Here is a 70,767-nt window from a genome sequence, read left to right on the forward strand (position 1 = left end):
TTATAATATGTATTTGTTTTTGACCAGAACAAATCCTCTCACATGTCTTTAGTTTGTGCATCGCCGTCTGAGCTCGAGAGGGCGAAATATGCCTGCCACAGTTGCAAAACCTAATCCAGCCAGATGGGCGTTTCCCAAGGCTTTTATCCCCTCAATTGTGCCCGTAAACTTCAAAAAAAAAATCGAAATCACTCTGCAAAAAAAGCCTGCGCTGCACAAACAGCCAAAGAAGAAATATGTGCTGTCTGGCCCGGTACAATCCGGTTCAGAACCTCATTCAAAGGTCACATGCTAAACAAACCTTTGGTTTTAAAAATAAATTAGAGTACAATCTTCCTTTTTTTCACCACTACACCCTATATGGTGTCTCATCAATACACTCCAAACTCAGATAGATAGATAGATAGATAGATAGATAGATAGATAGATAGATAGATAGATAGATAGATAGATAGATGATAGATGGATGATAGATAGATAGATAGATGGATACTTTGTCGATGTCAAATTGGGAAACACCGCTGTTGCAGCACTAACAACAAACAAACTGTGCAACAACCACAGAAGGAGTCTTAAATTAAATTAAACTGGAACAAAAGAACATTTGCATGTGTATATATACATATATATATATATATATATATATACATACACTATAAAACCGTGTCTCTTGTGTGGAACAGGAAAAAGGCAAAAACGTTTCCTGGCTGCTTAAAAATAAAGAATCATCACTTCCACCCGGCGCCTCTTCATTGACTGACCTTTTGTTTTGCCTAATTTCAATTTCACCGCTTTCAGTTATAATTAATTACTCTGGGCCCATTTATTTATTTGAATTTTTGTCAAACGTGTTATTCCACTTAATTCGTTAACACTGTGCAAAACAAGAGGAGAACAACGTCAGCCTTTACAAATTCAAACCACTGTTGAACTTGTGAAAAGAATTCTGATTTTGAAAAAGCAACTGGAAGAAAGTCTAAATATATGTGATTAACCAGTGGGACACTCCAACCCACGACGGTGGTTTATCGAAAGCAGTGTTTCCACTGCTCTAAAGGATCAGTGAGGCCAACTTGCACAATTTGCCAACAACATTGTTTGTTTCCTGCCAAAGAGAACAGCTCAACTCGGCAGCGCAAGCCCCGCCCACCCCTTTACCTCTCATACTCCAGGTTGTCGTGGTCGCAGCGGGCGTCCTTGTGCTTCTCCCAGTCCTTCCCGTGGCGGCATGTGGTCAGCGACACGATGTCCTTGCCGTTGTGGATGTGGTGCAGGGCGTTGCGGGTGTCGGAGCCGATGCCCGTCAGGTAGCGCTTCCCCTTGAACATGAGCAGGTACTTCCGGCGCGGCGGCGTGGTGCTCCTCACCAGCCAGCCCCGCTCGCCACCCTTCTGCGGGTGCTCCTTGGAGAAGAGCGGGATGGAGACGTCGAAGCCCGGCCGGAAGTGCTCCGTGTTGAGGCTGGCCTTGGCCAGCATGGCCTGGCCGATGTCGAAGCCCAGGTCCTCCGTGTAGTTGGGCCACGTGCCCGAGTACAGGTTGAAGATCAGGTGGTTGCGCCCGTCGTTCCACAGCGGGTAGCCGCGGATGCGCTCGTCCACGTTGGGCACGAACTGGCCCGACAGCTGGTCGCGGTCCAGCGTGTCGATGCCCAGCACGAAGAGGCAGGCCTCGCGCGGGTCCGACGTGTGGTAGCGCGACTCGGCAATGGACGTCAGGATCTTGCGGTAGCTCTCCGACACGCGGTCGCCCTTCTCCGGCGGGTACACGTAGACGCGGAAGCCATCGCGGCCCCGCCGCCGGCAGCGCGCAAAGTCAAAGCAGGTGTCCATGCGGCAGCGGCCGTCCCGGTAGACGGCCGACCACGCCTGCCGCCGCTGGCGCCACGTCTCGGCGGCCGCGCCCGCTGGCTCCGTCTGCAGCTCGTCCAGGTGGGCGTACCGGGGCAGGAAGGCCCGGTCGGTCCAGTTGGGCCACGGGCGCAACACCTCGCTGCGCTGCCGCGTCAGCGCGCCCAGCAGGCGCAGCTGGACCCCGCCGCCCCAGTAGAAGAGGAGCAGCCAGCAGCACGCGCACAAGCCCAGGAGGACATACTTCTTACGCGCCTGCATGGGGGCCCGTCACAGTCTCCTCCTTCCTTCAGCTCTCTCTGGTCCTGTTTTTCCCCACTTCCCTCCCTCCCCTCTCCCCCTCTTCTCCTCCTCCTCTCTGCCCCTCAGCTCGGTGGCCTCACAGGGGCGTCGAGGACCGATGTCCGATTTCCTAACAAGGAGCTTCCAGCAGCGGCGGCGGTAAGAAGGACATCGCTGCCTCTCAGGGACTCAGGGACGACGAGATGCGAGTTACCGACTTGCCCCCGCTCTCTGCTCACTCTCTCCTCTCGGCCCTCCCCATTTAGCTCCTCGTTCTGTGGTACTCAGTAGTTCGGCCTCCGTCGCTCCGTCCGCGTGCGTCTCCTCTCCGTCCAGCCCGCCGCGATGAAAGGTGATTTCTCCACGCTCGCGGGCCCGATGGCTCGCTGCCTCATGGTGCCTGGCGCGACTCCTCCTGTCGGCGGGGGCCCCTCCTGGGAGGTGGAAGCAAACAAACAAGGAATACGGATCAGCACAGTCACAGCGATTAGTCACCAGCCGTCCGTCTCATCGGGTGCCAAGAGGCTGCATTTTTTTATTTATTTTTTTTTGGTTGGGGGTTTGGAGGGGTCCGGTGCGGACAACTGTTGGTTTTCTTTTTCCCAGTTTTGGACAACCCCAAACTTCAGCAGTGTTTAAATGTCCGGTCGGTCATTCAGAGCCACAGTTGAGGAGAAACGAGTAACATTTAACGTCTGAATTTGATTACAAAATGAAAGTATAATTAAATTCCGGTTACTTGCGGAATCATTCATGGTTACAATTTTTCAAGTTACAAAAGTTTTACCAATTTTTACAAACAAAAAAAAGGCTGGGCAACAGGTTAAATCATTTTCAGTGGTTTTCTCGTGCTCTGGCTTGGCACGAACACCGTCCTTTTCTGTTTCCCTCCACAGATGACAGTTTGATAGTATTCTGATGCTTCTGATTCCTGTCAAGTTCGGATTTGCAGCACGCTACTGCTCGCTTGCCAGTTGAATTGCCTTCCTCTGCCTCTCTTCTGTTTCAAGTATCATAGGCAGCGAAGGCTCTGATTTGCTTTTTTTATTATTATTTTACCAAATTGCTTTTACAGTTATAAGTTAGATGCTGATCTGGCATCGTCTTGATACAAAGTGTCCACAGTTTTATTGAGCGATATCTCTAGTTTTACGATTGTTTTTGGAATTTTCAATGGGGTTCATTGAGTGCTAAATGAAATGTTAAATGCTTGGTTCAGCAGGCATATCTTTGCAAAAATGTGATTGATTTTGCAGATTTAAAAGACACTCGGTTATGCTGCCCTGATTTTGTATCTCAGAATGATCTCACAGTAAAAAAGAGGGACTGAAGTTTGCCCTTGGTTTTATTTGTTGCTGCTTTGAGCACTGCTGGAAGCTTTGCACTGCCGGCTCTAAACATTTGTTCAAAATTTAGAAAAGTGATCAAATGTAATTGGTTACATTGCTTTGGTAAAGTAATTGAAATAGTTATACTGATGCATTTTCAATAGGGTAACTTGTAATTGTTACCCTATCACATTTCCAAAGTAATCTTCCCGACACTGCCCGCTCGGCCTCACCGAAAAATCCTCCTATTAATAAAATCCCCATCGACTCCGTTCCCGGTTAGCACATTCCTGGGGAGGAGGACGGATGATTACAGCCTCATTTGTGCACCGACTGCTGGAAGGGTCTGTTCCGATAGTGGCCAACCTGTGCTGCACGGAGGAGCAGGACCAGATAATATCATGGCTCTTCAAGCTCCAGTTGCGCCGAGGCCAAATATGTGCAGAGGAGGCTCGCGGAGAAAATAAGAGAGAGCGCCCGACACCCACGAAAAGCAGATACGGGAAAGGGGGGAGCAAAACAGGCTCACTTTGTGGCTCGGAAACGTCCGTTAACCTTGAAGAAAGAAAGGTTTGATGGTTTTTTTGTTGTTGTTTTTTTTTAAACGACACGGGCAAACCAGTAACGGTTTTTCAGCCGCATATTTGTGGCAAACACCTACCCCGCTTCCCCCCACCCCACCCTCCAAACCCCCAGGTTGTACAGTGTACTCAAGTGTGTGCGTGTGTGTGTTTGCGCGCGTGTGCGTGACACCGCTTCACAGTGAAGGCCAGTGTTCGCGCTGCCAGCTGCCACACAAAGGCAGCTTTCAGGTCTCACCTGGCCGCACTCTCCCTCCCTCTGACTACCTCAAACCTCCCGTCCGCCCCACCACCACAAGTTTCTGGCTCGTCTCCAGCAGAAGCGATGCCCGCCTTCTCCGCTCGCAATAACACAAACAGCCATTGCGAGCAACAACAACGCCGGCCCTGATCCCTCCGAGAAATCCGAGGTGGGGACGGTTGAGGATTTTGAGCCGCGAGCTGGTTTGATTTCCATGATGGAGGCGACGCGCAGTTGAGCGGTGTTATGTCCGTGTGTATCAAGGCGTGCATGACTGCATTCATTCTCCAGGTCTAAACAAGCACTTGTGCAGTCATTTTCGTCAGGAGTTAAGGATTCAGAACCTTCTGATGCCTTCAAACCAAGATTTCCCCATTTTTCTCTTACTTAAAAAACACAGATTTGATGGCGCAAAAAAAACTTTAAACATTGATTTTACTATGATCTCTTCATATCCTACATTCCTTTTTTGTTATCCTCGAGATGCACTCAGACTGAGTCACCAAACCGCCCGGCTGCGCTGATCACACGCACGCGATCAAAACCTCCGAGAAGTGAAGACGGGGCGACGTTTTGGATACAAAGGCATGAATTGTTAATAAGGCAAGGAGCAGTTTTCATAATTCAGAGAGCGACTGCCTTCCCAAGCGTTAGCTTGTCACTCAGGTAAAGCGGCGCAGGCTGGAGCTAGCGCTGCCAAAATCGGGGGCTGGCCGGGTTTTCTCCCCGAACGCCTTGAAATGCTAAAATTCTTGAAGTTTATTCGATGTTTTTGTTGAAAGCGGGGGGGGGGGGAACAGCGACGGGCTCCTCCTTGTTTACAGCATTTCGTCTGAGTTTTACTGTTTCAGCAGTCTTTCCGCCATATAATTAAGGTAAGCTACACCGCCTGTGGACGCTAGCGAGTGTGTGTGTTTTTTCTTTTTGACACATTCCTTTTCTTTATTACTCCACCGGCTCCAATGACTCCAGCAGCCCGAGCGGCGAGACGTCGCAGTGGAGGTGAAATAAACACTCGGGATCCCATTACACAGTCCCCATTAATTATTCAGCAGCCACGTTAGTTAAGGCATTGATTTCGGCCCAAGTTTTTTTTTTTTCCACCACCCCCCCCCCTCACAGTCTCCGAGCTTTATCCTCCCTGCTGACGGCGCGCACAATTAGACCTCAATCTTCGTCAAGGCTCGGGGAGAGGGATCAGTATGCGCCGCATCGCCGTGATTTGCGGCCGGGCCGGTAATTGATAGTGAAAGCAGGGAGGTGTAATGGAAAAGTGATGGAGTGTATCATCGTGTCGGCGACGTTAATGACGGGCACGAGGAATTCGTCCCACTTCACTTTTTCCAACCTCAAGACCGCACGGTTTGGTAAATTATAAACACTCACCGACGTGGGCTCGAGCGCAGCAACGTTCTCCGTGTTGTTGTTGTTGAATCTACAGTTCGAAGTTAAAACCGCCATTCACCCTACCTGCTACCGCCCTTGGATTTTGTTTTTTAGATGCTAATATTGTTATTGTCATATCTATACAGATATACACATATACGTTTCCAGCCTCTTGCTTTTATACGCGTTTCAACTGGTTCTGGAAGGATGAATTGTTTATCATTTCTTTGACGCTTTTTTTCAAATTGTTTTGTCAATTCAACTCAACTGAAGAAGACAGTTGACAGCTGCAGCTCTGGCTGACTTTGAACTGATCCTTTGACTGCATGAAGAGCTCTCCGGGAAAATGCATCATTATGTGTTTCGAAAGGAATGGGGGTAGGGTGGGGAGGAGGGGTGGGGGCGGGGGGGGCGGGGGGGTAAGAGGTGAGCTGAAAATGATGATTTACAAGAAAACGACAGGAACAATAACGTTTAAATCTACCACCGATAAATCAACTTATTGTGCCGCCTGCCAAGTCCAGGTGTGCGTGAGCCTCTTTTTACGTCGATCCCGACCGTTTCCACGTTTCTGCGCATAAAAAAAAAAAACAAAGACTCGCTCAGAGGCTTGTGGCCAGCAGAGGAGCGGTAATGATAAATGTAAAGCTGTGACAGTCTGGGGCGTGTCGGGACTTGATAACATCCTCCGGATCTGGAGAGAGGGAGGGGGGGGGAAGAAGGGAAGAGGACGCGAGTACAGCTGCACGAATCCAGGCCGTAAGTGGCTTTAAGTGACAAGAGAAGTCGCCCTGTCACGGATCAATGATGAATCATTACGGTCGGGTGACTAGCACAGGAGGGGGCCCGCAAGGCTCACCGAACGCAGGGCCCCGAAGGTGCAAGGACAGAGTTCAAGGAGAGGTGAGGGCCCTGCCACTCTGCCCTCCGCCTCATTTGCTCCGAATATAATCACACCGCCCCGGCATTCCATCATTCCCCTCGCTGAAGCACCACCTCTCATTTTCACCTCCCTTCCCTGAGCTGACCTCAGTTTCTTTCTCTATTCTTTAAAGGTAGAAACAAGCTTTTCCTCCGCCTGTTTTCCTTTCCCAATTATTACCGCTTCATCCTCAAAAGTGGAGGAGGTGGACCGGAGGGAAGCCGGCGCGAGGCATGGGGGCACAAGACACTTAATCACAGGCGGGAGGAGTACACTCTGCAAGGCCGAGGCCTCTTTGATCATTCACTCGCTAGCCTTGAGTGCAAAGAGGCGTCTCGGAAGGTTCATTTCGAGCCGAGCAGGCAGTTAGACTCTGACAACACTGTGGGGGGAATGGAAAAAAATGAAGCAATGTGCCGAGTATTAAAAAGCTGCACACTTAAAGTGGCGCGTCGTCTCGCGAGCGCATTTAGAGAAGGCCGCGCAAGCTTCTGTGAGAAATGCACCCGGTCTGACCCGACCTTGCCTCTTTAAACGTGGCAATTTTACGCTGAGCCTTAAAATAATGATCTCAGGATTTTCTTATTTAAAGGTTCTACAATAAACTCTTTCACTGAGCCTTTTCCTTTTCAGCCCGGACCCGGCGGAGCAGCGTTTGCACAGTCAATTATCCATCAAATGTTACAGATCTTGAGAAATTTGTGGGTTTATTTATACATTTTCCTTCCTTTTGCACAGGAAGAGCCACGCAATTCCTGCTTCCTGTTAAAAGTGACGCTTGTTGTTGGACCTTGGCTGGATGTTTGAGAAGGGACCAAAAGAAGGTTGTCTCAGAGATGAGGGGCCATCACCTGGCTGCTGTCACTCAGATAGGAGAGGTATTAATGAGGCGGCTGAGCCCTCTGTGATGTCACAAGGAGTTGAATAAATAAAACTGGCATCGCAGCACATCGTTTCTGAATAGCACTGCCAGCAAAACGAAAAACAGAGACTCTTCTCATTTCTGGGGGATTTATTTACAGACCAAAGCCATATATTGTTAATGAGCCAGCTAAATGAATTTTACATCATATGGGTCCTTAAGAAGTGCAGTTCTGGAAAACATCCCACCCCATATTTTTACAGGAACACACATTAAAGTTATTTAAATGCATTGTGGCTATGCTATATGTAGCATAACAAACATGTGCTTCTGTGACAGGAGAATCATAGGTTTCTTTGTTTTTCTCTTACAGGTTTTGCTCACTGTCTTGTACCACGAACGGCTGGGTTTCCAGAATTCCTTTTAAAATCTAAAAATCCGAACTTCTTTTCAAAGCGCGCAATCTGACAACTGAAGACGAACTCTTCGGTTGAACCCACATGTGGAGGGGACACTTGAGGCCCGTCAGTGGTTTATGAGGAGCGAGGAAACAGAAAAGGTCAAGGGCGACGCAAACCACCAACGTGGCACGTAAGAAGCAGCGTGGCGTGCAGCGACGGCCGATATTTCACTGCCTATTGTAGTGTGCCGACTGTGTTTCCATTACTCCTGGAATTGCGCAAAACCAAAATATCGAAAGAAAAAACTGGTCATGGAAACGCCTAAACTTCTCAAATACCGCTAAAAGATTTAGACGCTCTCATGAGGTGGTTTTTCAGACGTATCGACATAGAGGTATTTCGCAACAGTATCATGGAAGCACTTTTTATTTCCATGTCACCGCATTTACACGTCACCGGACGTGACGTACGGGATCACGTGACCAGTTGACTTCAAGTGAAAATGGTGCGTTATGTGTGGACGGAGGAGGAGACTAAATATTTTTTGCAAGTATTGAAAGAGAAAAATATAACAACCATTCTTGACAGCAAATAAACAAACAAACAAACAAACAAAAGCAAAAGTAATTCTCATAAATCTCGTGGAATGAGATTTTACGAAAAGTTAGTCCCGCCAGAATTCCGAGAATTCTTGCAGGGCGAGATTTTACGAGAATTACGGCTTATCGCTTTTATTTTGCAAAGAACTGTAATGGAAACGCAGCTATTGGCTCCATCAACCAGCACGCGCTGAGGCACATCATCGCATCCATCGGGGAAATGGAAGTGAAGTTCGCCACCCCTTCCGTCCGTCCGTCCGTCCGTCCGTCTCCCGCAAAATTGCGTTTACGCAGCACTTTGTTCGACCGTGGCCGCGCAGCCCTTGATGGGAAGTGAAAAACTGATTCGCTCTGAAACGGCTGTCGCTGATAATGCTGCGTGAATTCGGCCAACCGCCACTGGCAGAACAGCTGAGTCAGAACTCGTTAAAATAAATAACAAAGGAAATGCTTTGTGCTTCCCCTTCGACATATCTTTCCCCCAATTTATTGCTGAGTGCAAACAACACTGTAAACACTTGAAATGGAATCCCTGAGCATTAGCGCCATTAGCCTAGCGCCAGAGTCACTGCCCGTGGAAAGGAAGCTGTAGCTGTAAGTGCGTCTGAAATGATCCGGGAGCGCCGGCCATGGAGCGAGTTGTAAATTGGCGCTGAGCGGGCTGAGTGCCCGCGCGGAATGAGATTTCTGCCGCCCCTTCCAAAACGATACGGCCGCCTCGTATGAAAAGGCCACCTGAGGGATGGCGGCCTCACCACGCGCTGACGTAAATGCCGAGCAATCGGGCCGCTCGAGTGCCAGCTGCCGCGGCCCGCGAGTCGCACGAGTTTGTGCGTTTTGAGCGTAAACTATACTTAAACACACATCTGGTGTGTGTGTGTGTGTGTGTGTGTGTGTGTGTGTGTGTGTGTGTGTGTGTCTGCGCGCGTCGCCGGTGATATATTAGTTGGGCAAAAAGAAGAAAACACAAATCTCGCGGTGCGGTCGAAGGCTCGGTCGAGCTAAATTTAAAAGCAGACTCTGTCATTATGGGAGCGGAGGAGCGCCAAGCTCCGTTGTTTGTCTTCTATCAGCGGTTCCGAATCTTTTTCGCCTGCAACTTCTTTCATTTTTTTTCTTCCTTTTTGTTCCCCGAATGCCTGCTCGCAAGTGCGTCAGGTTGAGATGAACGGCGTTGTCGAGGGAAAGTCCAGTTAAAGGCAACAGTGAGCGCGAAACACAGTCGAAGGAAGTGACAGCAGTAAAATAAAACAGACGTTTTGTGACCATTCGATGCCACTCAGTCTTACGCAGTGGGCCTTTAGGTTTTTTTTACTGTTTCCAGTATATCCACCTCTCTGTGGTTCAAAAAGTGCATGCCTGCTGCTGGGTAACAACTTTTTGGTTACGTTTGGGGTTTTTTTCCACCGTCAATCGCGACATCAAGTCCGCGAAGTAAATAAGTTACAACGCCGCTCACAATCAGTAGCCGTGTTTCCAGTACCACTATAATTGCGCGAAACCTAAATATCGAAATCACATTTCATAAAAACCTCTCAAATATGGCTAAAGGGTGTTGACGCTCTCATGGGGTGGTTTTTCCAGACATATCGATATAGAGGTATGTCACAAAAGTGTCATGGAAAGACTTTTTTTTCACATTTACGCGTCACCGGATGTGATTGACTTCAAGTGAAAACGGCGCGTTATGTTTGGAGGGAGGAGGAGATGGAATATTTTTTACAACAAGTAATCAAAGAGAAAAATGGAACAACCAGTCTTGACAGCAAACAAAAGCAAACTTAATTCTCGTGAAATCTCGTCCCGCAAGATTTTACAAGAAACGCGGCTTCACACCATTCAATGGAAACACCTGCAAATAGCAACTGCACTTTGTTGAAATTTTAGAAATATCGCTTTTGCGGAAAAACTGTTATGGAAACACAGCTATTAACACTGTGCCCGAGTTCAAACAAACCGTGCCTGTGCCTACTTTCCTCAACACGCCTGGACACGGCTAGGAAACAAGAAGAAAAAAAAAAAAAAATCACACACACACACAGGCACTCCCACTGTTAGGTTCAGGTTAATAGAGCGTGCAGGGTAACACAAGCGTCGGCATTGTATTGCACGGCGAAAAATGGGATTGTCTCCCAACAGTTGTTCTCATTTCCATCCGACCTGCGTGTTTGCGTTTGCCTGGCGTCGGCCGGCTGAAGCCACGTGCACTCTGACCGTGCGCTTTGATTGACCCGCCCTCAGTTGCGGGGGAGGGGGGGCGGGGACCCGCTACTGTCTTTTCCTGGCAAGAGCCGGTGTCGCCGCTGTTGTCGGGTCAGTCAGTCCCGTTGTGTGCCAAGTTTTAAAAAAAAATAAATAACGTAAGAGAAATGAAAAGGAGGGTCAGGTCTCCGGTGACGGAGCTGCATTAAAGGCTCGCCACGGGGATGCGATACGCGTTCTATTTTCCGTCCTCACCTCCTCGATGCCCCTTTGAAGTGAAGGTGCTTTTTTAGCACTCCCACGCAACCGTATGCACATACGCAAGCAGACCGCGCGCACACGCGCGCGCACGCGCACACACACACACACACACACACACACACACACACACACACACACACACACACACACCAACTGAAAATGTGCGTTCTGGTCCATTTAACAAAAAAAAAAAAAAAACATTAACCCCCCCCCCTGCCATTTCCCTGCAGGTACTGGAGTGTTTTCCAATTAGCTTCAATATCTCCCCATTTGGAAACGGCAGCCCGCGCAGGTGATAAAAACAAAAAGGTTCCTTTCTATAAAAACGAGCCGGGCCTCGTCGTCTTCTTCTCTTTTCTTTTTTTTTTTTTCCTTCCTCCTGTGGCTTAATGAAAACCACAGCCGTGCTGCGAGTGGGTTCGAGGGACTCCCCGTGCGGTTAATAAGATGTTTACCTCCAGCCGGAAAAAAAAAAAAACCCTGCGACGTTCACCAGCTTGGCCGACCGAGCGTTCTGCATTCCGGAACCCGGCGTAATTACAAGCGCGGGGTTGATTAATTATGTCTCGACAATATGCCGCTCTCCGCCGCCGCCAGGGCTAATTAACAGACTGAACAAGATGGGTCGGAGGCACTTGTTAGTGGGTTCAAACATGTGCTCAGAATTGGGCCCGGGGAAAGCCGTCCGCAGTCCGAGGATGAAGGCGGGGGAGGGGTGCGGCCCGCCTCGACAAGCGGAGCAAGACGATTGCGCGGTTTGACAAGAAGAAAAAGGAGAACCTGAACTCTCTCTGCCTTATTAGCTGGCGCTTCCATCCCCTGCTTCCTGGACACAACTCATCTCATCTCCAGACCTGGAGGTTTTCCCTATCACACAGCTCGGATCAGATCGGCCTATAAGCAACGTGACCTTGAACAAGGCGGGGGGTGGGGGTGGGGGGATGATACACGATCCAACCCCGGGATAAGGAAGATGGGGCCACATTCCAATTAGTAGAGCCTCGCTGACGTGTGAGCTTGGGAAGCAGTCGGGGTTTTTTTTTTTGTTTGTTGTTCCGGGGGAGAAAAACACCGAGGTGGGAAAATCTACCGCTTTTCGAGAGCGTCGCTTCCCTCAAAGTGCTTTTTCTTCGCCACGACACGCTGAAGGGATTCCACTGCGGCGTGCGTTTTCCTTACATGAGAGGGAGAAGTGCACGGCAATAAAACGCTACCTCGCACAGTGACCCGTCAGGTCTGAAAGGTGGCGCCCTGGCACCCCGGTCTGCTAATTACCTTGAAACGAATTACGTTTCCTTTGCCCCTCGGCTTCAAATATCATAAAGATCTTCCAGAACTGTCGCAAATGCAGAATGCCGTTACAATAAAGTCATATCATATATCAGATGAAATCCGTGCACAAGCAGCTTGCCTCTCTGGTGGCATCACTGATCATGACAGCCTGTTTGTTAGCACTTGGGAAACACGTACGTATCAGAGGGCTGCAGCAAAGGCGCTGTTCTGTTTTCTCTCTTTGCTGTCTAGCCGTTTCACAAACAGGTGGAGCGGCTGGCTAGGATGTGAGGGCAGGTAATTGCTGCTCCTTCCTGAGCCATTAGCCGCCGCATCTCGAACGAGGCAGAGCCGTCCAAGACAAACCGGAGCCGAGCCGGGCCAGAGAAGCTTCTTCTTCTTCTTCTTCTTCTTCTCTCTTTACATTTGAAGCGCATCAATAACACACGGCCCCCGTGGTGCATTTCCTCTTTAATGTGAAGCTGAGGTGGCAGGCTGGCTGGCAGGCAGGCAGGCGTTTCAAGAAAGAGAAAACTACTTTCAAGTTAATGGAAATTCCCGACAGCTCCGGAGGAATTCTACACTCTCAGAAGTGCCTCTGATTTTGCTTCCATGCCAAAGAAGTAGTGATATCATCCCCCTACACCCTCGCTGTCTTCTTCTCCTAACTACCTCCGTCTTCTGAATCTCAATTTTTGAGGTGTTACTTTATCTTAATTAATTCCTTGCATCACCTCCCACGATTTAACACTCACAAAGTGTCACAGCTGAGCGTGATTTCCCCCCCAATTTCTCAGCTGGTGGCAGAGAAATGGGAAGGAGGAAAAAAACAACAACAACCACAGCCCATCTGTCCAAGTGGGAGATCAGCCAAATAAGACATCAAACAACGTCACCAGGGACACCCCCGGCTTCTTTATTTGATGTAGGGGGGGGCAAACAAACGCAGAATACGGGACTTAATTAGAAGCTCAAGTTTGAAAACACGAGTCGCGGCTTCAGCCTACCTGCCACTGGGTGACTGACTGATCCGTTGCAGGTGCGACGGCGGCGGCGGCGGCTGCGGCAGGTTCATACAACTCGCTTCAGACTCCGCTTCCCTCTCTCTCTCTCTCTCTCTCTCTCTCTCTCTCTCTCTCTCTCTCTCTCGGCTGATCCCAGCGGAGCCTCGACTGTGCAGCGCTGCCACGGTGGGAGCAGCTGCGGAGGCTCCGAGCTGCTTCTTCTGCTTCTTTCTCTTCTCCCCCCGCTGGAGACGGCGGTGGCGGCGGCGGTGGTGGTGAGGAGAAGAGGGGGGGGGGGGGGGGGGGGTTGGATGAGGAGGAGGGCAACCCCGCTCCGGACCTGCGATCCGGCGCCTCCGTCACAACAAACCCGGAGAGGTGGAGAGAGTCCCGCCGCCCCCTTGCGTCTGTCCTCCAGATTTCTCCAGATTCCTCTAATTAGCCAGCGGCTGTCAGTCACCGAGGAGCGGCGGCGGCAGCAGCAGCAGCAGCGGGAACTGGCTGTCAAACTAGGTTCAAGGCTGCTGTTGCATCTGAACGTCGCTCGTCAGCAACCGGTGACCTTGTGGCTTTTCGGGGTTAATCCCCATAAATCATCGCTGTCCTCCGTGACTAAAACAAATTAAAATAAAATAAATAAAGAATAATTTCCCCTCCGCTGAGTCTTCGCGTGTGATGATGATGATGATGATGATGATGATGAAGGTCTCAATCCATTGTCAACATCCGAGCGCTGCGTGCGTTGCGTTGCGTTGCGTTGCGTTGCGTTGCGTTGCGTGGCGAAGGTGCGCGGTCCGAGCAGCGCGCCGGGGGGTGGGGGGGGCAGCCGGTGCTGGTCCAGGTGCGTAAGAAAGGAAGGAGGTAAGGAGGGAGGTGGAACACACCCGGACACCCGCCTGGTTCTCCAGGAGGGGACACTTCGGCTCCGGGATGCTGCTGGATGCGATGCGATCAGACTGGAATACGAGAAAAAGGAGGAGGAGGAGAAGGAGGAGGAGGAGGAATGTTGACAAACCTACGCATTCGGATATTTAAAAAAAAAAAAAAGAAAGAAAAAAGAAAGAAAGAAAGAAACGGCCCATTTAACAACATTTACGCACCACGGGATGGGTAACGTCCCTTGGACGGAGACATGAGGAGCCTCTCGGTGCGCTCCGGCGTCTCCACCACCACCACCGACACCGACAGGGCGCCTCGCTCACCGGCTGGCGGTGTCAGGCTGCCTCCCTCCTCTTCCTCTCCGCTGGAGGAATCTTCCTTTTTTTTCCCCTCCTCGGTGGTGATTCAGCGTGAATTAAGACGCGGCTCTCGCCTCCGAGACGATGACAAACGCGCGTCTGAAACAACAGTCCTTTTTTTTTTTTGCCTTCTTCTCACAACCACCACAACAGTCCGCACGCACGCACGCACGCACGCACACGCACACAGACACACGACCCGCCCCCCAGGGCGATGCTGATTGGCTCAGAGGCTCGTCGACGTAGTCGTCGCGCCGTAAAGTTAAAAAAAAAAAAAAAAAAAAGAAGAAGAAGAAGAATCTCTCTCACACACACACACACACACACACACACACACACACACACACACACACACACATCTGGATGCGACTGTTAAACCGTTGGAGCTCCGTGGATACGCAGACGAACGTACGGAAGTGAACCGGAATTGGAGGAGCGTCGCCATTCACGCTTTGAATTGAAAATGAAAATTTCGAGATTTTTTTTTTTTTCTCGAGAAATTGAAAATGTGAAAAACTGTCGACGTCAAATAACGAGGGTCTTTCAGCTCTGTTTCGAATGATGTATTCTTGACAAAGGGCTGCGTTCACTCTCAGCTGTAGACCTATTTTATTTTGGCAACCCGTTTACGTTGACATACAAAAAGGCATCTTGCGCCACACCGTGTTCATGCGATGTCATTGCACCCTCCGGTTTCAGAACTACGTCCACCTGCTTCTCACCTCTTCTTCTTCTTTTTTTCAATCACATTTTTATTGGGGTTTTTTTTCCCATTAAAAAAACTTTTCTGCTAAATCATCGAGAATTGAGACGGATTGTATTGTATTGTATGTCAATATATATTGCCGTACCGCTGTATCACATCAACACTAACTATATATTGCGGACTTCAGGTGTATTTTCCCACTGAGTTGCCCAAAAAACAGAAAACTTTCCCAGTCATTGATTGTCGTGGGACGTTGTGGGGAGATGCAACAGTGTAAAGAGACATTGAAAACACACAGGCACTGTGGGTGGAAAAATACAGCACCAGAAAAAAAGACAAAAAGGCACCGTCATGTGTCAACGGATGCGTCTTGATGTATTTATACATCCTCTCCACAGTGAAGGAGATCTCCGACATCATCCCCGGGGGTTGGTGCTAACACAACGACGCAAATGATGCACCAAGGCCAGTCCTTGGCTTGCATTCATGGACACAATAGTTACTTTTGTGGGAAAAAAAAATGTTTATTTTGTACAAAGACGACGTGTTGGGATTGTCTTTCTCTCCCACAGTTTACAAAAATAAACTCACAGACAAGCAACTCTCAGGGTCCTCAGGGGAACCGAGCGTTGCCGTTAAGCACTCGGGAATCTCATTACACACACACACACACACACACACACACACGCACACGCACACGCACACGCACAGGCACACGCACTACCCCTGAGGTACATAGCTGCCAAGAGGCTAATTTGAATTCCAAACCCATAATGTTTTACAACTGTCAGAGCACAATAAGAGCAACGTTTCCATTTGAAATCAGCAATAAGATCAGCTTGTGTGCTTTGCGGGGGAAGGGCTATGAAGTCTGGTTTATCTTGAGTCTAGCCGGCACCTGTGGGGGGGTAAACATGAATAGATTGTTTCAAGAAAAGTTTTTTTTTTGTTGTTGTCTTTAACCCGAGGCATCGCAGGAGTTGACTTTTTTTTTTTTTTTTAAACTCCTTTTAAGTACAAAACTCAAGTAGAATAGTTGGCGGATGAACACAGACGACAAAAGTTAAAAATCATCTGGCAGGAAGAGGAAGACAAAAACACTTGTCAGCTGCCATTTACAAAAGTCGTGAAAGATCCTTAAAGCTGGAGTATGTGAGGTCATTCAGTGAAGGTTACAGCGGCGAGCTCGCCCCACTGACAACATGGAAGTGAGTAAAACGGCCAGAGTCTTTGAGTTTTCACAAAGAGAGGTGACTTTTGGTGACGGAGACCCGGCACACCAGGAGGACGGGGTCCCACGTTCAAAACGTAAACAGGAAGTTCCCTCAGCTTTGGGATGGCAAAGCATGTCATCATTTCCTGAGGGTCAGCATGGCGTTGACGTCCCACAGCAGGTTCCTCATCTGGTCCATCAGCACCTTCATCTCATGGTTCTTCTGCCGCACTTTCTGCACACAAGGTGGTCAGATGATCCATTAATTAAAAAAAAAATAAATAAAAAAAATTGTAGCGTGGGACACTTGAGTCGTCACAAAAAAAACAACTTCAGCCTGTTTTCTATTATTGCTGTTGATTATTAAAATAAGATTTCTATCCTCAGGCAAATCTTCCACCATTTGCTTACATTTGCCGACTGAAATAATCCCAAGTTTAGAAAAACATCCTGTTATTTAGTATTTACACCAGCTGAATACAGAGAATGTCTGTTGCATCTATGGATATTGTGCATGTTCCTGTCATATTACGACAAGCTAAGGACAGAAATCACCCAACGCTTGACATCAACCATCCTTCATGAGTTTGTTTTAACCAGCGGTGGTTTGAAAAATCAATGTTGCTGTGATTCAGCAGCAAATGCAAAAATATATAGGTAGGTGCTGAGATCCTGGAAAGATTATATTAATAGTTAATTCACATCTTGTTTTATTGTTTCATTAGCAGATCTGAGGGCAACCCGAAAACAAGAGAAAAAAAATTTAAATTAAAAAAATTTAAATTTTCTGTGCCTCTAGAAAAATATATGTTAATGAAAACATAACTTGGAATTGCTTAAGGCAGTATGTACACAGCATAACAAATGAAACATAAGAAAGAACAGAAAAGTTTTAAACAAAACAAAAACCACCTGAGGCTGAATATTATTGAAATGTTATTAACTTTAGTTAAACTAAGTTAGTTAGGGAAAAGAATGTGTGTGCAAAAGAAGCTACAAATTCAAAAAAGTATGCATCGGCGTTCAAGCAAAGATTTTAGCAACTGCAAAGCAGGGAAAATTACAAAATGAGAACAATAATTTTGTCTCAACTCAAAACACCGGAGACATCAATGTGCTACACACCTCTAAAACTTCCTTTCTCTCCTTGACGACAGCAGGACTGCAGGGCTCCACCTGAACAGAACCCAGCTCCTCCCCGACAAAGGGCAAAAGCTGAGGGCAGAAAACACACACAAGATAAGGCTTCTATCTTCCTGTTGTCAAAATCTTTGGATGACAAAACAACAAAAGGGCCTAAAAGTTGGTCTCAGTGCTGATTTTAAAAGTCTGCTTTATCTGAGGCTGCACTCATTCTAAAGTGGCCCTAAACATGATTCCAGACCTCCGCTGGTCCCTCCTGCAGGTCGGTGGTCATCTCCATGCAGCGCTCGTACAGGAGCCGCAGCTTTCTGAAGAGCAGGGCGAGCTGCCGCAGGTGCTCCTGGAGCTTTCCAAAGCGATCCTGGTACATCGCCTGGCTCTGAGTCACACCGTTAGGGAGCTTAAAAAAAAAAAAGAAAGAAAAAAGGCAAAGGCACAATTACACATATTTTTTTTTTTTAAGGGCCTAGAATGATTTTGAGGAGGTGACCAACACCAAAAGCAAATACATTGGAGTCACACCACTCAGAAACAATAGGTACAGGCTATAGTATAGATCTACATTGCACACACAGATGATGATTTTTTTTTTTTATTGTTTTATGAAGCAAAGTTGTTGATTGAACAACTGAAAAGAGATGTTGCTCTTTGATTTAAAAGCAAATTGAATTTTAAAAAAAAGATGCTGGTCTTGTTGTTATTTTTATTTGATATATAAAGTCATGGTCTTGTCTTGGTCACAAACCCCAAATGTCTTTGTCTTGTGTCGATCTCGATAATCTCTAGTCTTGAGCTACTGTCATCGTGGGCCCGGTGTGGGTACCTGTGTGGCTCGTGTGATCTGGAAGATCTCCATGGTGCGAGTGACGATGTCCTGGACAGTCTCCTGTCCGATCCGACAGAGGAACACCGGGGAGATCTCCCTCAGGGCACCCTGGGGTGGCATGGGCTGCTGACCCGGGCCTGGCTGAACGGCAGGCGGCAGCAGGGGCTGCTGCTGCTGCTGAGTTGGGATTCCCGTCATCCCTGGCTTCTGAGGTAATGAGGCCGCCATCGACGCATCAACCTGCAGGGAAGATGGAGAAAAATATTTTAGCGACAGGGTTAACGGAGCAAGACATCAACATCTTTTTATTTTCCCAAGATGGGATGTTTTTATAGTGGCGATCCAAAAGCTTGTGTTGATCTTTTAAAGCAAACTGGCAGATTAAAAAAAAAAAAAAAAAAAAACTGTTGGTGATCACCTGACAAATAACGTTTGAGGATTCATTCATATGTCAATCAAATGCCAGAAAATATCAGACTGATTCTAATTATATTTGGGTTTCCCCTCCTGCTTCATAGCAGTGACGATCACTGTACACTGGACATTTTTTATGCTTTCGTGTTGGACGTGGGACCAACATTTGGTTGCAACAAAGGCTGCTATAATTAGAAATGACCACTAGATGTCACTGTCGCAGTCTGCCTTTGGCGTTTTTGAAGCTACGAAAAGCTTTATTTCTTTCCTGGGCACAAACGGAAACAAACAGACAAGCGACTCTTCATAGGTCCATCCACAACAAGCATTCTGAGATAGCACACATTCAATTCATATCAGACTGGTTTTTTGTTACTGACGTTGGCTGGCCACTCGTTTAAATGAAAACCGATCGGTCCGGTGTAGCATTTGCGAAACCTGTGACAATCACTCGCGCAATTTTATCTCATGTGTGTTACTGCACGCCGGATAAATTGTGCAAAAAAGCCTACGAGCCTTAACGTGTGCGCAGAAAAAGCTGTTCACATGGGCGAGTCGAGCAAGCAACTGGAATCAAATCAAAGGGCTCGTCTGTAGACGAGCTAGTTAGCAACAAGCTATCTGGAAGGATGCTACTGTCAAATCAAACGTACCAAATTGACTTGCTTCTGATAGGCAGTTGGGTTCAATGTATCTCTGGTGTGCTGCAGTAACCGCAATAGGATCGCGTTCGATTGTTGTTATTTTGAATACGACATAATGAGACGTTCCACCGATTCCTTTCAGAAAGACCCGCACCTTCACGTTTCCCTGCGTCACTTCCTGAGAAGCAGTAGCCACTTCCCTCCGCTAGGTGGAGACAGTTTTCAGTTCACAAAAAAAAAACTTGACGTTTGGCCCATGTGGAATAATATTTTGTTGATACCAACAGAAAAAAAGGGGGGTTTTACAGTTAGAAAGTACTACAGCGTAATTACATCATATCAAACTGGATTTGAGATAGAAATATAAGTCTTGCCACATTTACTTGTTATTGAGTTTCGTTTTTGGTCATTTTTAATAAACAACAGATCACATGCTCTACTTCACGTAAAAGTCCACAGTCCATATTTGATTGTTAGAACAAAGGTGGGTCTTGAATAAAAGCAAGAATCATTCTCTGTCAAATTCTAGTGCGCGCACGCACGCACACACACACACACACACACACACACACACACACACACACAAATGGCAGTCATACCGAAGCGGCTGAAGTCACTGGTTAACTGACTGCGGTTGGCGTAAAGTAGGTGCCTGCTGTCAAAACGTCCCTCTTTTAGATTTGACAAAAAATATGAGGTATGGAAGTGTTCAGTTTCTCAGTATGCACGAGAGAGGGGGGGAGGGGAATACTGCAAAAAAAAAACAACTTCCCTTTTCCACTGCATTAATGTGACAGTTTCGATGATACTGCAATATGTTTTGTTCTATGGTTATTTGCATAATTTTTTTTTTGGAAAGTTTATCTACATCCTTATGTAAATTTACTCATATGCATGATGACTTTTGAGAGTTAATGGCCATAACACGAAGGGGCAAAAACAAGAAGGATTCTGTCCTTGAACATACAATCACCTGCTCTGTTTGCTGAATAGCAGGGGATAAGCGTTGTGCTGTAGCGTATTAGCATACTGATTTGAGTATTTGCCTTTAGGCAACATTGTTCGCCAGCCATCATGGCCTGTTGTACCATGTGTGTGGGAAATTTTAAACTGTCTTGTTAGATAAACAAAATTTCAAGGAGACCAACGTCGTCTTTGTATTTCATTCTTGTAAGAAGGTTGTGCAAAGTTTTGCCGTCTGTAGAAGTGAGACAAAGCGGGCAGGGGTGAGCCTTACTATACCTGACGTGTTTGCAAGTGGGGATGTACAAAGGAGAAAATGGGCTGGAACGATGAAAACAGAAACTGTAAAACTCAGACAAATAAATTTGAGAGAATAAAAATAATAATAAAATAAGGGCCAATTCCAATTCCTCCCTTAATCCTCAATCTCAACCCTCGCCCTTAACCCTCAATCTTTGGCCCTCAATCTTGGCCCTCAAAAATAAGTGTAAGGGCTATCTTGTGACTTAGAAATGGGACACCGCTTAAGTGCAGTTAAGTCTTCAGACTGTGGGGGGGCGGCCTTACGCCAAAGCTACGTCCAGTCTGTCAAGAAGACGACGACGAAGAAGAAGGGGAAAAAGGAGAAGACGACTAAAAAGAAGAAGTCCTCCGTTGCTACACAACAAGGTATACAAGTAACGTGAAGCCGGGACCGCCGGTCCGGCTGACAAACGTCGTAAAGCAAAATAAATAAATAAATAAATGTTACGCAACAACGATGTCAATAATCCATAAAAAAAAGTCTTAAACTAAGACAATGAAATGATTTCGTAATATTTACACCGTGTGCACAATTATTAGGCAAGTTGTATTTTTGAGGATTAATTTTGCTATTGTACATCTAGAGTGCTTTTGGTCAATCCAAAATGTGAACAAACCATCAAACCTGAACATTTAAGTAGTAAAAGTGAAGTTCTGGCTTTCTTTTGAGAATATCTTTATGTTCACCATTATTCGGCAACTATTAGTGTGCACAATTATTATGCAACTAAATGAAAAACAAAGATTTTCCCATCTCACTTGTTTATTTTTTTTTTACCTGTTAAAGTGAGAATAATAAAAAAAAAAATCAAAATGAACAAATAAACATTTCAGAAATGAAAAATAATAAAAAAAAAAAATAATAATAATAATAATAATGATGAGAGCAGGCCTTCGCTGAGGCTCAGTCCCGAATAATAATAATAATAATAATAAAAAACAGTCACCAGTATAGCCACCCTTCTTTTCAATAACATTCACAAGTCTTCCATTAGCGGAGTTAGTCAGTTTCTTGATCTGGTCAGAATCAACTTTTTGTGCAGCCGCCGAAACACTGTTCAGAGAGGTGTACTGTTTACCTTTACTGTAAATGTCCTGCTTAAGAAGGGCCCAAAAGTTCTCAATAGGGTTTAAGTCAGGTGAAAAGGGGGGCCATGTCATTAGTTTTTCATCTTGAAGGCCTTTACTGGCCAGCCACGCAGTGGAATACTTTGATTTTTAAGCAAGACAACACTCCATCACATGCATCAAAGTCTTCTTGAAAGATGCAGACTTGTTCCTGTACCACTGCTTGAAGAAAGTGTACAGTAGGTCTGAGAGTTGATTTGGAGTCCATTTTCAACCCAAAAAGGTCCAACTAGCTCATCTTTAACAATATCTGCCCATACCAGTACCCCACCCCCATCTTGCTGGCATCTGAGTCGAAGTGGAGTTCTGTAGACATTACTGATCCAACCACGGGCCCATCCATCTGGTCCATCAAAAGTCACTCTCATCTCATCAGTCCACAAAGCCTTTGAAGAATCTGTCTTCACATATTTCTTGGCCCATTCTTGACGTTTCAACTTGTGTGTCTTGTTCAGAGGTGGTCGGGTTTCAGCCTTTCTGACCTTGGCCATGTCTCTGAGAACTAAATACCTTGTACTTCTTGACACTCCAGGTAGTTTGCAATTGGGAAATATTGCAGAACTGGAGGATAATGGGTTCCTGGTGGCTTCAAGTTTGATTCTTCTCAATTTTTTGCGGTTAATTTGCATCTTTTCTTCTCGACACGTTTCTTGCAACCCTGTTTACCATTTGCTACAAAACGTTTGATGGTTCTGTGATCACGCCCCAATATCTTAGATATTTCAAGTGTGCTGCATCCCTTTGAAAGACTTTTTTTTTTTTTTTTACAATTTTTGACTTTTCGGAGTCAGTCAAATCTCTTTTTTGGCTCATTTTTCCTGAGGAGAAGAATCTGCCTAATAATTATGCACACCTTGATATAGGGCGTTAATCTCCTTAGGCCACACCCTCCCTCGTAACACAAATACACATCATCTAATATGCATTATATCCTCTTAGCATTCAAGTTTATACAGCTTGGGGTTGGAAATTAAGGATAAAATGATGATGTAGTCAAAATAGTCACTTGACTAATAATTGTGCACACAGTGTATATCTTTATTAACTAAGAAAATACTTCCATTTGTAGCTCGCTTTTTTCATCGCCATTTTTCAAAGATGTCTTGGCGAAAATACGCAATGCCTTCTGGGTAGCCCTTACTCCCAAGGTTGGTGCCGGAGAATCTCAGTATTCAGGGCGATACAGCCCTTAATCTTGTCCCTCAATGTGACGTCCTGAGAATCGGGACAGCACTTGCACTTCGCGGGAGCGCGCATTTTTGAGATTGAGGGTTGAGATTGAGGGTTAAGGGAGGAATTGGAATTCACCCTTTGTGATCCATCACTGGGCAAAAGTAGAATTTTTTTCCCACATGGTATGAATCATTACTGACTGTAGCAATGAACATGGTTTGGCCATTTTTAGTTTATAGCAGTGTGGCCACCTGTTCTGCACACAGAAAGGAACATTTTACAAGATCCCTCCCTCTTATGATGGTCAGATTTTAAGGCCGAGTGGAAATCAAACCAACTGATTGCACTGTGGGGCCCACTAAAACGCAGATGTTACAGCAAGACAAAGGCCAATGACATAGACATTTATAGACATAGATTCTTATATTCAACCCTCTGTGAGTTAAACAGCATATAAAGAAACAAGTTCAGTAAGTTTCACGGTGAAAGACGGCAGAGGGCGAAGGGTTATCTGCAAAAAGGCATTAAAATGCTCAAACCAGGAAATATGAAGCAGCAAGATAAGACAGCTGATAAGGCCTGACAAAGGCTCAGCTGTGGCTTACACAACAACCTGCAACAGGAAAGAGTTTTTTCCCCTGTCAGGTGTCCTCTGTTTGTCTGTTACATTTTGAATCACAATGAACAAATAAATGGTTATTTCTCCCGTCAATTGTCATCATTTCAGGCTTCCAGTCAAAGGCGTGCTGTTGCTAAATTTGGTTAAATAAAAGTAGACGTTATTCTAGTTTGCAGACATATACATGGACGCAGGTTTGTATCTGGTTTCACATGTAATCCCGTGAAACAAGATGAAATATAAGAGCATTAAAGCTGTCAGACTGTGTTCTCTGGAAGTGAGAAGTGCCAGTCTTGTGTACGAACCTGATATCAAAAACTAAATATCTCAAAGGGTGCATTCCTTCCTGATGATGACAAGTTCTACAGCTTTCAGTGAACGCAAAGGATTAAATCTAACGTGCCTCGACCAACATTCTTTAACCACTGGGCTGGAAAAAATGTCAGAGCAAAAGACAAAATAAATATAGTTTTTTGTGAATAATCAAATACGAACGTGGTCAGTGATAAACCATTTATTTGTCACATTCCTCTTCTTGAGATTCATGATCTTCAAATACAGTTTCGTTTTTGTTTCAGCAGAAAGCAAAATGGAAGGTGTTGATACATTTTTTCTTTTTCAATCCAAAGGAACTTCACATTGTCCAAAATGTTTTTATTTTGTAATTAAAAATCCAAAGGACAGTAAAAGTAAAACAAAAAAGTACACAATTTGCCTTTAACACAAAACCTAAATGTATTTAACCTCTGAAGCAAACAAACTCATGTCAGCGCTGAGAATATCACTGAGTATATTTATTTTCCCGTATCAATCACTTCAAAGAACCTGCTGTAATGACCCTGAATACCGTTTCCTGGCATACGACCTCAGATGATTGTTGCAGTGTGTGACGAAGGCCCGAGAGAGTTTAGGACAAATTGGATATTCTGAATCTGCTACTACAACAACTGCCGCCACTCCCACCACTACTACTGCTAGCAGTAGTGGTGATGTCTGACACTTCACAAAGAAATCTGCACAGTTACATGACAGGGATTTGTTTCCTTATTCTGTCAGTCCAATTAACAGATGAAATTGAGTTTTCCAATGTGTGGCAGACTTGAGTGCAGAATATGTCAACATCAGAGTACAATGCATGTGTGTTTGCTCTGCTCGGCTCTCAGCGACAAGTTATCAGAAAGCCTCTGGGTATAAAAGCGCTGACGGCAGAATCGGGTACAGAAGTTTGGAGCAGAGCGAAACCAAGATGGAGACACAAGGGATGCTCGTTCTCTGCGGCTTTTTGACTATCATCGTGCCGCTGGGCTTCGCAGAGGTAAGGAATGTTTCGGGGCGAGGACCTTTCTGACGCTGATGGTGAAGGTCAACGAGGATCAATGCACTTCGAAAGAAAAACCAAGAAAAATTAAAAATTTGAACATCATTTCCATGTTCCAAGGCTGGACAGATGCAAGCGTGCTATTATGCAAAGCGTGAGTAAGGTCTGCTGGGCTCGACCAGCAGGCCAGTGGCCTTTGCATGATGTCGCCGCAGCTTCTACAGTGAAACCGGTTGGCAGAAAATAAACACAGCAAATTGTTGTCGGGCGACAGAGAGACCAGAAGCAAGTTAAAACAGGTCTGACGTGGGTCAGTAAATAATATAAAAGTGTTTTGATTGAATCTGGTCCCTGTGATGCAGGATCATGATATTACAGTTTAATGCGGAGGTTACAGATGGGAATACCACTTCCATATTGCTTGTTTATTGTAACTAAAATAACTGAGATGCTATGTCATTTTATATCATGACATCCCACAACAACAACAACTCAGACTGGTGATCGAACCTTGCTTGAAAGTGTGTTATCGGTCGTGGCGCGAAGAAGTGGGTAGTTGAGAAATGGGCCGAGAACGTGGCCTTGATGAACACCTTTTAGTTTTTAATCAAGTGCTGTTTTTACCTTTTTTTTCTTTTGTTGTTGGCTCTTGCTAAACATTTGCATGCGCTACAGAGGTAACAAAGTACAAATACTTTGTTACTTTACTGAAGTATATTTTTCAGCTTGTTTTACTTTCCTTGAGTATTTCTCTTTCTTTTACTCCCTACATTTGTCACAAATATCTGTACTTTGTACTCCTAGCGTTGGAAAAACACGCTCATTATTTTTGTGTTTAAAAGTGTCTAAAAGATTCAAATTATTTCAAAGGTAATTCACTCATCACTATAGTGAACTATGCTGTTGTGTTGTTAAATACAAAACTAGATCATATTTTAGAAGGAGATTATTTTCCAATACCTCTGCAACAAATGTTTTGTTTCATAAAAGGAGCAAAATTATTTTTACTTTTTACTCAGGTTCATCCCCGACACCCTGAGCTCGGGAAGAAGCGAGTATTGAAAATGGATAGATGGATACTCAAGTACATTTAAGAACCTGTACTTTACTTGAGCAAAGGAGTAGAATCATTCCTTTTAGCAGAGGTAGAGAATGTGAATACTTTTGCTGCCTCTGGCCTGCACCAACAAGGCCTTTCGAACACACCGAGGCCAAATGCTAATTTTCCCAGTTTTCCATTTGCATTGAAAAGAGACAGTGAATGCTTTGAACAAGTAACAACACTCATCAATTTTGCCTTTGATCTCCAACCCATCCATCACTCTCGCACAGGGACAAACTGCGACAGCTGAAACGTCACCCGGTGCCGCGGACGTGTCAACCGTGACCGTCCGGCCCACGACAGGCGCCACAGTGACACCTGGCCACGCCCCCGCTGACAGGACCTCCGGCGACCCTCCCACCGTGACAACAGCGGCCCCTCCCTCACCTCCATCAACCCCAGCGGCCGACGTGTTGTCGTCGCTGCAGCCGCCCACGAGCTCTGTGGAATTTACCCTCTCACAAATGACGCCCACCAGCACAACCAGCCCCACCCCAACCGGCACCACCCGCCCCACCCCCACCAGCCCCACCACCACCATCACCACCGGGGCGCATTCTGAAGCAGGGAGCGCCGGGCCCGACGCCACGACTGGGGCGGTCACCACAGTCAGAGGACGGTGTGACTCCTTGTCCCACAGTCAACTGCTGCTTCCCATGATTTCAGTCTTGCTTTCTCAGGCACAAAGTTTAATACTTAATGTTTGACATTCTGCAGATTAAAACTACATCTATTTCACATGTTTTACAGGTGCTGTGAAAAAGTTTTTGTTTTTGTTTTTTGCTCTGAGGCATCATCAAAAAATTGTAATTTGTAAATTGTAATCTGTTTCAGTGTTGGAAAGGCCAAAAAAAAATTAAAACATTACAGTCTTGTAGCTACCAGAATGTTCATTTCAACCACAATTGACTGACAGTGCACCACAGCTTTCAATAATTTTTTTCACATGTAGTGAAAATTTAATGTGTCAGCCTGGTTGAAAATCATTCGCTCGGTTTGCCACCCTTTAACCGAGTTGCAAGTCATCGGATGTTTTATTGAGTCACAAGTTTGAAGAATTTAAAATCATCCAGCATGACATGCGTGCGTCCACAGTTACAGCCCCATCCTGCCTCAAAACTCTGCTTCTCTTATGTACGCATGTTATGTAATGGGCCATGATGTGTTCAGACTCCTACCACGTCAGTGATTTTTCTATTTCTTTTTTTGATCTCACTCTCAAACTTGCAAAATGTGAAGTATCTCTTTTCAGCCACACCTTTTTAATTTGTGAGTTACCAACTTAACACCGTGCTATAGAATAAACTAAGAAATACGAAGTTGCCTCGGTTAAGTCGTTTGAGCACAAAAGCCAATGCGGCAAAGTTGAGATGTCTCTCGTGTTCATATCTGGACTGATTTCAGGCGGCTCAGTGAGAGGTTTTGCATTTTGTGGTCTGCAGCCAGGGTGGAGACTGAGGACGAGCTTCCTGAATGGAAACAGGTATCAGGTGAGAATATCTGAACCCCAGTACACTGACGGACAACCATCGTGTGGCAAACACACGTTTGTACCAGGCTTGAACGAGGAAAACTGGAAGGATTAAAGGGCGGTACAAGAGTTTAAAAAGCAGCGGTTTTGTTTTCAAGAGGAGGCCATCTCTCTCTCGACCAACATGAAGTGCGGTTACCTGGGACTCATCTTTGTCTCTCTGCTTGGATTTGCCAACGCTCAGGTAAAAAATGAAGGAAGATATTTTGTTCTTAGTGAGTAGCTAGAAATAGAAAAAGACAGAATATAGGATGTCAACAGGTAGTAGGTTTCAATATCGTCTTCAGTGTCCTGTCGGTTCATCGTGTACTTCCTCTTTTCGCTCGCTTAGAACACAATGTCATCCACCAACACATCATTGGTGGCGTACAACACCACCTCGGATGCAACCTGGTCTTTCAGTAACGACACCACCAATGCCACCGCCGCGTCCAACGCCACCGCCATGGTCAATACCACCGCCATGGTCAATACCACCGCCATGGTCAATACCACCCCCATGGTCAACACCACCGCCGCGTTCAACGCCACCGCCATGGTCAACGCCACCGCCATGGTCAACGCCACCGCCAACGCCACCGCCATGGTCAACGCCACCGCCATGGTCAACACCACCGCCATGGTCAACACCACAACGGAGACCCTGAGCACCAGCAGCGCCGCTACCGCCGCCTCTCCCAGCTCTACCGGCGCAGCAGTCACGGCGGCCGAACCCATGGCAGCCACTCAGAGCATCACGGTCGCTGCGACGATCGAGAGCAGTCAAGACCTCAGTTCCTGCCCCGTCGCCGGCCTGCTGCTGGCATCGCTTGTCCTCCACGCCGTTTGGGGATAAGCGCCATCTAGAGGCTCAGAGCTCGAGTATAACAGCAGCTTTTTTATACATAAAAAAAAAGATGAGAAAAATTGGACAAGAGAGCAGATGGCAGAGCGAGTTTTATTTATCAGTCAGTCAGTGAGCTTGTGAGACATTAGCATGGAGCTTTTAAAAGTATAAACGTCTTAGGATACATGTTGTATAATCACTGAAATGTTCCCTGTGTATTTTCAGAATACTTCTTGGCTGTTACCAGTCTACAGGTACAATATTGTAGGAATAGATTACTGCAAAACCATCCCTATCTGTGACGTGCTGTGTACATGCAACTGGCTTGAAATAAATGATGAGAAATTACTACATTCGCCCATGTCAAGGATATGTTCACCAAATTAAAACAAACAACATAAAAACACACAACAAGCCTGCACGACTGTGGTGCATGCAAGGTAAACACAAAACCAAACAGAATTACATGCAAAGTAACCAAGTCATTAATTCATTATTAACATCATCTGATTGTTGGGTTGCATCATATCATTACCCACACCACCACGGGGTAAAGGATATAGTATTATATATAGGATACATATAGCATAGTATACTATGTAGTATCTATAAGTATTATAAGCATTTTCTTGCGTATAATACTTTTTCTAACTAAATAGATCTACGTTTTCTTGTACTTTCCTTGAAACACAAGAATAATTTGATTTTTTTCCCCCAGGGAATAATCAATACTTGTGAAATTGGTTGGGTTTTTTTTGTCCATTTAAAAAAAAAAACGCTCACCAAAACCCAGGATGCTGTTCGTGCTCACGAGACAACTTGCTGTCCCTCACATGGCATGACGTCGCCCAACTAAAAAACAAGGATATACAAGCATGACCTTGCGTGTGTCACACATGAGGAAATAAGCGCTGGGGTTGTAAATCATTCATTGAGGGGAATCACATTTTTCCGCGTCTGATAAAGGTCTCAACACACTCATTAACCTGCAATTATATTACTTCAGTGGAAAAAGGAAGTTTGTCCGATGCACATGAAACAGTAAAGAACAGTAAAGTGCAAGTTGCACTGTTATGGTATATGACAAACTATGTTAGATAGATGAAGAGATGGACAGACAGACAGACAGACAGACAGACAGACAGACAGACAGAGCGAACTTGTGGACCTATTCTTAGCAGAACACAAATGCAGGAGTGTGGGCAAAAAAAACAATTCCCACCACTGTAGATACATAGAATAATTTGGGGGAAATAATTTTGAACAAAATCAAAGTCACGTGAGTCTGGCAATAAAAACCTATCTATCCTGAGGATCTCTAGAAGGAGGACGTACTGCACCAGTGAACGAGTTTCCTGGATCAAGGGTCACTTACTTTATTTCTCATAAACCCTCCCTGACATCGTTTTTCTCTATAAAAGCAAGAGGGAAATGTTTGCCTCCTCACTTTTCACCAGAGACAAGCAGAGGAGACAAGGCAGGATACAGCGCGAGAATCTTTGGTAGAACCGAGCAACGCATCTTCTTCCCGTCCATCTCTCTGCCGTTTGATATATATTCCTCGTCAGACTTTTTCCACTCGACGACATGAAGATGCTGGCTCAGGGATGGTGCGCGCTGCTTCTGCTGGCATTGGTAAGTCGTGCTGTGATGCCTGTTTGGGGCCCGTTCAAGTTCGAGATGCATCTCGCAAGTTTGAAAGTAAAATAAATAAATAAACAAATGAAGGAAATGATAAATAATGAATAACTTGTTTTTGTTTGTTATGCTGCTATATAGTTGTGGTTTATTTTCAGTTGTTTTTTTCTTTTTCTTCTCACAAGTTCTCATACAAAAAGCTGCGGAGATTATTAATTCGTAAAATTGCAGTTTAATTAAAACATTTTTTTTTAAAAATGCTGGTCTACCTGGCCCGCTGTTAAGTCACAAAACTTAAAAAGGAACACAGTAAGAAGCCTCATGCTACAACGGTTGCATTAATCCAATTTATGAAAAAGAGGCTCCATGAATGAGTTCAGGCATCACTCTCTCTGCCTTTAACAATGATTCCCTTCATCCTCTTTCTCTACAGGGTCAATCATCCATCACTGCGTCAACTGCAACACCCCCTGCAGTCGTCACAACTGCAGGGCCCACAGCAGAACCCACAACTCCAGTCATCACAACTGCAGGGCCCACAGCAGAACCCACAACTCCAGTCATCACAACTGCAGGGCCCACAGCAGAACCCACAACTCAAGTCATCACAACTGCAGGGCCCACAGCAGAACCCACAACTCCAGTCATCACAACTGCAGGGCCCACAGCAGAACCCACAACTCCAGTCATCACAACTGCAGGGCCCACAGCAGAACCCACAACTCCAGTCATCACAACTGCAGGGCCCACAGCAGAACCCACAACTCAAGTCATCACAACTGCAGGGCCCACAGCAGAACCCACAACTCAAGTCATCACAACTGCAGGGCCCACAGCAGAACCCACAACTCAAGTCATCACAACTGCAGGGCCCACAGCAGAACCCACAACTCAAGTCATCACAACTGCAGGGCCCACAGCAGAACCCACAACTCAAGTCATCACAACTGCAGGGCCCACAGCAGAACCCACAACTCAAGTCATCACAACTGCAGGGCCCACAGCAGAACCCACAACTCCAGTCATCACAACCAACGCAACCTTGATGACCACGACGCCCACGACGCCCACGACGCCCACGACGCCCACGACGCCCATGGGCGGCGGCTCGACGGTCGTGGTGTCTCTGCAGCTTTCTCTCCTGCCGCTGTGGCTGCACGCGCTGTGCCAGTGAGCGGCGGAGGCCGACCTCGGCCAAAAGGACTAAAACGTTGTCGTCCCTCGTCTCGTCATGAAGGCTGAAGAGAACTGAACTCACGGCCGGGGGAGAGAGACAGCGAGAGATTTATTGCAAAGCGGGCTTGTTTCTTCTCTTTTTGAGCGCATGTATGCCGTGTATCACCAAACTTCCTCATTTCATGTTTAAATTCCTGACAGCGGGACAAGCATAGCTGAAGAGCAAATTTGCTGTGTCGGGCAGATGTGATTGTAGGTCTTATGTTGAAGCGCTAATGCACTGATGTCAATGAAGTTGTTAGAAATTCTTTTTTTTTTTTTGGGCTGGTTGTTTTTTGTGTTTTGTTTTTTACCTGCATTTGTGAAGCACCAAACAAATGTGACGCATTAATTAATTCTTCCTTGGTAGCCAAAAAATAGAGTAATGATTGCACCTGGTTAAAAGTGATGACCAATGAATTTAAGTCCATTAGAAATAAACAGATGGTTGTGCTTAAAATGTACTTAACTTTTAGAACTTTCTGAAAGACAACTGACTGAATTGTTCAAATTAAAGTCTATTGCACCAACAAGTCCTGCGTGTTTAATGAAATCACTGTCTCACATGTTGTACTGGAAAAGAATGGATTCAACGAAAAGGGGCGACACAATGGGGTTTATTTCGACATAATAATCATACACAGAATGCGGAGAAAAAAGACAAAGCAGCTGAATTGAGGAACTGGGTTAGGGTTAGGGTTTTGCAGCTGCCCTTCAATCTTCGGCGCGACAGATGGCCAGCAGAGCTTGAAGGTGATCTCCCTTGAACTGTTTCTATTGGGGGGGATGGGGGGGAAAGCTCACTTTAAAAACATGCTTTAAAATGCAATAACAACTCAAAACGTACATATATTTGAGTGGCCTGCGTTGTGCATGACTCGCCTGCAGAGCGGTGTACAGAGAGGTGCCAGTGAGTTTTAAGTAGGCGGCTCGGATGCACAGCAGATCCTCCTCGCTGTGAGCCACCATGACGCCCTGCACGATGGCCGCCTGCAAGGAGAACGATAAAAAAAAAAAAAAATCAATCACACAACGCAGAAAAACACTCCAATCACACAGGACTGAGAATTACTTTAATAACTACTCTCCACAAACAGGTTGACAGGCTGAGGTTGAAGACAACTAAATTGCAAATTCTAAACAGTGCAGATTAAAGTGGGGCTAAAATGCCTCTTTAGATTGTTAAACGTCATCAGCACTGGGACTATTTTAACACTTCTGTGACCAAATGAATGGAGGAAAAATTAAAATTTAACCAAGGGTTTTTCAATTATTCAACAACACAAGACTAAATATTGACAATGTCTGTTGACTGCCGGACTTTGGTTACAGCAAGTGTTGGATTAAATACAGCGAGAACGGCAGCGTCCTACCTTTGTGCTGGTTAGCCGCTTAGCGAGGTAGGCGTTGGGGTTTTGAATGCACTGGGCTGTCACAGACATGATAGTGAATTCAATCAATCAATCAATCAATCAATCAATCAAAGTTTATTTATATTGCACCTTTCATATGTAAAATGCAACCTAAGGTGCTTGACAAAAATTTAAAATAAAATAAAAATAAAGATAAAAAACAACATTGAACTGAAGTGCTGCAGTCAATGAAAACCCACCCCCTTCTTCCCAAACAGGTTATCACCCAACCACCCCACTGCAGAAACAGTCAGTAATACAAAATGGCAGTGCACTGAGGGACCATAAGAAGTCAACATTTGCGAATACTTGCAGTTACATGTTTCAAAATTCAAAAAAACTGACCTAAAACCTTCAAGCCCAGTCGAACATCCCCTGTAAACTTCTTCTCCAAAACCTCATTCACCACCTGACCGCACTGCAGTTCCAGTCCCATCAGCACTGCAAATTGACACTGACGTTGAGCAATGCACGAAGAAGAGAAGACAATGTGTGCATAAAAGAAAAACTGTTTGAAATAAAGGAAAGGACAGAGCGGCCTCACCTTTGTCGAGATGCTCAGGGTATCTGGACGTCAGTATTTGTATCCATGGTCCAACATCTGCTTTTTTTCCATTTAGTGTTGCAGAGAGAGACTGGAAAAGATAAATGAACTTGCATATCACAATGGAAGGATGACAGATCTGCTATTTATAATGCAAAAACAATTTAAATGAATTAAAAAAACATTTTTCATGCCAACTCGTACCTCAATGTCTCTTTCAACCGGGGCGGAAACACTTTCTTTCTGTTGGCAGAGAGGGACACAGAAAATTAACTTTACTTGGTCGAAAATGCGAGAGATTCCACGCAAAATTAATCAAACGATTAATATTATTATTTTTTTAAACGTAAAAGGTGTTGAATAAAATTCGTACATGTAGCAGAGCCAGTACAAGTTTAGAAAAGTCTCCGCTGGTTTCCCCCTTCAGTTCCTTCTCCAGGTCCTTCTTATGCACTTGGAAGAAGCACAAACAGTGAGGCAAATATGCAATCGACAAACCCAACGCTGCTTTCGTTTCAAGTGGGAACTTTGATTATTACAATAGCTGTAGGCAGCGGCGATATCTTGAAGCTGCTTTCCTGTTCGAGTGCACAGGATCTCCAACAGTGTTTCCTCATCAGTGCCCAAACCCTGCAAAAGTCCAAGAGCGCAAGCATTTTCAAAACGAATGTACGCCTACATTAATATATATATATAGGCATCCCACAGTAAAATAAATAAATAAGTAAATAATTGAAAAAACAACACAAGACAGTCTTACCACCATGGCTTGTTGCAGGCGATTGGCCTCGAACTCCAGAGGAGGCATTAGCAGCTCCAGCAGCAGCGTTTCCACTTCTCCACTCAGGGCCTTCTTCAGGCCTGCTTGCAGGTCCTGGATCAGCGTAAATGTCACTCTTTACAGATTGTTTGAATTTCAGATAAAACTATCATATGGACTTTACAGGCTAATGAACCAAAAAAGACAGTAGTGGAGATAGCAGGTTGTAGAGCAGCTTTTGACCTGGAACTGGAACAAACAAGTCCAGTTTCTCCTTTCACGCTCCAGAAACGCCTGTTGAAGCTTCATTTTGACTGTTCTTGACTGTGGCAATGTCCTGTCTATGAAGGCTTCAACCCTTTTTTTTATGTTGTGGTACTCTGAGACTTATCACTCTGCAGATTTCTCTCTCACCACTGGGCTATTTATTCTAAAGTTAGCTAGACCGTATCAAGTCTTCGCCAGCTTGCAAACTCGGATGTTTCAGGTCTACTTCTCAGCCCTGAACTTTGAAGAGCAACATACAGTTTCAGATCATCAGATGTTGTTCCCAAAGTCCAAACCAAATAGTTTTTACCACCCTTTTACCACCTTTATTTGAAGTCTACAATTCAAAGGCTACCTTTAAATTGTAGACTTTAATGACCCGAGGTGGCGTCAAAATCCAACGTCACACCGTTGGAATCTTTCCCTTTGTAAAACATTTTCCAAACCTTAACTGTTTATATTGTTTTATATCATGCAATTTTGCCTGCCGACCGTGTGACTAACACATTTGGTCAGGTCTTCCTTGGGAAAAAAAGATCTCTGGTCAGAGAGCAGGAGGTCATAAATGGGATACAGCTCTCTCTGTCCCTCTCTGCCCCAAGCCCCCAGACTCCAAGATGGCGGCCCTTTCATTTCAATGAAGTTGCTCACCCAGTGCATACACCGAAAAAGCATTTTACTTCCGTATTAATGCGCCCAAAGAGCATGCGCAGTAGTGTCACTCCCCACCATGCTTCTGTAACACACAAGATCTATTTGGCCAATCAGAACGATTCTGGAGGACATCACTTACAGACGCATCAAGACGCAGCCAATCAGAACGAGCTGAGACACAGCAGCGCATACGACCTTGTGACGTCACTCTAGGAATAAACTCTTTTCTGGAGACTTTCCAGCCTTTATCATTTATTTTAAACGACTAAAAGACCATAACTGAAAAATCTACAATAGAAAGATTTGCTATGAATCACGTTTCAGGTCACAGTCGTCCTGTCAGCCGTTTCAAAGGACTTTATTCTTGGATTGCTGTCTATGGGGAAAATGCTTTTTGGGCCCAGGAGATTTTTTTGCTGCAGTACCACGAAAGGCCACTGGGAAAGATCGGCGCCAACCATATTGCCAGTCCAGAATCCAGTTCTTACAATGCATCCATGCTTTCCCCATCTCTCTTCCCTACCACTTCCTGTCCCGCCCTCACGCCTTTTTTGGTCAGGATTATATGCAACAGGAAGTTTTACGGCCATCTGTCTGCTATTAAAATGCTGGGGTTAGGCGGGTAACCACCTGCCTGCATTTTTTAAAAGTGTAAAAAATAGAAAATCCACTCGCGATGTTAATTATTTAACCAGTAAAACAGCAGCACTGCATGAGCGTCAGCTTCACATTGTTCCACCATCACTGCAGCCTCAACTCCCTCTTCAAACAAAGGTGCGTTCTGGCCTATATTGTCAACAATATTTGACCTACAAACACAAGAGTGCAACACCAAACAGTGTTCCAGTTGCACCAATGTATTGCACTGAAATATTTTCAGAATCATAGGAATAATTGTTAATCTTACTGATAGTGGAACTACCAAAATCTTGTTTTTTATGTATGTGCAATGGGTCATGCACTAGTTGGAGATCTTTTAATGAAATAATGTTTTGCATGCTAAAGTATGATTATTGTTGTCAGTTGTGGATTTTAATATTTACCATTGTACAAAAAACAAAGTGTTTTTTTTTTTTTTTTAAGTTTTAAACGAGTTGTTTAAGTGTTTCTAAAATATTTGCATTTCTCATCATTGACAGGTGGTGTGGTAAGTCTACTGAGCTTTGAATGATGTATATATTGATGTGTCGCTGTTCATTTTGGAGCTCGTTGTGTTTTAATTGAGTCGCGGTTGATTTTGGTTTTCACCTTTTGCGTAATCTCTTTGAAAGTCTTGACTATTTCTTGTCTCTGGTCGTTGTTGCGATTGGTCAGGATCCTCACCAGAGTCACCGCATCTGAGCCAAGAGCACAAGATAAATGATTGAAATTCAGCTTGAAGCAGCAGCAGCAGACGATGAACGGATGTGGCAGCAGAGGCACCTTTCCTCTCCAGCGCCGACTGGATCTCCATCACATCCCTGTCCGGGTGAAAATTTGGGAAGGGTCGCACCGTCCCGAGAGTTCCCCAAGACATCTCCTGCATGGAACCACAACACTTAGAGAAAATCAAAGTAAACGCAGCGACATAAACACACGGCCTCTTCTAAACAGGTCTTTCGTGCTTGGTCCCTAAATATCAGTGTTGGAAGCAGTCAACATTGGGGAGGAAGAGGCAACAGGACATTTGGAAAAACTTTGTAAAAACTGTGTTGCAAAGACATTCGGAATCGACTAAATCCACTGTCATTTTAGTCGACTAAAATGATTAGAATGTTTTGTCAACTAAAACTAGACTAAAACTAAAACAATTTTGATGATTAAATTGTGACAAAAACGAAATAACATTTTAGTCAAAAGACTATGAATAAAACTACACCAAATGTCGCTGTCTAAATGAACAGTGATTGGAAGGAAGATTAATTCTACATCTTTGTTTTCGACATCTTATTGCAGGTGGCAGAAAGGAGTTTCCGCCGAGGGATTTTGCAAGCTGTGGTCCATCACGGAGGAATTCAAAGAATGCTACACATTCCCCAAGTATCACCGCGGTGACAAGTGGACGCACAGTGTGATGGACCATCCACACCCACATCCGGTCTGGAGCAACACACCTGAGCCGTCGATGGCACCTTGGTGACACCTTTGGTCAGAAACCTGTCAGTGTTCTAGCTCGTCCGGCCGCATGCATCATGTCGTGACGACTTGCAGATAAGGTGAAGAGGTATGCGAGATAATCTGGCCTACTGCGACAGCACGGGACAGGGACAAGAAGCACTTACGTGAGATTTGAAGTAGTCAGTGTCCATGGCTTTGTTTTTAAAGTTGTTAAAGTTGACACAGAGAGTCTGACAGAGCAAAAGAAGGAGGGAGGGTAAGTAGCTCAAACACAAGCAAAAGCACACAGCAAATATCCAAACAGACAGCCACAGCAGAAAATATCACATAAACAGAGACAGCAATGAAAAAATTCTGCTTCCCAAAACCTGCCGCTATTTCCCCAATGCCAGCTACTCACAAGGCTCAACAACAAGTCAACAGCAAACCTCAATACCAGCTCTAGTTTCCCCCCACAAACCTGGCTTCTCCTGCAGCAAAGTGCCGTGACCGCTGTGGAAGGTGTGGCGCCTGTACCTTGTTTGACAACCTGGAATCAACCCGGCGTCTCGGCCCCGCCCACATCCTGTCAACCCGCAGCGGCAGTTGAGCCGCCCGCCTGCCGATCAAACGGCCGGACCAATCACGGGCGCCGCGTCCGCTTTGTCAACACCGGCCAGCCAGAGCGGAGGAGGCCCTGTCTGCGACGACTCGCATGTTAAATACTGACTGTTCTTGCACAGGTGGAATCCTGACAGTCTGGTTTGTTGAGTGGTCTCCTTTCCCCCTGAGACAAAAATGGGCGTTTTGGGGGGCGTGTGGCCGATCATTATCATGCTTTGTGGAGCAGCAGGTTGACGCAATGTCTCACCCCTTTTAACTGGGGACTGCGGTAGCACCAAAGGGGTTTCAGTTAAAGTCTGCTTATTTCTTTTTGTCTTAGAGGTTTCAGTGAAAGGAGGCCCGATACTTGATAAGCAAGGAAACCAACAGTCGTGATGCCGCTCGTGTATAACCTGCTGGTCTTTATCTTTCCCCTCCTCCTTCATAGCCTCCAAAGTAGTGATCAAAACAAACAAAAGGGTGTTCTTGTTGCGAGAAGCTCCGCCTCACAACGATCTGAAGCTCCCAATAAGCGCTCTTTTATGTTCTGTGAGATCGCATTGATGTGCTGACTCTAAGTTGAACCCACTGCTTGGCTGCAGTGCACAAAGAAATGAGAGCAGCGTTCTTCATGACACAAAAAAAAAGTTCATTTCCACGAACAGTTAGTTTTTACAGGTTTTCAAAACTGGGATTGCAGAGTTGTGTTTGTTTCCACAAGCATGTGTTTTTAAGGGATTGTGTAAAAACGAAAACGGCAGGGCAATGGTGTTCGGTATCACCGTCACCATCTTGCAATGTGGAAATAAAAGAACATACCTACGATACAATTATTACATTATTTTTTACTCTGTCATGAATCCACTTGTAAAACTATATCCAAGAACTTTTTGTTCGACTTAAAGAACAAAAAGTTTTTTCATCATGATTAAGGCCTTGGAAGCGAACAACAACCACAGCAGCCAGAGGCTGACTTGCACTTAAAATAATTAATAAGTGATATAGTGCTAAGTGGATGCTAAATGTCATCCAAGGCAGCTAAAATTAACTTAAAAAAAAAAAAAAAGACAAGCATTTACTTATTTTTGGTTTAAAAAATAGAAATAACAAACAACAAAACAGACAAACAACATCTTAAACATTATGTTAACTAGGTTAATTAATTAATCAATGTAAAAGCATTGCTTCCAAAAGCCTCAGTGTAAATTAACTGTTCATTTAAGTTAGCCGTCAATCATGCCAAAAAGAAACCCAGAATTTTTATTGAAATTAAATTACTCAAAGCACAATTACACAGACACAAAAACATTAGCTTCAGTTGTATCTGCCAAATTAAGGGAAAAATATATCTAGTTTTGAGACAGCTAATTTGTTATGATAGGTGATTACGTTATTGTAGTTGGATCAAAATGAATAATTCAGGACTTCCAAATGGGAGGGAACTTTTAACCTCCCAGGCAACAAAGATTATATTACCAAGACATGCAAACCTATCTTTACCTTCTAGGGGTTTTTTTAAGTTTTGAGTTTTAAGACAAAATATCTCTATATATAAATGCTTTAACTTACTTTTATTCTCATTTGTTAATTGATTGCTTTTGGGGCCCCTAGTGGTCATTGGGCCCAAAACAGGTGCTTAATTCTCTTACGTACTGTTTAACCTCTTCATAGCCTTGCGATTATTGTAGCAGTATTGTTGTTATTCAGAAGACCGTAGTGTTGAGTGGCTCGAAACTGAAGTGTTAATACTCACGATAACAGACGTGTCCTTGGGAATTGAATATCACAACAGGGTATCAACACCTACGGCTACCTGTTGAGTGAGAATTTGAAACACAGTGTTACGACCCAGTTTGTTGAAAGGCAAGCACCATGTTTAAGTGCCGGTTTAACTGAGGCAATTTAATCTGGAGAATAAAACTCCCCACTATCAAAATTGACTGCTGTGCTTCCAACTAAGAATACAAAGCAACAGCACTCCATTTGAATGAGCGTGTCTCTTACCTTGGCCCAGTCCACACAACCATGGTTCAGAAACAAAACTTTCTGATTGTGATGCATAATGAGATGTGCTACACAGAGTGAAGACTCCACCTGTTTGTTAAATAGGCTCTAGGGCGGAGGCTGATGCTCAATTAGTCTGGTTCAGGCCACACCAATGAGTCAAGATCAGAGGTGGTAGGACAGGATCTCCAAGGCGGGGCAGGACCAGGGGAAGTCCATCAATAATGTTGCAACTCCTCAGCCAAACCAGCAGTACATCTTCACTCTGATTTACAGAAGACTAGATAGAAAAACGGTGAAGCAGTGGGGTCATAACTACCAGGTGTTTACGATTCCCTTTTCTTCAGCTGTTGAAGGGATTACAAACAAAAGGTAGTACCCGCATTACTGTCCTTGATATATCCAGTCAGGCCAGTTAGTGGCATTGTGCATTAGCAGAAGATACCCGAAGATACCAGAAGACACTACAACATGGGCTGAGAGGAGCACAGAGAGGTCAACAGTCAGGTGGGCAGGGAAACTTTTCATCAGTTCAACTTCAAACATTTGTCACTTCCCAAACTACCTGCATGTCTCCATTTTACCTTCCGGAATCATAACAACATTGTTGCCAATGATGCAGGGGCTTAAATTAAAATGCACGGCTTAACATCAATAAGAAAGTATTGGTGATTATGCTTTATTTTAGATGCGCCTGGATCATTTTACTTCACATACTACGCACAATAACATACAGGATATGATTTAATGTTATAATTGCTTCACAATAGGAATAAATAAACAAACAGTCATGCATTATTTATTATCTATTAGAACTGTAAGAAGTTTGATGACATCACTTCTATTATAATATAATTTATTTTTGCACCATTAAAAAAAGGATTTCAATTTCTGTTTAAAAAAAACAACCCATATGGACATAGCCCAAGTCTATTTTAATTCATTTTTATTTAAAGTTTTAAAACCACTCCCATACATCACATCTTTGTATCAAATATTAACATTAAAGCAGATGCAGGAAAAAAAATTATATATATATATATATACATATATGTATATATGTATGTATGTATATATATATACATATATATATATACATACATACATACATATATGTATATATGTATGTATGTATATATATATATATATATATATATATATATATATATATATATATATATATATATATATATATATATATATATATATATATATATATATATGTGTACACACACACACACACGCACACACACACACACACACACACACACACACATATATATATGTATATATATATATATATATATATATATATATATATACACACATATATATATATACATATATATATAAATGAAGGTGACAGTTTGCCTTCTAACAAAAACAGAAGCCAACAGAAGCTGACAGAAGCAACCCATTCCATAGAGGTGCACGATGCAACATGCAACATACTGCAAATATAAGTGCAACATTTCCCAACAGAAACAAACATTGATACATACATCATATGACAAACAAAAAACAAAAAAAATATATAGACCTCTATAAAAATGTGCAGCACACGCCGCACTTTAGTTTGGCTTCATTTGTCCACAGCGAGCCCCTCGCCTCCCACTCCAGATCCAAATAAAAAACACACGTTGTGCCACTGTAAACAAAGCGTCTCAGCCACGGGAGCCACTACAGCACATTTACACGAACCTGGAATCGCTCAAACAGAAAGGTGAGAGTTTGAATATTCAAATTGACAAAATATAAAATCTGAGGGCCAGACCGTGTAGGGGGAAAGAAATCCAGCCCCATACAAATACACAAAGGAATGTTTCTGTCCATGTTGTTTTAAGGAATAAGCACTTAAAAAACATATATGTTGTTTATTTCGGTCCTCCAACAGGTCACAAGGAGGACTCACTCTCATTGCTGCATAGTTCATAATAACATGGAGAAGAGGTATGAAGGCACTCGAAGGAAGTGTAAAAAGGAGTTTGAGGAGTTTTTAGAGAAGCTCTATCTCCCACTGTTGGCTTGGCCTCTCATCGTTCTCCAGCATAATCACCACGTGGTCCTTGTCGTACGTTTTGCCACCTAAAACAGTGAAGGGAAAAAAGTCTCAACAAAAGTATTTAAAAAAAAAAAAAAAAAAATCTAAACTTTTTGCACTAGCTATGAGAAAACACATGTGCTGCAGTACCTTTGACATCCAGGACCATGCCTGGGAAGGTGAGGCTGGTGATGAGACCTCTCATCTGGGCCATCCACGTCTGGATGGGCTGCCGGCTCTCCGTCCACAGAACCACCTTGGCTGCCGGTTCGATGTTGCCCATAACTTGGAGGCTCATGTTCGAGGCCAGCTGCAGCGATGAAGCGATGAAGCCAGTGGAGTTTAAAATGATTGCCGCCAATTTTGTGGACGGGCGGTGATGTATAAAAGCGACCGGGGCCTGCCTTACCTTGTTCTTGATGAAGCCATCTTGATAGAACCAGATGTCGCTCATGGGCTCCACCTCTGGGGTCACCACCACTCGTCCCGACTTCATTTCCTCCACTCCGCCCTGGACGGACATGAAGTTTCCCCTCTCTTTGTTCTTGATGCGGAAGAGGTGTTGCTTCTGTACCAGGTGTACGAGGAAAGGAACGCAAAAGCAAAAGATGACGCATCTTTATGACACATCTGTGTTGACCGCCCTGCTTGATGGGTCAAGGTTGCAAAATTCACAAACCTGTCTGACTGGGTACAGAGAGCCGATGGTCTCCAAAGAGCTGAACTTCAGCCAGTTGGTGATTTCAATTGGCTCCAGGACGAACTGGCGCCCCCTGAAGTTTGTGTGCTCGCAAATCACCCAGCTGAAGACACGTGGGTGAAACCGTAAAAGGGGGTTTTAGACTGTGAACCTGATGGAAACAAGGTAGAGCACTGTGGCCTGTTCTCCTTTGGCCGACAATCAGGGAAGTCAAAACATCCTCAAAATCAATGGCTTGTTCCATTTAACCTTCACTGAATGAACTTCCCTCCCTTCAACTATTATGTAAAGGTGAGAAGTTGCAGCTCGCAGGAAAGCGAGCAAGCATGCAAACACCCACCAGCCTCTGTTGACTCTGAGCGACAAGACGTGGTCGTTGAAGCCCTCCTCCACCATGCTGAAGATCTCGTTCTCCATGGTGATCTCTCGGCCCTCCAGGCACTCCAGACCGAACAGGGAGATGGACGGGACCGAAAACGACTGGCGGGACGGAACGAAAAAAAAAAAGTTCAGAGGTCTGAGGAGGATATGAGGCGGCGCTTGTTGTCGCACTGGGGGGCTGCCTCCCTCACCACGGGCACCGCCTTGATGGATCGAGCGGTGAAGCTGGGCTCACAGCCCATACTGGTTAGATTCGGGTAATGGCCTTCGGATAAGACGTGCACCTCCCCGGAGAACTGTTTGTCACCATAAAGCACCCAGCTGAAATGATAAAAGAAATATTAACTTCTCATATTTTAATGATGTTAGAGCCACTTTAATGCCCAACCAGCTCCCCGGTAACACTGAAGCCAGTTACGGATTAAAGCATCTCACCTCCCTCCAGACACTCGGCAGGACTTGGTCAGCAGTTTTTCGGAAAGTTCTTCCTGGTTCCCGTCAATAACCTGACATTCACCTCCGAAGCCTGGCTCGGAGTAAAGTATAACCTGAGAGCAGAGAGCAGTTCAATGATTGTGAGGCTTTCAAGGACTTTTATCCACCAAGGTCAGTTTCTCATTACAACATCAAGACACAAAGGTAAACAATAATAAAACACATCATGAACAGAAATGACTAGTCACAAACTGTCCTGCAAGCTTAACATTCTGGGCTGTGTTGTCACAAGTGGACCTTCTCTTTATGTAAATATGACTGCATATTTTGAGGGAGTGAAACCACAGCCCTTCCCTTTAGTGTGTGTCCTCATACATCCCTTGAAATGCTGCTTTCAAGGGATCTTCAGTTGGGCATGAAAAGAGAGACACGTGCAGGGACGAAAGTTCGAGGCCAGAGTATTCTTTGTATTGTTTCAAAATGTACCTCGTCGGTAAAGGAAAACAAATTGTAGTGAAAAAAAGATAACAGTCACCTCATTGGCTGTTGACGAGCTTTTGTTGTGAGCCTAAAAACAAGAAAAAACAAACCGTGAGCAACAATCAAATACTAAGTAATGAATAAGCAACGCTTCTGCTTGATTTCAGCGTTTCTCACCAGCAGGATGGGCTGCACTGAACAGATGCGGTTCTCCTGAGAACCCCAGTCAGCGCAGTTATTATAGAATCCTTTTTCCAAGATGTACTGGTTGCCGGAGAAGTCCACGTGGGAGTAGGCGATCCACCTGAGAACACACAGTTGACTCCACTGATTCACTGCAGAAGAAGAGAAGCACAAAAACAAGACACAGAAAAATAGCAGGTGGTGAACTTACGCCCCGCTGACGACGTGAATGGTCCGCGTGGAGGTTTTGTACTCGAACAGCTCCACATCAGGAATGGCCTCCGTCACCTCGAAGGACTTGCCCTCTTGCGCACCTTCTTGCTCCTCGTCCGGCTCCTCAAACATCACCATCATGGGGTCAATCAGGTCCTGCAGATTTAGAACATCAGTTGAGTGGTCTTAGTTTGAGGAAGTTGAAATAGATAAAAGAACATCCTAAAAATAAATAGATAAAATAAAAGGGAATAAAGTTCAGCAATGTGTTTGAAAGAACAGCTTTGGTTGGCTTTCCAGATAACATGTGTTTTTAAGAATGTGTTTGTTTTGTTTGTTTTTTAAAAAAAAACATTTTGCAATAAGTCACAACAACAACAAAAAAACACAACAAAATTGGGCCAAAAACAGCTTGTGAACATCGTAGTGGAAGTTAAGTATTGTCATTCCAGTTTCAATTGATTATCTTGGTGATTCTGAAAGACAAAAGTGATTGAACACAAAACAATAGATCAAGTTGCATGGCAATGTTGTGCGCTCTGAGACAACACTTGACTTAATTCTTAAAACCAAACCAAAACAACAAAACCTTGCTGCTTTAGTAGATGTTGTTGTTGTACTTTTCTACACAAAACCTTACAGAGTTAGGAACTTAGTACTGCAGGGAAATAACATGCAATGTCAAAGCAGCATCGTAAATTCAATAAAATTTTGCGTGGATTGGGGTGACAAAATACTTCATACGGCACAAAAAATGTCAGTTGGTTCAGGGAAGAAGGGAGCTATGCTTGCAACGTCGTCGTTACCATCTGCTCCCAGCAGGAGGCATCCTACTTTGTCTTTCAGGCAACTCAAACAAAGACTTTGTTGCAACGCACCGCTTTGATCACTCTGACGGAGCGCAGCTCTGAATCGCAGCCGCCCCACACCCTCCAGTCGTGGTACTCGCCCTCCTCCAGCAGGTACTGGTTGCCTCGGTAACCCTCCTTCTCGTAGCCCACCCAGCTGCAGGGACAGAGAGGCACAGCACAGTGACAGCTCATCTCTCAATCAGATATACGCTTCGGGTGACATTTGAAAGGTAAGAAGTTCAGTCAAAAGTAGAGTTAAAAAAAGAAAAGAAAAAAGTGTAAATGTTTTATACTCTCTGTTACTATCACTCTGATGAAACTTATTTCCAGCCAACTGTTCAGGTTTGAGATTATCCATTTAGCCTTGACGACATTATGAAAACACTGCTGAAAATAACACAAACCTTTCAATAACGAAAACATATTACATACATTTATCAATTCTACTTATTTGTAACATTTATTTATTTAGAAAATGGGACCAACGGTGAGACACATGGTCGCAGTACCTCCTTTGGCCACCAGATGGTGAGATAGCTCAATAACTCTTTATTTGTAACGTTTATATATTTAGGAATTGGGACGAGCGGTAGGACACATTGTCGCAGTACCTCCTTTGGCCACAAGATGGTGATATAGCGCTAGTAAAACAATGGCATAATCGCACGCAATTAAAAACTGCTGATGTGCTTACCCACGATCACACTTGAGATAAAACTGACACCTAGATTGTCGCTGTGTAATTAGCAGATCTGTATCTGATCGTGCTATAATTGAGCCGGCTGACTGATGAGAGAACTCTGGGATCTTCACACAATCTAAACCTTCCGTGAGTTTGCACAACATTAGCGTGAACATGAACTCATCAGCGACGGCCAGGCCTCAGGGAAAGTGAAGAGCACTCACATTCCTCCCTCGACTTTTAGGGAGCCAACACTGTACATGAAGGTTGTCTGCTGCCTCTCTTTCCTGGTCATGAAATCTTTCATGTTGGTGGTGATGGTCCTGGACTTCCCAGAGAAGTAAGGTTTGTCGTAGATCACCATCTAAAAACATGGGGGTAGTGAATCAGTATATATTTTTTCCAGTATTGATTTTTTTTTTTTTATGTATTTATTTTACAGTTTAACAGTACAAACATTTTCTCACCATTGGTTCAGTTGTATTTTCCACTCTTGGTTCACCCTTTGATTAAAACAAAACACAAAACAACAAAATCAGAATCAGAATCAGCTTTATTGACCAAGTTTGTACATGGCAAACAAGGAATTTGACTCGTTTTTTTTCCTCTATTCTATTACTTAGGTTAAAAAAAAAAAAAGCAAACAAACTACAGAATAAGTAAAAAGTAAGGGTAAACAAGTAAACAATGTGCAACCGGAAGTATAAAGAAACTATAAACAGTGTGCAACTTGGTGGAGTAAAATAAGGATCTATATACAAGTCTACATATACACACATGTATATATATATGTGTGTGTATACATAAATAAAATATATATACAGATATATATATGTATGCAAGTATTTGTTAAATGTGCACATATACCTAAAAAATACCTAAATATAAAAAATATATACAAGTATACATATGTATACCCTGTGACAGTAAAATAGAATAAAAAGAAACAAAAGGAAAGTCGAGTGGAAATGTTCAGTGTAGTGCAATAACGTAATGTAAACACCAATGTTAACAGCTAAACAGTAGTGCAGTATGAGCAATGTAAACAGGTTAACAGGTAAACAGGTGTAAACAGGTGAAGTGGAAGAGTAAAATAAGAGTAAATAAATGTGCTCACTGTCAACATTCAGCGAGTTTGACCCCGACAGCCCCACTTACTATTTTGAGTGGATGCACTGACCCCACGTAGGGTTTCTCCACTCCCCATGCTTCAGGGTTGGTGTAGCCCCCGACCTCGAGAACGCGCGGGACACCCTGGAAGAAAGGATGGGCGTAGACCAGCCATCTGTGTGGCAAAGAAGGCAAAACCAGAGTTAACTTTGATCCAAAAAACAGAACTTGGGGCAGCAAGTGTTGATTCAATAAGTATAGAGCCTACTCACAGCCCCGCGTTAATGATGATGGAGTTGGCTTTGACCGGGAAGCCAAAAATCCTGGCATCTTCAGATGTATCTCTGAAGACCACCTTCTTCCCCTCCGCGTTCTCCTCGGGGAATAGGCTGATTTCTGGAACGCTGTAGTCCTGAGGTAAGGCAAACAGACCCCGTTCACGTCTCCAGTAGTTTATTTTTAAACGTGCATGTGGTGGGGTTGACAGTTTTAGTCCTCGTTACGAGCTCAGAAAATACTGTACTGATAATATGGTGTCAAATAAGTCATAATAATTAAGCAACAAGTCATACTACACTAAAACTGAGATGTCTAATGAAGGAGTCAAAACAAAAAAAAAAAAAGAAAGAAAAAAAAATCAAGTGTTTGCAGCGTTTAAAATCGTAGCTTATTTCAAAGCCTAGGGGGTGCTATTTCACGATGGAAAATGAAGCCTTTCAGCATCAAATCCTTTCTGCATCAAATAAGAGAGAACGGCAGATGCCTCAGGAACTGATCGCCTGTGATTGAAGAGGGAGGTCAAGAGAGCACTTCAAAGCAACTTCCTCCTACCCTGACGGCTCTTCGAATAGAACCGATGATGAACTTCCTGGCCTCTCTCTCCGCTTCCCCGTCCTGCTGATGTTCCTCTGGAGGGAGGAAGGGGGAGGTGAGCTCGATGTCCCCCTCGTCAAGGGCGATCTTATCCCCCTTGAAGTTGGGTTTCTCGTACAGAACCCACCTGAGAGAGACAAATATCAGTCATGTACATAATATCACATACAAAAATACACATGAACATCTGTGAATAAAACTTTCCAAACCATAACTAGAGACCAGTTGCATTCAGTGACTCAAGGTTTGCAGGCTTTTGTTCTGGTTTAATGGATTTTTCCACTCTGTAACAAACTTTACACATTCTGGACAACCTCTCCTACTGATGTAAGCCAAGCTGGCGTTAATCCCTTGGTCTCAGGCCTGTTTGATGCAGCCCACACCAATGCCATGTCCTGCAGTAACACCTGGACTGAGAGCAGGTGGAATAGTAACACTAGCAGATTGAGAGAGGATGGGGATCTTGAACCAAAGTCTCAGTCTGATTGAACACAAACTCCAGTTATTAACAGTGGTTGCGGCCTTTATCATGTCTTGGGCTGTGGCCCAGGTCAGATTAAAGGCTTCTGCAGGTGCAAAATGTTGGCAAGGACAAACTAAACAACCATACCTGCGGCCAGTGTGTTTGTCAAGCTAGAGTCTGGGTGTGTTCAACTATTGAAGGCATGAAACACGACGGGTTAACGCGGTCCACGGGCTTTCATGAAGCGCCAAGTATGCGGTGACAGCGTGTTATTTGGCCAAATGTGACTTCCATGGGGACACTTGCTATGAGGATGTGTTTCCAAGACAGGTTGCGTTTGAAAGGTGCAATTTAACGCTACATAAAAGGACTTTGTTCATGATACAGTGCTGGGGGTCGTTGCATGTACCACCAGCTGCTGCCACTACACTACTGACAAAAAGTAGTGACTGGGCTGTGACCATTGGTTAATTGGCGACTGGAGGAAACCTTGTTTCGCATCCTGTCTTAAGTTTAGACGTGCCAATCTGGTGGTCAGTGAAGTCCAAAGATAGTTCTTCACTGCTCCAGAGACAACCAAAGGGTTGAAGAACCACAGGAAGATGCAATGCTGTATGGGAGCATTTGGAGGGGGGCGGTTTTGTGCGCGATTTAATTACTCACCCTCCTCTGACAACTCTGATGGATATTGTCTCCTGCAGGTCCCATGATGTCGCATCCAAGACGTCCCCACGCACTTCGGTTCTGCTGCCGCACATCCCCGGCCGGTCAAAGATGAACATCTACAAAGAAATCAGAATGAAGAATGATGCTAGGATATTACCCCCCAGAATTTATTATTATTATTATTATTTTTTTTACAGCATTAGGGGTCAGAAGGAAAAGGAAAAGCAATTTATGAATTTAAAAAACTCCTTTTGGCTGTTCCTCTCAGGAGCCAACTGACCATTTGGGTTGATCAAGGCCTCCCTGACACAACCATTCACATTTATCCAAGATTTGGGCACCAGCACCAGCACGATACTCGGGTAGCGCCCCCTTCAGGCTGCACTTTTTTATGCTGGCCATCGAACGTAGGCGGACATTCTATCACAAAAAGCCATCTACTGAAAAGGTTTTAACATTTAACCTTGTTTGCACTGGGTTTAACTTTTTTGCTGATGACAACTCCACAAGGATTTGTGTAATTAAAAGGGGCCAAACATCAATTTGAAATGGAGGTTAAAATGTCAAGGGAGCAGACTTCCTCTACGTCTTTGTGTACAGTTTTTCAAAATTTCAAAAGGCGACATGAATATGAATTTGAAAACGAAATTGCACGAAGAAGAAGAAGAAGAAGAAGAAGAAGAAGAAGAAAAAAAAAGAGAGCCGTCGACATGTTTGGTCCAGTCAGACAAAGAGGCCCTGCAGCCGGGAAGATTACACGGGAACGCCACCTAAATGTCAACTCCACCTTCGTATAAAACCAACATGTTTTGGCTGCATGCAGTAGCAGGCCTGACATTTAGAAAGTAATCACGCATCGAGATATGGCATGTGCACAGACATGTGTTCACCACAGCGCCACAGCCTCAGTGTGAAATTTTCACAGGTGGTGGGTGTAGGACAAAGAGTTTAAAAAAAAAACAACAGGTGATTATGCAACATTGGAGGACAAGTTCTCAGCGAAAGAGAAAGAAAATCACAGGGGAAGAGTTGAAGTTAGTTTTTCTGGCTTCAGATGAACCAGTTCTTCGTGTGGCTTTGATGCATATTGAGTTCTAGTTGGTCGACAAAGTACCTGACGGAAAACCTGTCGTAGCCCATCAGAGGTTTTTTTTCTGAATGCACCCATTGTACACAAGTAAGTAAACACAACATTCCTGTCCATTTTCTTGTTTTGGGGGGTGGGAGGCGGGGGACGGGCACAAGTTGTTGCTACGGCCAGCTGAAGAAACAAATAGACAAACAAAAGTCACCTTTCCAGGACGAGGGTTGAGCTTCCCGTGTTCCTTCGTTTTGGTGAGCTGCGAAGAAAAACAACAACAAACGTTTCAGGACAAAAGTGAACACAAGAGAATGCCACATGGCTATTGTCACGTGCAGTAAAAGAAACAAAACCGGACAACGACTGCCATTTGCAAAGAGGAAGTGAAGACAGAAGAGCCATTCAACCCGTTTGGCGGCGTGCGGTGGTGTCGCAACAACACGAGCCACCGTCGCAATTACAACAATTACGCACAATCTGCCACAACATGGGTCGAGCCGTCACCCTGTCCTAGAAGTCGGGGAGAGGAGGAGAGGGTAGGGGCGGCAAAGACCTGAAGTGTGGAGAGAGTGCGTTTAAGGGGCCGTTTACATGGAGACGGATTTTTTTGAAACCGCACATTTTCAAAAACGCTCGCGAAAAAAACGCGTTTGCACGAGGCCGCATTGAAAGAAATTGCAGTTTACACGTATGCGCTGGAAACGATGTAGTACCTATGCCAGGCCTGGTGTGGCGCCGCAAGTTTACATCCTGAATGCAGAAGAAGAACACCCGAAGCACGCCGTGTTTAAAGGCGCAGGAGCAAAAAACATTAGCGCCACAGATCACAGAGAGAAAGATCGTGACGAGAGCGCCGCTCAGCCATCACGTGTTTTGCTTTAACCTTCTAGCTGGAATGCGGCTGCAAATTCCAGCCATCCAGTTGTTAATCATCACACTCGAAGTTTTGGTGACATGTTTGTTTGCTCCACAGATTGACGAGAGGGATTTGTGTGTGTGTGTGTGTGTGTGGTCTCGGGTATCACTTGGCCTTATAGTGCTACAGGAAACAGGCTATGATCTGGATCGTGTTACCATGCTGCAGCTTCTGTTTCAGCTCGTTCTGGTTGTCACCCTCATTGTCAGCTGGTCATTTAGTTTGCAGTTTTTTTTCCTCCCCCCTTCCAAAACAGTATTTGCCATCGATTAAAGTAACTCAGCAGACTCAAGACTTTGCTACTTTTTCATAATCCTCCTTCCAGTGAAAGCTGTCAGCCAGTCATGTGTTTCAGCAGCTCGCCATAAAATACAGAGTTATTGCTCCTGATAGGCATTGTACGACAACCTTTTTCTCCCCCATTACATTTTTTATAGGCGTATTAAAATGAAGTCTCCGCACGTTGCTGCTCAGCAAAAAACGCGACAGTAGCAAACGCAACCGGTCATTAAACCTGTCCGTCAGAAACGGCTCCTCTGTCTGGTTCCAGTGAGGCTGCAGCCCTGAATTTCAACTCTGATATTTTATCGGAAAACAAAAAAAAGAGAGAGAGAGAGAGAAAAGCAGATGGAAATTTCCTCCAGGTCTGGCTGACCTCTCTTGGCCTCAGCTGCTAAGCGCGGGCGTGAGTGTTTCACTTTTACATATGCGGACCTATTTGATTAGTCAAAAAGACTTAGGTGCCAATATGCGTTATGGCATGCAAAAAGGCTTTAGGGGAGCGAAACCTGATGGACCAGTCAGCGATGGAGACACTGGGGGAGGATTAACGTGGCTTTTCAAAAGCAGTCTGGTCAGCATGTGAGTAGGTCTCGCAGGTATTCAGCCCAGCTCAGCCACACAGCGAAGCAGCAGCTCATCACCTCCATTGATTGGATTAGGAACTGGACATCATGTCATCTCATCTCCTCACTTGTCTCTCGTTCATTTCTCACACATTCTAAAGCCTGGAATATTTATTAACTGATTAGCCTCATGATTGATTTTCAACTTGCCTAACAATTGTGTTCCGCAATTTAAGTTTAATTTCTTTTCCATCAACACACAGTCCAAAACCTCATAGAAGCAGTCAGCAAGTCATTAAGATTTGACGTGCGATGCCTTCACTTGCCCTTCAACTCTCCAGCCCATTCTTTGGGTACTTATCTCACCACAAGATCTGCTCTCACATAAAAGAAGCCACAGCGGTTGAAACATGCAGAAAACAATAGGGAGCCAAATAATAAAATGCAACACTGTGTGCTTGATGCTGGCGCTCAGATGTGAAGCCTGTCATATCAATTTCATCATACGAGCGCAGAAAGTCAAAACAGAAGGGTTGAGGTGTGGCAGTCGAGTCTGCAGCAACAGACAGATAGTTTGGAAGGGTGGGGAGCCGAGGATGAAGCCAAGGGTGAAAAACAAAACTAGACGGAGCCACAGAAAAGTACCCTGACGAGGCTCCAAGAACACACACACACACACACACACACACACACACACACACACACACACACACACACACACACACACACACACACACACACACACACACACACACACTTAGATCCAACAACACAAATCAACAAGTATGTGTAAGGTTTGGAATTGTATATATTAAACAAATCAAACAGGGAGGCATAATAACAATAGCCGTTATTCTGCTGTAGCTTCCTGACAGTGTGGTCAGTCTGAGCTCCGCCCCACGAAGCATTTGGCTCCCGTCACAGTTTCAACAGGTTACGAGGTGACGTTGTGGCAAACAGGAGACTGTTGTTTGAACAGCCAAACCAAACATTTGTTCAAACCACGCAGGACAACTGGCATCCGACGGTGGTTGCACTTCTGCAGAAACTCCAGCGATGCTAGTTTTGTGTTTGCAAGGAGCTAGGGGAAAGCCACTCCCATGCATTGACGGGGAAAAAAAATTATATATGAAAATAATAACAGTGGAGCAGAGAAGTAATCATTCAAAGCAACGTCCCCACCTTCCCCTCAAGGCTGTTCTTATATTGCTGTGTTTGCCGTTTGTCGATGCACCTCTGCTTTCAGCGCTTCGCTTCTCGTTTGAGAACACGTGCACGCCGGTTAATTATTTTGCTCTCGCCAGCAAGTCGTCCAGATGACTGGCACCCAACGGCATGTGCCAACATGACGGAAGGTGCACGCCTTGCTGCCTGCTGTTTTTTTTTTGTGACATTCAAAAGGAAGAGACGTCCATCTGAGAGGGTAAATTCCCTCTGTTCACCACAAAAGGAGTTTTTTTTCAACTCAATGTTTTGCGGTGACAGTTGCGTCAAAGTAACCACGACTGTGGGACTCACAAAATCAACATGTGTAGTCACTGTTGTCTATTGTGGGCTGACCTGCATCGAAGGCCAGACAGCAGAGCAGAACAAAAGCTGCAACCTGGAGGATTTTATTTCTCGCGCTGTTACCTTACCCACCACTACCATTTGGAGCCACAGACTGGCCTTTTGCTCTCTGTAAACTTGTGCCACAATATACTGACAGAGTGGGGGGAAAAAAACCAACAAACAGCTTCAACTGCTCATTCTTCCACTGCCCTTTGCCCGGGGGAACTGAAGGGTGTGATACTCATGATACTTATAACGCCTCCTGCAAGAGTAATGTGTTCTGCAAGCAAATAGCCAACAGATTCCTCAAAGGTTTCAGATTCCAGTTTGCTTTTGCATGTCTGTGGTTCTTTTTGGGGTCATCTCAGAGAGCCTGATGTCTAACACTTGATCTGGTTCATGCACAGACTTCTGAAGAGGTCTCCTTATATTCCGCCGGTATGTACCCGTTATGCTATGCTATATTATGCTATGCTATGCCATGCTATGCTATGTCAACGTCATGGGGAACCTCCAATCTTTAGTGAAGTTCGTACTGTTTACAAATGGACGGGGTGCTGGTGAAATGCTACGACTTTGAGAACTACAGTCACCAAAATAACTGAATGTCTTGAATACAAGTCATTGGAACCAAGTCTCTTGAGGACATATCGAGGTAATGTATGTGGTTAGTGTAGGGTAATGTATGCGTTTGCCTCATGGGATCACAAACTGCAAAAAACAGTCACGCATTAGGAACATTTTTCTAAATGCTATGTATAAGTTATAATAATACTTTTTGGAAATTTTGAATTTATTTATTGTCCCCTGCCTTCGCCCTAAGACAGCTGGGATAGGCTCCAGCAGACCCCCGTGACCCTGACCTCGGGACTAAGCGGGTATGGGAAATGGATGGAATGGAATTTATTGAGGTTTCTTGAGTTCTGTGCAGTCTAAATGTAGAAAAATACGAAAACATGCTAACGCTATACTCACATAAGCATCGGGGAAGGCTCTGTACTTTAAGATCATATTCTTTTCGGGGTCAGGTTCCTTGGTGGGTGACCTGACAGACACACTGTTGAACAAGCCAGTGTGGTTGGACCCTCCGTTGGCCTCCTTATGCAGGACGGGGGAGCTCAATTTCCCGACGCCGATACCCAACCCAAAGCCCAGACCTGCCCCCGGTGCTGAATCTGAGGTGGCGAAGGAGGACCGGTGCTGCAGGTCGATGGAGCTGGTGGGGCTGCGGATGCTGGTGGGGCTGAGGATGCTGGTGGGGCTGAGGATGCTGGTGGGACTGCTGGAGGGTGGCGAGGTGATGCTCGCCCCCAGAGCCCGGCTCATGCGGGCCTTGCCGTCGTCTTCTCCGGGCAAGGAGCTCGCCGAGGAGTTCAAAAGGAAGGAGAACCGATCGTAGCGGGTCCCCACCGGGTCTGTTCCAAAGCCCAACTCCTGCTCCCTGGTCCCCACTGAGGCCACTTCTGGCAGCGAGCTGGTGCGGAAGATGGAGCGGTGGGCCGGTTTGTTCTCCTGCGTGTGGCCCCCGAAGATGACGCTGTTGTCCAGGCGGGAGCTGCCGCCGGACATCGACCCGTTTCCGTTGAGGAGTTTGGACGGCGAACCATCGGGAGTCGACTCGTATGACTTCCTCATTCCAATGTCGTTGGTGGAATTCGCCATCAGGGATGAGTTTCTAAGTCCAAACATCTGCGGGTCCTGCAGGTGAGCAAGCACAAGCAACGTGGACTCATTCAACCTTTTGCCAAAAAAATGCTTAAAAAAATAAATAAATGTGGCTGCCAACAATCAGCAGTCAATCATCAAGTCTCAGCACTCTTAACCTAATGTGAGAACTAATGTGCAACACTTTTTGTAGCACAGTACAAGGACGAGATGTACAGGTATACAAAAAAACAAGGAATTGGAGAACATCCAACAATTGTTCATGTGTTTAGTAATCCTAAGAACAACAGTCTGTGCTTCAGTCAAGGTTATGCAACAGGAGGACAACATCACCCAAACTGGTTTGAGAAAAACAAACAAGCGTAGAGTGTGATGCTATAAAATTTTAATAATTGTGCCCTGACAGCAAAACGTAAAAAAATTGTAATATTATTGCACCCTGACTGCAAAAGGTAGAAAGAAACTTCACTTTTGTTGTGTTCGAAAACTTACATAAAATAAGACACATAAAAAACTGTTTCACAATAACAATCCACGTTCCTACCTTCTGGCTGTGCTTCATCATTTCCAGTGGTGAGCGGGTGTCTCTAAGAGTCCCTCTCAATCCCAGCTCTGGAGGCAGGGAGTAAAACCCGTTAGGAGCCTCCGCTGTACTGTTGGCTTCAGGCTTGGTGGGAACCTTGCCAGCGTCGGGGACGTCCTGGGTGATGGGGCTCGGAGTGTCCTCCACGATGGGCGGCAGCGAGGAGACCAGGTTGGGGGCCGGAGACCTGAAGGAGCCCGAGGACCTCTGCCGGAGGCCCGAGGGCCCCATGCTCTTCAGCGTGTCCACCAGGCTCTCCATGTCGAACTGATTGGGGGAGTCGATGTCCGGCGAGGCTGGGGGTGTGGGGGGCGGTGGGACTGGGTCAGCAGCGGAGTCGAGCTCCACCCAGGTAGCCTGGAAGACTCCGGTGAAACGGGACGAGTCGTCCTCGTCCCCCTCTGCGTCCTCCTCCTCCTCCTCCTCCTTCAAAGTGGCGGTGGGGAGCTGCTGCGTCTCCCGGCGAGATTCTGTCCTCTCTGCCTCTCTTCCTTCCCGCTGCTGGGCTGCAGGTGCACCAGGCTCCTCCCACTCCAGCCAGCCTCTCCTCCCCGCTGCTGGCTCGTAGTCGTGCCGAAGGTGCACTTGGCTGCCGGAGATTACGCGTTCCTCCGGCGTGGGGGAGGAGGAAAGGGTGTCAGCCAGATATTTGCTCGTCGCGCTCTCAGAGGAGGTGCTGAAGTAGGTGTCAGAGGTCCCGTGAGCGCTGGTGGGAGGCTCCTCGGGCTGCGGCTTGTACTGAGAGACCCCGCTGAATCTGTTTTTCCACCTGTAATCGAGGTTCTCCCCATTCACTCTATCCTCAGCCGTGCCGCTCGCGTCCTCTCGGGCCTCCTCGCCGACCGGGGACACTTTGCCGAAACGTTGGGAGTCGTCGTAGGGCGGCGAGCTCCTCAGGTACATTTTGGAAGTCAGGCCACTGTAGCCCGAATACATTTTGGCCCCCTCTTCCCAGGCAGCTTTAGCGGGCTGATTTTCTGCAACAAGGACTTCTGGGACAGTTACATGTGAACTCAAAGGAGTCAGGAACCTGCATTGAGTTGAGGGGTGGGGGTTCAAAAGAGGAGCAAAGTGAAAAAGTAGAAAGTAAGTACTTTGCCAGCTTTGGCATTTCAAGTTCTGCAGAGTATTTAAGGCGTGGCCGTCAAGTCTTTTCAACTATGCAAATCATCCAAGTCGACAATCTTGACGCACACATGGTGTCGGGCTTCATGCCCTCAACAGGTGCAATTATCATGCGTTTCGTACAGAACTTTTTTTTTTCTTTGAAAAAAGTTCTCTGAGCAAACTCATCTTAGGTAAAGAAACACCCGCCAAAGACTTCTCAGTCTTGCAGCTGCACTTCTTACAGCATGTGTCTGCAGAAACGCTGCCATAAAACCCGAGTGGAGCCGCCAGTGCAAATAAGCAAAGCGCTGTCAGCTGACACCTCGGCATCATTTACGGCCATCGCCTGAACGCATAAAGTTAAGGAGGAGGAGGCTTGTCGAACTCTGCCCTGCAGTTCAGCCCGGGACACAGCTGTGAAAACTGTTATTAATCCACTATAAATGGAAATGGGGACCCAAGTTGGTTTTTCGTCAGTGGGCCCAAATTTGTGAGCCGCACTCTTCGAAAACGAAGCGTAGGTTGTTACATCTGGATTTCAATTCTTACAAAGACTTTATATATCAGGCTGTGTAAAAGAAAAAAAATCCAAGTGCAGCACGAGATACAGTTGCACAGCCCACAATCTCCAGATGCCTTGTCAAACTTGAGATTTGCTCAGCTACCAAGGCTGTCAGATGGAGGCGTAGTTTGGAGAAGATCGGAAGCACGTGCCCGGCGTTGGCTTGCACAAGTAAAAAATAATGTGTCAGCGCTTTAAATGAGTCAAGCTTTGTGCAAACACATGACCTTCGCCCAGCTTTTGATTTTTTTTTGTTTGTTTCAAAACTTGTTTGTCCAAGGCACCGGAAAAGTTTGACTGTTCCATCACCCACGCCGCCATGTGACAACCGTTGTTACACCGAGAATCTAACATACACCTTAACGCACCGTCATAAAGCCGAAACGATGACTGCAATATCCCGGGTGGATTAGTTAAAGGTCATGAGAACGTAATTGCCGCGCTGAATTACTTCACAGCACTTCCCTCACTCGCTTTGCATAAAAGAAAGGAATGCATGCAAAAGGTCACCGCTCTGTCGGGTTTGTCGTTTCTTGTTCAACAAGGAACCATTTGGCTTGAAGGAGCTGAAACGTGGAGTTTTGAGTCATCACAGTGGGGCTTCTGCTTGTGTTTTATTTCAGAGAAGGGAGGCAAAGCTACCAAAAAAAAAGGCAAAAGGATGAAGAAAGAGCAGAAGTTTACAGGAACACAACCGCAAGTCGATTCGTTTTTTTCTTGGTATCCTGAAACAATCATAAAGAACAACAAGTGGGACTTTTTAACTGTTGTTGTAAGTTGATGATCATGATATTTATATGGCCCTTACACGCCCCCTGAGTTGTGTCTTCAGATACAAATGTTTGCAGAGGGGGCGGAGCAAACCTTGCGTGTAGCGTGACACCGGAGCGTTGATGCTCCTTTTCCTTGGTCAAAGCAGACGGCTGAAGTAAAGTGATCTCAGAACATTTAGGGTTCCTTCCAGGAACACTGCAAGCAGAATGCCGCTTCTGTGGCATCGGCCACGCCTCTCTCCGGGGCTTTGAACCCTGCCGCTAATACGGAACTTTATGTTTGATTTGGCAGCGACAACAGAGACGCTCAGACCGACAGGCTGCGTTATTGATCGTATATTAAAGTACAATTAAAGCACAGAGCGATTATGTTACAGTTGTAGGTGCAGTCCAATCTCCCACCCCTAATTCAATTCAATGTGTAGTGGCAGAGCGGTATGGGGCGTGCGCGAGAGCTGTGAGACAGCGGGGCGAGCTGGAGGTGTGACAGATGAGTCAAAGGCGGAGGTGGGAATGCATCAAGGATGGGCTCCGAGCCCCTTGTCGTTGGCTTGCGGTGACGGATAGGCTGACAGGTGATGTTAGACAGGAATCTGCCTCGAAAACTTGTTTGTCCGAGGCACCGGAAAAGTGCCCTTTATCCTTAGTGCCATGCTATTTTATCCATGTGCGTGTATGAGTGTGGACATATGTGTGTATGTGTTTGTGTAGAGGAGCAGGTCCATTTGAGGGGGTTGGAGGGATGAGCTTTTATTTGTTCATTTTGCTGCATGTTTTGACATTTTACTTTTGTTTTAATCTGTGACGCACTTTGGGTTGCATTCTTTTCATGCATGAAAAGTGCTATATAAATAAAGTTTGATTTTTGATTTGATTTGATTTTGCTGATGACACTGCGGTCTGCAGCGAGAGCAGAGAGCAGGAAGCAGGTGGACGGAAACCAAGAGTGAAGCGCTGAGGTTACAGGGAGTGGAGATAAAGAAGTTGGAGGGTTTGAAATACTTAGAGTCAACAGTCCACAGCGACCATGGTGGGGGTGAAGAAAAGTGGTAAAAGCAGGTTGCAACAGGTGGAGAAAAGAGTTGTAAAAGAAAAAAAATGTTGTCGACAGTGTTGAGTGGTTGAGAGACATTAGCTGCGTTTCCATGACCCCTAGAATTGTGCAAAACCTAAATATCGCAATAAAAAACTGGTCATGGAAACACCTACACTTCTAAAAACTTCTCAAATGTGGCTAAAAGGCTTTGACGCTCTCATGAGGTGGTTTTTCAGACGTATCGATATAGATTTTTTGCATTTATACGTCAGCGGATGTGACGCACAAGGTCACCTGACCAGTTTACATTAAGTGAAATTGGCGCGTTATGTTTGGAAGGAGGAGGAGACGGGATATTTTTTACAACTAATCAAAGAGAGAAATACAACAACCATTCTTGACAAAAACAAACGTGAGCAAACAAAAGCAAACAGAATTCTCATAAAAGAATCTGGTGGGACAAGATTTTACAAGAATTGCAGCTCATGTGCTTCACATCATTCAATGGAAAACACCTGCAAATTGCAATTGTACTTTGTCGAAAAAAGTATTGCTTTTATTTTTTCGAAAAACCGTCATGGAAACGCAGCTACTGAAAAGACAGAAAAAAAGCAGAGGCAGCAGAGATTAAAATGTTGAGCATCTCTCTGGGATCAGGATGGACAGGATGAAGAATTAGGGAGTCAGAGGGATGGCGCATGTCAGAGATTTTGGAGATAAAACCAAGGGAGACCTGGCTGAAGTGGTAACAGAGGAGGTTTGATAAATATTTCAGGCTGCTGCCAAGGATGGAACTGGCAAAGGAAGGGCAAGAAGGAGATTTATGGATGTTATGGAATCAGCTGGAGTGACAGAAATGGATGCATCAGTATCAGAGGGTGTAGTTGAAGGCAGATGATTGGCTACGACCCAGCTGCCTGGTACAACCCCAAAAACCAAACAAACAGCGTTTACCCAGTTAGATGTTATTACGAATGCGATCGAATACAATGGCACGCCCAGTTATGCAAGAAGGAATTAAAACCACCTCAGGTCTTTTTTAGTAACATTTAACTCTTCACAGCAAATTCTCTCTTTCTCAGGCAACTTAGCTTGTCGGTCAAACCTGTGTAAACTAAGGATTCAGGTCGGAGAGTGACAAGTGTGCAAAGATGTTTATTTTGTTTCTTTTTCCCTCTGGCAAAGTGAACAATATTCTCTTCTGCCGAAAGGAAACAGAGGCAGGGAACTACTCCAACTGCCACTCATGAATGAACTTGAATTAGCACAAGCACGCAAGGACTAATATTTAACAGGGACTCCAAGTTCTGACTTAATACCTTTGTGAGTAGTCTAAAAAATAGGTGTCAATAGTTTATGTGCAATAGTAGCATATTTATATTACAATCCCATCAAAAAACGAATGTATTTTTGCTACTACAGACTATTTAACCTGACTGAAGCCACAGGGAGCACCTCACACACTCAAGGGAGGAGCTTTGGTGTTATTTAATTTGACTGTGTGTCAGTAAGACGATGTGAAGGTTAAAGTTGAGAAACACAAGACAGTGGCATTTAGCATCGCAGCTCGTCAGAATGTCACCAAAACAAGAGAAATGATTTACTATTGTCTGCCTCCGTCGAAAACTCTGTTCTGACAAGTTCCCACTGCTGCTCTGACGAACAAACCTCTCCAATCAGAGACAATAGAGAATTGACGCTCCAGACACACAATCAAACCTCGCCAGCTGACTAGTGACACACAGTGGCAAAAGCTGTTCTAGCACAAGAATAAACGTTCAAAACGACCTTGACTTACTTGAAACACATTTTATTTTGTTAAATATATCTCCCGGACAGCCTTTGTCTCTAGATGTTGTTGCACAATGGTTCATTTTGTTGAAAGTGCTACTTTTCATAGTTTGGATTCCATTTCCATCTCAAGCCTGTATGGCTTGTTGCATCACTGGGCTGTAGGGAGAGGCAGCAGGTGAGGCTGGAAAGGAATCAATCACTGCAGCCGTGACTCTGAAAACATCCTAATTATTCAGCCAGTCACCAGAGACCATCGTCTTCAGGACAATGAGAGATTGACATTTTTCAAATAATAATAATTTAAAAAAAAAGTATTTTCTGAGAAGAAGTACACACATGTTTGACGGTGTACGCGATGCACCTTTCAACATGCAAACAACACACTGTGCAATTTGCAGACATGTGGATTTGAGAGTATGAAACTGAAAATAAAATGAAAATAACCTTACAATGATGTCACTCAGGTTTGTGTCATTCAGTTGTGAAAATGTGTTTGAATGCGTGTGTGTGTGTGTGGGGGCGGGGGGGTGTAATGAAAAAAAAAATCTTATTTGATGAAGTTCTGTCTCTCAATAAACTTTTTAGCAAAATATTCACCTGGATTTCTCAGCAAAATTTGTTTTTTTATTGCTATACTAACCAAATAACATGTATTTAAACAGAGACTGTTAAAGATATAGAATGAAAATAATAAGAGACCAACAAAAGGATAAAAGTGACTATGAAAATCATTATGTCAAGCTGTTAATTGCTTGCTTTCTTTCTTTCTTTCTTTCTGTCTCTTTCTTTTTTTACGGGTGACTTGCCTCTAATTACTGCACAGGTTCATTTCCTTCGAAGTTGGCGTCCTACGAGGGCCAAGAGGAAGGATGTCCCGACCGCGCTCACAAAGCCGCCCGTCCACATGTTCTACTGACAGGAGGAGGCAACGCTCCGCGAGCTTGTCATTCCGCTTGGGTCTCATGCAAACTACAGTGGAGCCACGCAGCCACTCGCACAGAGAGACAATAAACAAAGGACAAAACCCCCAGTGAGTTCGAACTTAACAACCGCAAGTGGACGGACTGGCTCCAGCCGTCATACCGCGAGCGTGTTTCACATTTCAACCAGGGAAGTCAAAAAAAACCACAAGTGAAACGAGGAAGCTGCGCCGTCGTTTGAAAAGGGGGCCTTTAAAAAAAAAAGTCGATTCCTGTCGAAGAGGTGAGATTCCCTCATTTCAAAAGATGTCACCACTCATGAATAGGCCAGAGAGAAATAAAACTGAACCGAATGCTCAGCTGCAGAACTCTTTGCAACTTTGCAACTTGCAATGACCAAGCTGCTTTGTTTTGCTTTTACATTTTTGTTTGACCTGCAAAATGGGATTCAGGGTATATTTCAAATTTCAGTAAGATTCAAAATTCCTAACATCTTTGAGTTTAACTGCATTTCATTAAGACTTAACGGAGCTCACATTAATTAAAGGTAACCTATTTTTTTGGGTTTGGAGTTCAAGCTGTGGCAGCTGCTCAAGAACTTATTCGTGGTGGTGCTGCCACCTTGTGGTCACCGCAGCAGAGAAAAGGCTTCGCTGACTGACATGCAACATCGGGTAAATAAAAGCAAACTGACGAGCGAGGCTGGTGGTGCTTTCAAAACAGACCCACCGAGAACAAGAGACCTTAAAGACTGAACTCACTGCAACGAAAACAGAGGGATAGTTTTCTGCAGGTCTTTGTTGCACTTGAGAGATAATATAATAGAGCGGAATGAGTTGTATGAAAGTGTTGTTTTTGTGAGGCTCAGAGTTTTCACAAGAGTTTATCTTCACCTGTCACAACAAATACCTCTAGACCTCCTCATTAACCAACGAGCAAGAAGGAAACGGCACCCAACTTTATTTATTTATTTTTTTTTTGTAATTGCCTACAACCGGTTTCGTCTAATAAACAAACCTGAAGGCAGAGGAGCCGCAAGCACGCACAGCCTGGGCAGGGCAGATCCTGCGCAGATTTAAATCCTCTCTCACAACTCGAGGATTTCCGTAAAAAACAACAAAAGGCCTAAACTGACTTATAATATGCACGTTGTAAAAAAAAAAAAAAAAAGCACAGTGAAAGGTTTGCTATAATGACAACGCACATGTCAAACAGTGTTTGTTCCGGTCTGGATGCGTCGAGACGTCAAAATTGTTACAGCTGCAGTCAAAGTTTCAAAAACCTTCCAGCAAAAAGCCCAATGACCTCGTGGGAAATGTTGTTGCACAGCACATGAGGGCTGTGTCACACATTTGTGTTTGTTATCTGCTGCTGATGACAACATCCATCGCTTTCAGCTACTAAAAATAAAGCACCGCTACCAGCCTACACCTGTGCGTTTAATGACGACTATCATCGTTGCGGTTCGGGCGCGCGCAAGATGGTAAATATGTCGAGGAGAAGGCTGAAATGCAGGAAATCTCATTTGAGATTTTCTTTGAGCACAAATCATGAATCCACTGATGCGTGTGTATCTGAGTTTGAGGGATGAGCAAAGGGAAGTCATCAACCTGTCATTTCAAAAATAGATCCCATCAGCCGGCATGAAGCTGAAGATTAATTTAATGTTCAGGTGATGCGTGCTGCAAAAATGCAAAAGGAGCACTGATGAGCACTGATAAGAATAATTCATATGAAGATTAAACAAAAAATACATCAGTGTAAGAACAACAGGACAATTTATGTTTGCCGTGAGAACCTGCAAACAGATTGTGATGTTACGCCGCTGCACTCGAACTACCGGTTCATCTTTCATCAAAATGTTGTTTTTTTTCACGCAAAAAAAAAACAAAGTCATGCGGGTGAAAGTGCGGAAAGTGTGTGAGTGAGAGGGAAAGACATCTCCACAACAACAACAACAGCTCGTGCAGGTGAACAACAGAGCAGCTCTTCCACACTGTTGACGTGTTGAGCCACTCTACAGGCCAGAGGCTGATCAGATTACAGGCAGCGAGAGGTCGCCTGGCTGCAAAGTCTACTTCTTTTACCATGATGGGAAGAGCCTGCCCCCTCCTCCCCCCATGTCAAGTGTCAAACATTCCCTTTAGGCCACATGTTTACCCGTCCACTGCCGTAATTGCTGGCTTTCACCTGCACCTGTCACACTCTCTTGAATCGACTAAAATTCGGGGACTACAAATCACCACATTACAGGCGGCAGCTTTTAACTTGACTCTTTTTAATCAGAAGTCGTCCCACTCACCCCTCGGTGGTGTTGATCCGGCCTCCTGCCTGGAGCTGGTCGCCTGGACGACGCGTCTGTGCGGCCGACGGCTCGACTGTCACCTGTCGCCGGGCGGCCCCGGTCCTGTCTGCCTGAGTGATTGGACCCGCCCACTCGCCGCTGCTCTGCAGAGCTCTATTGTCTTGGCTCTTTGCGGTGGCCTGCGGCTCGGAGCTCTGTGCCAAAGGTGCTGCGGCCTCGCTCTCTCTGCTCTCTCTGCTCTCTCTGCTCTCTCTGCTCTCTCTGCTCTCTCTGCTCTCGTCGCCCCCCTTGCTGATTAAAACAACCTCTTCTGCCTCTGTGGGTTTGCCTGTGATGACGCCGTCTTCACCTGCAGCCAAATCTGTATAATGGGACCTGCAGGTGCCTCTGTGGCCCAGGTGGATCCTCTCCTGGTCGGCCGGGCGCTGCTCTCCATTGGGGTGGTCTTCATTGGCCAGTTCTGTGACCCAGTTTCGCTCCTCCCGCTGCTGCGGCTCACCGGAGGGTGGAGGGAGCTCGCATACCATCGCTCCGCTCACCTGCCCGACCGGTGCAGCCAGTAACTCCGCCTTTGTTCCCTCCTGCCCCTCTCCTCTCACCCGCGGGATCGCCACAGTCGACTCGTCTTCCTCTCCGCTCTTTGCACAATCGGCGGCCGGCAGGGAATCGGACACGGCGGCTTCCTGGTTCCCAGCGCAACCCGGCGTTTCAACTGGGCTGTGGTAATCGTCCTTTCCCTCTAACACAACCTCCTGCGCGATTTTACTCCTCCACTCTCCCTCCTCTTCCTCTGGGAAGTGCAGCTCTTGCAGCCCAGCTCCCGTTCCCTCTCCCACGTAAGTCTCTTCGCTCTCCGCCGCCGAGTACGCGTCCTCGTCCCCGCTGTACACGCCGTTGTCCTCCTCGGCGCTGTAGTAGACCTCCATGGCGCTGCCGTCGTCCGAGCCCACGCTCAGATACGTCGGACTCGCCAGCCCGTCCGGCGGCGCCGCCACCGCATCAGTCAGGTCGACGTTGAAGTTGTTAAAACTCTTCCTTTCCATGCTCGCTTCCTCGGGGACGGGAGAGGGACTGCAGGCGTGAGAGCTCGCCTCGTCTGTCACAAGCTCTTTGACCAGGATGGCCCTCCTGGAGGAGCCGGTAACCTGAGTGCGAGTCCCCCGGGACGTTGCGTAATCGGGGATGGGTGGAGTAGAGAGCTGAACCTCAGGGGACGAGCTGATGCTGAAGCCGTCAGATTTCACAGCCGAGAGGCGGAGGGCGTCCCTGCCGTTGGCCGGTTCGGACCTGGAGTAGAGGGAGGAACTTGGGTATCTGTAGGTGAAAACCGAGTCCCGCTCAGGCTCAGAGTCGGATGAAGTCACGGCAGGGCTGCAGCCACTCCCGTCGTCCTCCACCTTGCCCACAGCTGAGCTGGACAGGCGGGAGTAGACAAAGTTGCGCTCCAACTGGCTCTCGTTGAGGGTCCTGACTGCCACCGGCTCCCCTTTAGCGCCGAGCTGCCTCGTCTCGAAGTAGAGTTTGGACGCCGGGTGGTGGGAGAAGGACGACAGCACCTCGGAGGTGAAGCTCTGCGGCAGCAGCGACTCGCACAGCTCGCCGTAGACCTTGTCTTGATTGACAGGACGGAGGGGCTTTGCGCCTCTGGTTGCGGAGACGCTCTCGGTCGGTTCGGGGATCGAATTTGCAGGAGTCTGGAGGTTTGTTTCAGGATCGGAAGGAGAATCCGTGTCGCGGCTGAGGATGTCAGCCTGATGAGGAGGAGCAGAGACCGGAGAGATTTCGGAGTCGTCGGGCTCATCGGGTCGATCATGTGACAAGGCAGTGAGTGAGGTGTCTGTATTTGTGCAGGGCGGCTGAGGAATGTCGCAGGGCTCGCCGCCCGCGGAGACCTGGTCTGAGTCGCCGACTCTTTGGCCTGAGGTGTGATTGACAGCCAGGACAGGCTGGATTGCCAGGGTGACGGGTCGACTCGGCTCGTCCAGATCGGGGGAAGTTTCCACCTCGGCGGCGGTGAGGTGGGTTTTCGGTGCGTCGCGACCGACGGGGACGTTCTCTTTGTCCTCCGACGAGTCCACGTAGTCCAGCTGCAGCTCGGGGATGGTGGCGATCGGAGCTCTCCGGGGCTCGTCGGCGACTTCCTCCTCCTCCGCCCGGCCGCCTACCGAGGCCGCCGCGTGCAGCTGGTTGAGCAGGAGGAAGCTGGAGTCGAAGCGGTTCTCGGCCAGGGGGGGCGGGGAGGGGATGTCGAAGGAGTCGCTGTCGTCCAGCAGCGGCTGCGACACGCTGAGTCTCTTCATGGCGCCGGCCTGCTCCTGCTGCAGCTCCGTCTGACTGAGGGCCATCGGAGTCTGCGGGAAGACGGGTTACATTCTCATTTACAGCACCGATCAAAGAGAGTAAAGCCGTAAAGCCGTCTCGCGTGATGATAGTCCAACAATCTCGACAGAAATCCAGAAATATTTTATTTGCAACCCCGCTAAAAAATTAAAAAGTCTTATACTTCCTACTAAAACTGATGCTGTGTTGCACCAAATTCAAGTCAGTTTCAGAGGGAGGAGCAGAAACCTGACTGGTGGGGTTTGGAGAGATATCACATCTCTTACTGCCATTTCCAAGTGCTCATGGCCAAGGTTTTGTGTTTAAAGATACAGTTCAACATTTTGGCAAACTTACCATTTCCTTCAACCTCCACAGTCAAATGAGCAGCAACATTCCCTTTAATGATCAGTGCTGCTGTTCTTAACATCCAGCCGCTCAGTGAACAAACTGGAGGTGAACCATACAGGCCTCCCTCCCTCGAAACTCATCAAATACACACTGCAACAAGTCCAGAACGCTCATGTGGCTGGCACATCCACCAGGTTATGAAATATTAATAATGTGTAATTACGTCAAATTACCAAAATGCTTGCCAAAAGTACCAAGGCGGAGCCTAATGTAACTGGTAGAGAACATCGAGTGCCTTTTGCATAATAAGGGACCTTTAAAACAATTACAGATGGATTTCTTTGTTTGATCAGATTTGCATAGTAACTTTAAAGGACCAAGAGCCAGAACCGACATCTGCAGAGCTGCAAAAAGTGCTGCAAATTAACAAAGTAATTATTACGCATTTATATTCATCTTGATTACAAATCTTAATAACTTCATATGTTAAATGAATAAAAAGAATGTTAAGCCATGAAATTTTGTCCCACTTCATTTCCAGTCGTCCACTGATTAAAGTCAAACTGTCACACATTACCTCATTTCCAGCGTCAGTGCTGCTGAGGCCAAAAGTGCTCTTGGAGACGTTTTCGTCGGGTTTCTTCTTCTTCTTCCCAAGGCCAAGGGAGAAGGTGGCAAAGCGTTTGGGCTTGCGGAGGTCCATCTCCGAGTAGCTGAGCTCTTTAGCTGAACTCTAAAGAAAAGATGGGACAGGAAGGAGAGTGGTGTTTGATTCTTCAGAAAGTATCAAGTAAGTTGTTTCAAAAACAGTCAGAGCAAGTCAGAGGGTTCACCTTGACATCAGTGAATTTTCCAAGAATCAATTATTTATTTATTTTCTCATTTGCTTGGGTGTTTGTTTGCAGTCAAGTCAGAAGTCATCCTCACAGCCTCCAGCACCTTCTTACCATGCACTTTTGAAAGGGAGCAGAAAAATGCTGCTTAGCGTGCTTTGTCAGTGACTCACTAGCTGGTATGTGTTGGGTGGGGCAGTGGCACATTCACATTTTCTTGAGTAATTATCATCATCAGTGATCCCTACATGACTGAGATAAGGGTGAGAGGCCTCTTCAAAAGGAATCCATTATGAGCCGGCATCAGATATTCTGTACCTTTCCAAAGAAAAGCAAAGAGAAGGGCGAAGCAGGAGCCAAGACTTGAATGAATCATCTCAGCTGATTCGATTCCTGAGTCGGTGTCTGCATGCCTCGCTGGGCGTTGCCCCACCTGTCCGTCACTGCCACCTTATCATCACCTTGCACAAAGGACGCGTCGCAGGGCACAAATTCCTTGGTTGGAGTGGATGAGGTGAGAAGAATTTAAAGCGGAGTGGAAAGTGGAATCTTGTTTTACGATGGGCGGGGTTACCCGAGTTCACTGTTCAGCAAATAAAAGGCCGACACAGGCACACATGCTGAACAGCTGAGTGTCACTGAATAAAAAAAATAATGTTTTTTTTTTGTGATTCATGTGTTTTTATTGCTCTCTTTCTGTTTTCAGTTTCCTCAGAGTTTTTCAGCTGCCGTGCGTCTGTTGGTTTCAACCTGCAGATGGTAGACGGTGAAGCTCCTCTTCAGAAATACACCAATTATTGGATATATACTCAAGTGGAGTAAACCACCAAATTTAAACAGTATTTAAACAAAACCACAAAACAGTTCAAGTTTATCAATATTTAACTGTTTTATACTGAAATTAAATTTGTTGAGAATTGAGACAAGTTGCATATTTTATTTTAAACATATTTTATTTTCATTTTAAAAAGAATGAATAATCAAAATAAATAAAGTACAGGTAAATCCAAGAGTGATTGTGACACAAAAAAACAGGCAGTTTCTGCCGTCTTTGTTGGATAGAAACTGAAGCGCAGCTATGAGATCTGTTTGTTTTTACCCAGGTTGCCAACGTTTATTTTGGCTCCAAAACAAGAAGTGAATCTTCCCCAAGCTAGTGAAATCACTTTCGTCTCAAAAACAAGGAAAATACTCTGTGAAGCAATGGCTCCCTCTGCTGGAGAAGGACAAATATTTAATAAAAGAAATAATTCCCCTAATGTTACTGCAGCACAGTGAGACACCCAAACATTTTTTTTTACAATTGATGATAAAAAAAACAAAACAAACAGAGGTCTAAAAGTGGAGTGCCAAGAGTGAAAAACCAAAATAGACTCCAAACTGGCAACCACAATGATGGACATGAAGCCAATATCCTGCTCTTTAGGCGTTCTACACCGCAGGCCACCACCAGGGGGCAATAAAGATTAAGAATTTCTAGGCGCTCTTTCAATGCCACAAATACATTTTATGTGCCTCCCACTAACTGAACCGGTACGTGACTCAACCGCTGGGGAGACACAGAGGATGGTTCCGGGGATGTAGCGCCACCATCAGGTGGTGAGAGAGCTGCCTTTACATCAGTGCAGTGAGACAGTTTCAGCTCAGGGCGTTAAAACTGGCAGTCAGCCATCACCCATAGACTGTCAAGTTTGACCTGACCAACATGACAATGTAATTAAGACTATTTAGACAACAATGGCAGACCAAAAAGTTTCAGCATTTTTGTTCTCTTACTTTCCCCTGTTGAGACGTCCACAGAATAGCTGTCAAGTTTAAAACTCTGCTTTTTCCTCAAAAAATACTGATACTAATATTACCAACAATAAATCCGGCAGGGAATATTTGACCAATGTTTAAAATGAACCCAAAACAGGAGATGGGATAACTGACCTTTGACCTCCGCGCAGTGGCATACACGGCTCGCTTGTTTTTTGGGACCTTGTCAGTTCCGACCTCTCCATCCTCCACAGTGGTGTTGGGCACAATGACACTGGGAGACACAAAGATACACATGTAACGTTAGTTACCATTTGAATCCGTTTGAAAAAAAGAGAGTGAATGCAAATTGTACAGCAGCGTGGATTTTCATGAGGGTATTTCCTGAAATTAGGCTACTCTGATTAGGAAACCTCTGCAAATCCAGTCACACGGTTGATTGCGATTGTCCTGTGTGAGAAAGAGCATGGCAGAATGTTGTGAGAACGTCGTGTGTGTGTGTGTGTGTGTGTGTGTGTGTGTGTGTGTGTGTGTGTGTGTGTGTGTGTGTGTGTGTGTGCTGCGCCAAGGTGTCGCCAATTACTGCTGTGATCAAATGGAAAGACATGTTGCTACGCAACAAATTAAACAATGATTCACCGCTTCGAGAATGCTGCACAAAAACCTGCTCCGCGGAAAATGAGTTTGTGTTAGACCGACATGCCAAGGTCAAGAACATTGTGATGCATTTTTGGACACAGTCACAGAGCTTGGGGAAAAAAAATGTGCGGGACTGAAATCAGCTGTGCACGACCAGAATTTGAAAGCTTCATAGACTAGCGCTCCATCGGGGCAACCCGTCGGTTTCATGTTTTCACTCCACAATTCAAACATCAAGTGGCGTCCGCGACTTGTCGGATGCCAGGTCTTCACAGTCAACAGGGATCCCCCCCCCCCACCCCCCCGTGTCCCACCTCAATAATTCCAAACCATCATTTCTGCAAACAAATGACACAAAGCTGTCTTTCTACGCGCAACGGCTGTTTTCCTGCTCTGCGACCGGATGGAACAGGGAGCTCGGCGATGAGCAAACACCAGAATGAGTTTTATGGTCTCGAATACACACAGGGCACACAGACACACAACAGCTTCTATCAGCTGTCGGGCCGATAGCACTGTGACCTTGCGGGAAAGCTGGGAGACCAGCCCCACCCATTCTTCCGTTTTGTTTTGTTGTGTTTTTTTTTATTTTATGCAATCGTGAACAATAGCCAAGTAAGATAATGTGTCCACTATCCATTGGCCAATCATGCGGTTCACTGCAGCTCAGCGGTCCGCGTGAGGAGTGGTCAGGAGCTGTCTGTGAACTCTGCGTTTAAAGGCTTGAAGACCACTGTCTGTTCTTGAATCAACCACATGCTCAGGTAAATTGTTCCACACCTGGACAGCAGTGTGGAGAAAGGTTCTGTCCAGTGAGCGTGTGTTGGAGCCTGGGGGCTCAAGAGCATGTTCTGGCGTGGCTGTGCATAGGCGGGTGGTTTGCCGTCTGACGTATGGTGGAGGGAGTATATCCTGGAGGTCCCTGGGCATTGGGGGGCGGGGTGCATTTTGTACAGGACTGTAACAGCAGCAACCTGTATCCTGTGGCTAAGGCTGTCGATGGAGAGTGTCCTACTAGCAGTGTCCTGGTCAACTCCAATTACTTTGAGGGCCTTCCTCCGAATGTTGTCAAGTAGGCAAAGATGTGACGGTGGAGCACTCATCCAGCCAAGGGAGGCGTACTCCATGACACTGCAGACC

At 45.4% G+C, this 70,767-nt stretch overlaps 4 protein-coding genes across 5 annotated transcripts in view; all 4 read right to left on the reverse strand.

Annotated features, from left to right (window-relative positions):
- The window catches only part of ext1c (exostoses (multiple) 1c), an 86,750-nt gene extending 72,917 nt beyond the window's left edge, over positions 1-13,833 (reverse strand). Inside the window, exons 1-2 of the mRNA XM_076051610.1 lie at positions 13,195-13,833; positions 1,159-2,566 (exon numbers count right to left, since the gene is read on the reverse strand). Coding sequence (XP_075907725.1) covers positions 1,159-2,111 — 953 coding nt within the window. The 5' untranslated portion in view covers positions 2,112-2,566; positions 13,195-13,833. The remainder of the gene's footprint in view (positions 1-1,158; positions 2,567-13,194) is intronic.
- A 1,812-nt stretch (positions 13,834-15,645) lies between these two features.
- On the reverse strand, positions 15,646-19,562 carry LOC142877151 (mediator of RNA polymerase II transcription subunit 30). The gene is made up of 5 exons (XM_076011544.1): positions 19,385-19,562; positions 18,315-18,557; positions 17,733-17,891; positions 17,474-17,563; positions 15,646-16,583 (listed from the first exon to the last, which is right to left on the reverse strand). Exons 2-5 carry the CDS (start codon positions 18,543-18,545, stop codon positions 16,488-16,490), a joined length of 576 nt encoding a protein of 191 aa, XP_075867659.1. The 5' UTR covers positions 18,546-18,557; positions 19,385-19,562; the 3' UTR covers positions 15,646-16,487.
- Positions 19,563-31,792: 12,230 nt separating this feature from the next.
- On the reverse strand, positions 31,793-37,367 carry anxa14 (annexin A14). 2 transcript variants are annotated; one of them, XM_076011505.1, is made up of 12 exons: positions 37,090-37,367; positions 36,251-36,347; positions 36,077-36,165; positions 33,908-34,021; positions 33,687-33,777; positions 33,521-33,600; positions 33,352-33,390; positions 33,148-33,238; positions 32,949-33,044; positions 32,565-32,620; positions 32,074-32,181; positions 31,793-31,994 (listed from the first exon to the last, which is right to left on the reverse strand). In XM_076011505.1, the coding sequence occupies exons 1-12, from the start codon at positions 37,114-37,116 to the stop codon at positions 31,992-31,994; spliced, it is 891 nt and encodes a 296-aa protein (XP_075867620.1). In that variant the 5' UTR covers positions 37,117-37,367; the 3' UTR covers positions 31,793-31,991. The 2 variants fall into 2 exon arrangements, with proteins under 2 accessions (XP_075867620.1, XP_075867619.1); XM_076011504.1 differs by having other exon boundaries at positions 31,793-31,965; positions 37,090-37,363.
- Positions 37,368-40,778: 3,411 nt separating this feature from the next.
- crybg2 (crystallin beta-gamma domain containing 2) lies at positions 40,779-54,625 on the reverse strand. Its single transcript, XM_076011700.1, has 19 exons — positions 53,958-54,625; positions 49,882-49,929; positions 48,587-48,705; positions 47,419-47,587; positions 46,860-46,999; positions 46,636-46,762; positions 45,945-45,980; positions 45,702-45,841; positions 44,823-44,949; positions 43,943-44,100; positions 43,726-43,852; positions 43,604-43,636; positions 43,069-43,181; positions 42,825-42,954; positions 42,593-42,732; positions 42,232-42,355; positions 41,962-42,120; positions 41,703-41,862; positions 40,779-41,596 (listed from the first exon to the last, which is right to left on the reverse strand). Exons 1-19 carry the CDS (start codon positions 54,615-54,617, stop codon positions 41,508-41,510), a joined length of 2,799 nt encoding a protein of 932 aa, XP_075867815.1. The 5' UTR covers positions 54,618-54,625; the 3' UTR covers positions 40,779-41,507.
- Positions 54,626-70,767: the final 16,142 nt, after the last annotated feature.

Source organism: Nelusetta ayraudi, unplaced genomic scaffold, assembly GCF_046127955.1.
Source record: "Nelusetta ayraudi isolate G7.1 ecotype Tasmania unplaced genomic scaffold, CSIRO-AGI_Nayr_v1 ptg000135l, whole genome shotgun sequence".
Taxonomy (NCBI): domain Eukaryota; kingdom Metazoa; phylum Chordata; class Actinopteri; order Tetraodontiformes; family Monacanthidae; genus Nelusetta; species Nelusetta ayraudi.

Bases quoted from the DNA above. Each gene is read 5' to 3' on its own strand.
- LOC142877151 (XM_076011544.1), bottom strand. From the start codon at position 18,545: ATGGCGGCCTCATTACCTCAGAAGCCAGGGATGACGGGAATCCCAACT. The intron at 17,892-18,314 runs GTACCCACACCG...TTTTTTTTTAAG, and splicing joins AGATCACACGAGCCACACAG to CTCCCTAACGGTGTGACTCA. The intron at 16,584-17,473 runs GTGTGTAGCACA...CCTTGTGTGCAG, and splicing joins AGAGAAAGGAAGTTTTAGAG to AAAGTGCGGCAGAAGAACCA.
- anxa14 (XM_076011504.1), bottom strand. From the start codon at position 37,116: ATGGACACTGACTACTTCAAATCTCAC. The intron at 34,022-36,076 runs GTGAAAACCAAA...ACGCTGATCCAG, and splicing joins TCAAAGAGATTACGCAAAAG to GACCTGCAAGCAGGCCTGAA. The intron at 33,045-33,147 runs GTGAGGCCGCTC...GTCAATTTGCAG, and splicing joins CCCTGAGCATCTCGACAAAG to TGCTGATGGGACTGGAACTG.
- crybg2 (XM_076011700.1), bottom strand. From the start codon at position 54,617: ATGAGGAAGTCATACGAGTCGACTCCCGATGGTTCGCCGTCCAAACTC. The intron at 45,981-46,635 runs GTAAGTGGGGCT...TTTTAATCAAAG, and splicing joins CAGTGCATCCACTCAAAATA to GGTGAACCAAGAGTGGAAAA. The intron at 42,955-43,068 runs GTGAGATGCTTT...TTATCATTTCAG, and splicing joins TGCCGAGTGTCTGGAGGGAG to CTGGGTGCTTTATGGTGACA.